The sequence below is a fragment of the Ochotona curzoniae genome, unplaced genomic scaffold (assembly GCF_017591425.1).
Source record: "Ochotona curzoniae isolate NIBS_2020 unplaced genomic scaffold, NIBS_Ocur_1.0 contig_883, whole genome shotgun sequence".
Classification (NCBI taxonomy): domain Eukaryota; kingdom Metazoa; phylum Chordata; class Mammalia; order Lagomorpha; family Ochotonidae; genus Ochotona; species Ochotona curzoniae.
The window spans coordinates 39,074,187-39,146,275 of NW_024466599.1; the positions used below are offsets into that span (position 1 = coordinate 39,074,187).

The following is a 72,089-nucleotide window of genomic DNA, read 5'->3' on the forward strand; positions in this document are numbered from 1 at the left end:
CAGTATCTTTGTTGATCTTGTTGATAGGTTATTTAAAATGTTTCTTTATGTAGAGTTGGTTATTGATTGCTATATTTATTCCTTGGCATTTTATCTTGTTCTTTACTTTCACAAATGGGACATTTTTTTTTCACAACATCTTCTAAATAGACATTGTTTGAAATCGGTCTAATTTGTGAAAATTATAGTACATATTCTCAAGAAAGTATTGATATTTATTAACTCTCTTACTTTGTCCATGAGAATATATCCAAATTGTAGTTTCTTAATTCTTGTGTTAAGTGTACTTCTACTACAGGTATAATTTGTGCAGTTGATTTTAGTAGAAAGATTTAGAAAGTGATAGTTATGGAAACAATGAAGGAGTAGGCAAAATAAATGTTATCACTTGTATTGAGAAAAGACATACTTTCTACCTTTAACCTGTGTCATACACAAATTTGGGACTTAGAGACTCACCCTGGGTATATAAAAATGACTGTTTTTAATTTATTCACCTCCTGCCTTCTTTCCTTATTTATTTGTACTCTCTGAACCAACTCGGAATGTATAATAATTAACCTGATATAGATATTCCTGGAAGATATTAGGTAACAGATTAGTTCTAACATGAATCTGCACCCCCAAAAATTTGATATTAAAGTGAACACATGGTGAATAATTCAATAAAAAGAACCATTACCACAATTAATTTTCAATATCAGTATTTTGGCTTCTGTTTAAAAGGAGACACTTTACTTCTGTTAGTAAGATTTGGAAGGATGGAAGTTTCTCCATTAATTAGTATTGCTTTAGACTTTGTATCTTCACCACTGTTGCTCTCCTTCCTGATATTGCTCTATGAGGGATTATACTCTCCGGTGACCATTTATTATTTGATTCATTGTATCCTGCAATAGCCAGAGGGCAGGGTCTCAAACCAGTAATCTGATGGAGGAACATTCAGGATAAAAGGGAAAGATAGCCGCAAATATTTGGAATGGTGGATTGGTTCAGGTTAGGATGGTCAAAAGATAGTTACCAAACTTTCACTGACTTTAGGAATATTGCATATCCCTTTGTTGCCAGGACCATGGTAAACTTTATGGACATGATCCATGCAGTCATATTGAGGGAATATAAGCCAGCTTCTCTAGCACAGAAAATTATCATAAATACCTATTTCACATGCTGTCTCTGAGAAGGGGCCATGGAGTTTGGGCAACAATGAAATTTGATTTTCAAGAGTTCAGACATAGTTGGGAAAAATGAAACTAATAGACATGAAACAATAGCAACTCTCAGTTTAGTTAACATAAATATTGAATATACATATTCAATTTTTAAAATTATTGTCTTCTACCAACTTTATCTGAGATAATAATCCAGACAAATATTGGCCATAGGTAAATGGTTGTTCTGTGATTTGAACCTATAGCCTCTGCATGATTGTGTTATTTTTTAACTAAATGATGCTGAGGACTTTTAAACAACATAAACAAAGACATAGGTCAAGGGAACTTTCACTTGAGGGTAAGATTTCTTTTTCTTTTTTCTCTTATTCAGCTGACACTTAAAAGTCCTTTCTACCTACTCACTCATGCAAAAAGCCCAACAACAAATTGCAAGGAAACCATTTCATTACAACAACCTATAAGTACTGCAGGTCAGTTTTCTTGCTGGCTCATTCTGACTGTACACACAATGGTGGGCTATGAAACAGGAGATCAGCTTCCCTGAGGCAACTGTAAGGACACCACAGGCCAGGACCTGAGGGTCAACAGAAAGGTTGTCCCTGAAAAGCAGAAATGACTGATGGCCCAAGAGTACAAGGGGCTCTGGAATGCTCTTTTATCTTAAGTCAGTATCCCCCGGGCCCCAGTTCCCATTCCTCCCATACCTTGTTCCCATCCCTCATGCCTGTGGATTTACTCTTCTTCCTGGCTTTTATTAGCTTGTCCCATAACCAACCTCCACCCTGATTTCCTGTCCTCACTAAGAGCCAAGAGCACTCTGACTTGAGGGAAACACTCCATCATCAAGATGGGAAATGTCAGGTGCACAAGATAAATGCAAATTTCATGGCACCACAGTTTCATTTTGCCAAGTTTTATGAGGCTGAGAAAACCTGGAACCTTATGCTGCGGGGCCATTTGGTTGGCAGGAAGCAGAGCAGACTTTATCCAGCACCGTCTGTTGGCAGCTCTAATACTAGATTTATACAGAGAGTTGGAGATTGCTTTGGCAATTGAGACTGCCACTCAGCCATCTGGGGGCCTCTCGAGTTAGAGAAGGGGAATGGCATGAATCCTGGGATAGTATTCCACATAGGCACTCCCAATGGCATCCTCAGGATCCTCCCTCAGGCTAGAGAGTCAGGCCCCAACGAGGCTGGTCTCACACTCGGAGACGTGAAGTCTCCAGATTTCTAGCCATTCAGCAGTGCACACCACAATAACAAAACTGGCATTCACGGCAGAGCTGCAGTGGGAAAAATACATCTCTAGTGAGAGACTCGGTCTGCTTTGTTCTTTGTTTTTGCTTGAGTTTTTAGCTTTCTATCATAGACGATATGGCTCCATTTAGCTCCAAGTCTACTATGCTGACAGGTGACCATTTGGGAGAATCAGTTTGACACAGCATAGGGATGGAAACAAATAAAACCTGGATTCTGGAGCCACATGGCTCAAATACAAATCTAGCCTTCTCCCCTTACCAGTTCTGTGTGATCTTAGGAAATTTTTTTAGTCAGTTTACACTGCAATTATTTTAAAGTAGGTATGATAATGATATTTTTCTCATATTGTGATCGTGCAGATTCAGTGACTTCATAAAAACTGAAAAGGGTAAACATTCAGAGCAAGCAGTGCTGTTACAATGGTCACCACTGGATGAATCTGGCCTGTGATTACCTTAACGAACATACTTTTCAGCATGCCTGTTCAGTGTCCCGACCTAGGAGAGTAAATCCCAAGACCTGTGACCACCAGGGGAAGTTTCAGCATGACGTTTGTGTTGACTGTCAGCTAGCATGCCCAAGAGCTCGGCTCCAGATCTGAAGTTTGCAAGTGGCAGTCTTTGGAGGTGGGGGAAATGTGATTAGCTCTCTAATCTTTCTTGAGAATTGAGACCATGTCATCTCCTCCTCACAGGAAGTGTAGCTCTCTGATGGCAGATTAAGAAAGTAATAATCATTTCTTATCCTCAGATAAGGAACAGTAGCTGAAACTCAGGCCAATTCTTTCGAAGTGGAGTGCAATTCTAAATTGTAAGGACCTTGGCAATAAGTTCAAAATGAGGAAGCAAAGGTTTAAAATGAATATGCTCCATGGTCCACAGCCAGACAAATGAAGAGTTCGGATTAGAACTCAAACTCAGAACTCCTGATGCAGTGCTCTTATATTGTGGTGGCACTCCAGTGAGCCTGTGCAGGAGGCCTCTGCTACCTCCCAGTCAATGGGCTCTTTATCAGTTGATGTTCTTTTTTCTCTCTCCAAGCCTGTCTTTTTTATGTACTGGCTCCTTCCTGAATTTCAGTGACCCAAGCAGTACAAGCCATAGCTTAACAAACACTCAATGCATTAGCACACATTTAGAGAAGACGATCTTTAGGGTCAGTAATTAGGGCATCAGTTTTGAGTTTATTTTAATCTGCATGTCAGATATGAGCTAGACATTTAAGAGGTTACCAGAGCATTTTTAACCCTTGTTACTGGAACATCCTTTATTAATCACCATGCAGTCTGTAATCACTTTGGCCAAACAAGGTGGAAGCTCCTTTGCAGCATGTGGTAGGAAACCATGGTATTATAAGTCTTGACAAAAGTAAGAGTATATACAAAAATTGTATGGATAGTTGGACCTGTATTTGGCCTTTTAGATATTTTGAAACAGTCTGTGAAATTGCTGCTTTAATGGTATATTTGTATTACTATAAGATAAACTCCAGGAGTATCATGATTTGCCCCACATGTTTTGAAAGGCTGGCACAGTAGCAGACTAATCCTCCACCTATAAGCAATGACATCCCGTTTGCTGCTCATTCTAGCTGCTCGTTCTAGCTGCTCCACTTCGGACTCAGCTCCCTGTTAATGTACCTGGGAAAGAGCAGAGGGTGACTGGGTGTCTTTGGGTCCCTACACTCACCTGGGAGACCCAGAAAAAGCTCCAGACTCCTAGTCAGCTCAACTCTAGCTGCTGTGGTCATTTGAGGAATGAGCCAGAAGATGGAAGGCATCGCTCTAATGTCTCTCCTCCTCTCCCTCTGTAAAAATCTCCCTTTTGGAGCTGACACAGCAGTACATTAGGCTAATCTTTGCCATGTGGCACTGACATGTGGGTGCTGGTTCATGTCCCAGCTGCTCAACTTGCGATCCAGCACTCTACTTATGACCTAGGAAAGTAGTGGAAGATGACCCAAGGCCTTGGGCCCTTGCACCCATGTGGCAGACCTGGAGGAAGATCGTGACTCCCAACTCTAGATCAACTTAGCTCTGGCTGTCATGACCATGTGGGGAGTCAATCAGCAGATGGAAGACATTCTCTTTGTCTCTCTGTAAAATCTGCCTTTAAAAGCCTTTAAAATAAATATCTTTAATAAAAACTGTTTTTCAAAGAAAATAAAAGTAAATCTATAAAGAAAAAAAGGTAATCTTCAGAAAGGCTTTATATGTCCCCTTCTAGATTTTCTTGACTTTGTAACTTAAATAATAATAGTAATGGTTAATGGATCAGCTATCGTTTGATGAACCCCTACTACAAACTTAACTTGCTAGTAAGAACTGTGAGTTACCAGATGACTCCTTTATGGTCCAAAGGTTTCAAAGCCACTCTCCCTTCCCTGCAGGGAGGTCTCCTGTTAGCCCTGTCAGACTTCCCACCGAGGAGGCTGCCAAGCTTGGGAGTCCCAAAGGAGTGAAACAAAGCACAATTCATAGCATGTCCTACAACTTCCTCAGGAAAGAACCTCCCAGAACTTACGCACCAAATAAAACAGTTAAGAGGAAAACGAGGAAAAGGTTTCTTCTTTCAATCAATTATACTTTTAAATTATTTTCTTCACACGATTTATTAGAACAAGACGAAAACCCCCTAAAGTTCTGAAGAAATATTAACATAACATGCCTGTAACTCATGCTGTGTTTAATGAGAGGTGCTGTTTTCCCTGCCATGGGGGCCATAGCCCAGTGAGTGATGGCTCTGAACAGGGTCACATACATATTCATCAAATTCGACATGCACATGTAAACTGGTTTTAATAGGCCATGACAGCAGAAGTTGTGTCAGGCAAATAGCCGCATATGTGCCTCTTCTCCTCACTGGCGTATTTAGCCATTCATGCTCTGGTATCCATGGATGAAATATTAGCTTGTTAACTTAAGACCATCAGTTGTTGTTGATTCTCAGTGGCAACAGAAGCAAGGGATCCTCTGAGCTACTTTATTATGGGTGAAGCTCGAACTCCAAGATGCTTATTTTACATTAATGGGGTCATTAATACCATTCTACTCCCTGAACCTAAGTCCAGGAGATGCTACAAAATGTTCTGACCAAAATGGACACAATAAAGACTAATGGCTCTATCTGTAACTATCACCAAATTTTTGTGTTTTTTTAATCTTTTCTTAATATACCAAGGCAGGACCTATTTTCTTCCGTTGTCCAATATCTTCAGGACTGTTGAGTTTCATGGTTGGTTTAGCAGGCATCCGCAGCAAACACAAAGCTTTCTGCCTTCTTGATTGTCTGGTGAGCACAGTGTTAATTTTACAAGTGAATTATATTATCGCAGAGCAACCAAAACTACTTTCAGTGAGTAAAAATGAACAACAACAACAACAACAACAAAAGACTGCCAAAGTCATAAAGTGAAATACTGTACAAGAGCTCCGATGACCAACATCTATTATTTTAAGGCATGGTGGCCCTGATAAATTATCTTACTGCAGCCGTCTGCAGGCCTTTGGCCATCTCAGCCACCAACCTTTGGATACCTATATTTAGTTGAATGCAACTACCTTTATTGAACCATGGACACTTGGCTGCTTCTATCAACCAAGTTTCTTCTTGGATTGAATTTGTGGGTTCTTCTTTTTCTATTTTCTGTGAAGCATATAGCTATACACTGAAGTGCCTTAAGTTGGTATCAAAGTGCTGTGGGACTTGTTTGGCTAATGTGTTGATGAGAAACTTCATATCTAGGGACCCCTCCATCAAGCATGTGTTATTATTGTATTTTTCTTCTCATTTTCACCTTTTCCTGCCCACGATAAAGTGGCTGACCTGGCAAAACAGTTTTTTTTTGTCCACCCTTCTCAACAAAAGTCTTAAGGATTATACAAAATTAAAACAGAACCAGACTTAGCTGCCAAGAAAATAAACAGCTCAATAAAATAGTTTACACAAAGGTAGGTGTTACAGCATAGTGGATAAGTCACTTCTTGGGATGTTTGCATTCTGTATTGGAGTGCATACTTCAAGTCCCGGTCACTCCACTGCTAACCAGCTTCTTGTTACTGCATACTCTGGGAGGTTACAGTGGATGACTCAAGCGCTGGTGTCCTTGTCACTCAAATGGGAGTCCCAAAATGAGTTTTTGGTTCCAGAAAATAAATTACCTTTGTTTCTAACTCCCTCCCAATTCAGATATAAAATACATTGGATCCAACCCCGTGAACGCTGTATTTTCTCAACGCAAACCCAACTCTCATCAGCCACTATACTGTCCAAGTTAGAGAGGTCAGATCTTTTCTGAAGTTGTCAAAGGGAATTTGTCTTCATTCCCAGACTTGGTGCCTTTGGATGAGATGGTTTAAGGGAGGATATGATTAGCAGGGACTAGGTCAATCTTGTAACATATGAGGGGACTCAATATCATTTATTCTAATGGTATGCTACAATACTGTAATTTTATGCCCCACCCTCCATCCAGGTGGGATCTGCTAATGATTTTACACATTTTGAGATCCTCTCGGCGGAAAGATGATCATCACTTGCCCAAATGAGATAGATGTTTAGCACATTGTACTTTCTGAGTTAGCTTTATTAAATGACCGTTGTCAAAGAACTCAGAGTACTATTTGCTTGACTTCTGACTTTTTAAGGGAAAAAGAATCTCCATTCCTATTCCTAAATATTCTAATTACATTTCAGTGCAGTGAGGAAGCACAACCCTGGGAAGCGAAGTTGCCTTCCTCGACGGTGAGTGGAGGGAGGATTTGGAGGCGCCTCTCTTTGCTGGCATTGTTGCCCACCTCTCAGTGTCAGGAGTAACTGGTGCCCTTGGCTGCTTCAGAGAAATGCCATCTGTTCTAAATTGCCTTTCAACTGTTTGGGAGGAATTCAAAATCATGGGCAATAATTGAAAGCTGTTGTCTTTGGGGTGGTATTTTATTTGCCTTTTTGCGCTTGTTATTTCTGGTTAGCTTCTGGAAGCCAAGTAACCCAAGCTAACACACATCCATGTCTACCTGTATTCAGACTCCTGACAAATGCACGTTACGCTGCAAGTGCAAACCGTAAATAATGTGCAGTTTGCATTTATGCTGCTCCAAAGTGCTGTAAACATCAAAGCCTACTTATCTGAGGTGTGTGCCTGGTTACAGAGGGTCATTGAGAACTAGGACCAAATGAATTGAAGTAAGCAGAATGAATGGTGTTGCTGGTCATAGCTGAACGTTGGGCCTGAATTGAGGCCACTCAGAGTAGATCACATGTGACTTTAATCCACTGCTCTGTCCAGCTTTCTCAGGGGATAAATCTGTCTCCAGTTTTTATTTACATATTATCATTTTACCATATGTCACTGTCATAGTTTCAGACTTGAGTAAATCCACATTTAAATAGCGATTTGTCTGCTTTTGATAGTAAATATTCTTGTAAGTGGTGGTTAGGATTAAAGGGAATTTGTCGACAATAGGTAAAGGGGGCTATTTAGGATTAAATGAAATTATACACTCAGCCTAGAGAGCCTTCATTGGGAAGCCCAGTCCGGCAGGTGCCGGTTGTCCTACGCTTTTCCCCCTTTGAAGGTACAGTGATAATTCCCTGAACGGAGAAAAAGAAAAGGAGGGGGTGGAGAAACAGCTCAGACAAATGTTCTCAGCTCCACAGACTCCCTAGGAGGGGGCAAATCCTGCCTGAAACAGCCCTCAAGACGCCACCACTTAAAGGTTAGCACAGAGTCCTTTTGAGGTGACATTTAAACCTTTAATAGCTCCCAGCCAGTTTGGGCAGGAATAATTTCCCCTCACTTGAGGCTGGGAGCCGGGCACTGCTCAATTACCTGTCTACAGAGGATGCAAGGGTGTGTGCCTGAAACCCAACCAGGGTGATTGGGGAGGTGAGGGCGGAGCCCGCCAGTGTCTGCCTGCCTGGCCCTCCACCCTAATTACACCAAAGGCTGAAAAGCTTCAGGTTGCACATTAGGCCCTTGCTGAGATTAGCAATTATAATATCGGTTTCCCCCAAACAGAGCTGACAGAATGGCTGGGGGAGCAGAGGTGACTCAAAGTTTAGTGAGTCTTGGGGGAAAGTTTACTGGCTCCTGCTGTTTTTTGGCCCACAAATTTGGCCTTTCTGCTACCCAGCACTGGTCACAAACAGTAGGAATCCTTTTCAATCACTATTACCAACACTTCATTTCTGTCATATTTGACCCTTGGCAAACAGCAAGTTGGTAGAGAACATGCTTTTCAGAGAGGAACCAGACATCATTCAGCGAGAGACAATTTACTGTGGGACTCAGAACTTGTTGGCTTTGTTGTCCCCCTGGAGTGACTCAGCTTGTTAAATGAGTTGTCCTTTTGCACAGCAGTACTGGTAGGAGGGTCCTTCTGAGAGACAGAGGAAATGAAAGAAAGAGAGAAAGACAAGGAGAGAGAGAGAGAGACAGACAGAGGGGGGGGGGGAGCAGCCCTAAACTGCCCTCACTGCTCATTTGATCCTGTTGTTTTTAACCAAGATCTTTGGAAAGTCCTGCCTGTCCAAAAATCTCATTTTGTAGCTCTCCTCGACAGCAAGAGACACGTTACACAGTTGAGAACTCTGTCCTCCATATTGAAGCCATGGCCCTCTCCCAATATTGCTCATGCTCAATTTACCTGAATATGAAAGAACCTATTATAAAAAGAACCTTGTGTCAACTGAAAGGATGTTTCCACAAACTTTCCTTATATACTAAAAGCTGATCCATTTAGATCTTGTAACCTGTAGTTTTTCTCCCAATCAATTGCCTTTCACAGGATCCCTCATGTAGTACTAACATGACCATGATTCATGTATTTTCCATCCCACTGGGGCTATCTTTCATTGACATCAATGTTAATAATATTTGGGGAAGGGGATAGAGTAGTTATTGTTTCTGGGAACAAAGCTTTTGTTGGGAAGGATGAAAAAGGCTTGGTATCATGAATACATTTAATGACATTGAATTATACACCTATGCAAATAAAAAATGAATCATCTAATGTTAATCATTGATGTCCACACAGAACACCCCTGCCCGATACATCTCAGTGGTGCTTCCTTTCACAGTATTATCAGGGACACAGACTGTAAGTTGATGAGAGAGAGGAAGAGGAAGGCAGACATGTAGCACCAGCCTGCCTTGTTCAGGCGGGGAACTGGAATCAGTGACGGGATGGCCAGAGTGCATCCATGTGCACATAACTGAGTAAAAACTTCAAACACCATCTCATGGGTGTGAAATACTCAGATGGCTCACAGATCTGCAAATTAGGAATAAGATGGGTCCAAATAAAAATGATACAGACTGTCTTCTCACAATGACCCACAGACATTTAAACAGACAGGAGACATGGAGTTCCAGAAAACCACACATATCTGGAGGGAAACAGGGCTCATTCTCTGGAGACTTTGATCTGTTAGTTGGCATTTCACACAAGGCAGCCAGATCGTGTCGATTCGACAACAGCGGTGTAAGCTGGGACCAATTAATTTACACGGCTTCATGTGGGAAAGCGAGCAGGTCCTCGTACATCCTTTGCTAATCTTAACAAATGGAAATTGCAAACTGTTAAAAATATTTCATAAGATTTATGAAGTCAATGAGTGATTTTATCGTTAGTAAGCATTCAAAACCATTGAGTAAACATTTGTGAATTGTCATGGGCAAGCTATGAAATTCCGTGTTTTAGACACCACTTTGATTCAAGACAGTATAAAGTTTGAAATCTAAGCCATATTTTTCTTTGTATAAGAATTTAAACATTAAACTAACTCTATGCCTTAAACTTGCTTAAACTCTAGAGTCAATCATTAATGTCTTGATTCTGCAAGCTTGGCTGAGCTTGAGCTTGAAACTTCTTAAGACAGTTGCTAGTTGGTTAAGACCCTTAAACTAGGACTATTAACACTGTTGAAAAGAAATGGCCCATCTGACCAAAGCCTTACATGGACCATTTCGGCCTGAAACATGTTCTCTTTTTCTATTCTAGTATTTTCTGGGTTTTAGCCCATTTAATGACAACTTAGTGATTGAATCCAAAGGGCTCTCTGAGAGCCACAGGACAGAGAATCTGTAAGGCATGAGGTATCAGTGTTCTTAAGGACCATGCCTGGAAGTACTCAAACATGGCTGCTTCAAGAGTTTAGTAGGTTGCTTTTTCCTACCTGAGATAGCCAAATGGACTGAGTGTTGGGTACAATCAACCTTCTGGACCAAACGATAGAACTGTATCAATAGTGGAATGATAGGTGAGAAAGAAAAGCAATCTCTATTAACAGCTAAATTAAATCACTTGCTTCCCATAATCCAGGTAGTGTGGTCAAGGGAAGCAATGGGATTGTCCTTGCCGGATCTTCACAGATACTAATCAAATGGATGATGTGCAGAAGGAGTGAGAGACATACTCACTGCCCACCTTATGTGCAGACACGAACAGGCAGTGATCCCAGAAACTGATGCAGGACACTTTACCACACAGACCCAGAAGATGAAGAGATTACAGAGATTGACATGAAAAAACAAGGAGGTTTTGTGTTATGGATGTGTATTTTCCTTGTTACCATTTCTTCTTCCCTTCTCCTGGGTGAGTGGATTGAGGTGTTCATCCTTACCTAAACAAGCAAAAGGAATTTCAGGAAATCATCCAGACCTTGGTCTGTATCCTCTGACTCGAGCCTGCCTCTTGGGATCATGAGCTGAGGTCTAACTCCTGCTTAAGAACCTCAGGGTGCGGGGTGGAATGTGAAATTCTGGCTGCCTGCGTTGGTGGTAAGGAAGAATAGATCAGATAGTATACTGAAGCTGGCAGAACAAAGGGTGTGATAGTGTGTCCGGCGGAAGGCTGTGCACATGAGAGGGACAGGATGGGAGTGCATGGTGTTCTTCCTGAACAATGTGACACTTCAACAGAACTCACAGAGAAGTTTCACTGATTGCCTGGAATAGTGTCATCCAGGTCACAGAAACTTCAAGAGAAAAGGGTTCAGCAAAAAGTCTCTCACAAAGACAAATATGTGTTCATAGGGAAAGAATGTACACATGAATTTTCAGATCTAGGGCTTCTCAGCTAAGTGACATCTAACCTATCTATGTCACCTCTTCCTCAGATCCCTTGATTTGAAGTCACAAATCAAGCACAGGTCATGTGGAAGAGGTCAACTGGTGTGGAACAAAAAGTGGAAAGATGAGCTGTTTTCATCCTCAGTCCCACTTCACGCTTTCAACCTTTGCAGGTACAAGCTGAAACTGAAGGGCAACTTGGGGTTGGGATGAGCTGGCGTCAAGTCAAGCTGGAGTGGGCATTTGTCTGAGTTAGGATACTGCCTATCTATCCATATTCTGTGTCAGGGAGACTGGATCTGAGTGTTAGTTCCACCTCCAATTCCATCTTACTGCTGATGTTTGCTGTGGGAGGCAGCAGGCAATGGCTTGAGCACTTTGGTGCCAGCCTGGCTCAGTATTAGCTGTTCTGACTATTTAGGGAATAAACCAGTGCATAAAATGTATGTCTTTGCCTGTTTGATTTTCAAATATGCAAAAAAATTTTAAGAAATAAAGTCAAGTGGTCTTTATTTTTTGAACCAACTCTAATGACTTAAAGCGACTCAGGAATTTTTGTTGTCAGTAACTAAAACAGTGGCAGGTGGCATAACTTTTCAAGCAAGAGAAAAGTTAAGTCAAATGAAATGGAAATTTCCACTTCATTTCCATATACAAGCAATGTTACAAGTCACAAAAACATGAACAGAAAGCTCTAACCTCGTGGGTCTATGAAGGTCCAATAGAGCAGGTAAATTCTGATCAAAATACATGACCAATAATTGAAACACTGAAGAAGCCACAAATGGCTCCTGGAAAATATAGATCAATTTCTTTAAGAAGTGCAATTGGAGTTAATTAAGGATGCCCAGTGTAATAAACATATTTAAAGTTATAAATGCCTAATTGAATAATTAGTAAGTTTATGGATACTACTACTTAATGTCTATTTGAGTCATTTTAACGTAATTTTTAAGTGGTAATTACATAATTCAAGTATTACCAGAGTGCACCAACCAAAGCTCTAAGAATCCAGGCTTCCTGTCACTGCCCGTTAGGGACCACCTTGCAGATCCAGGTGACAGTGAGTAAGAGAGTGTAGCACATGTCTGTTTAGTCACCTCCCACCATGATGTGCTCTTGAAGGTAAAAGAACAAGAAGTTATCCCTGACAATTCATGAGCAAGTGAATGATTAAATAAAAGAATATATAAAATAGAAAGCTACCTAGGCATATTATTTTGATACCCACATTCTATCTGATAGAATCTTGCTTTTAACCAAATCATCCCCTAGAATTGCCTCCATTTGCTGCCTGATTAGAACACTGCCTGTGGAAATACTTTTACTTGAAGTTGATTTATTTACTGATTGTTGATGGTGTCATAGTATCCAGTCTTTGTAAGCCAATGTTATTGAAACAAATACAAATAATAGAGCCACATAAAATGAAATCTAGATATATAGCTATTCACCGGCTAATTATTATATTGAAAAGAAAAATGTGGTCTGGTTGTAAAAGTGTAGTTAAAAAGGTTTTTATTTTATATTAATCACCTAGAAGTGGGATGAGGGAAAATGGAAACCAAAAATTCACATTTGTAACTGACAAATTTACCTTCCTAGCTCAAGAAAAAATAATAGGAAGTGAGTCTTTCTAGTGTTCAAACCAGTGGGAATGGAGAACAGGGAAAAGATCCAGGAGAACTGTGTATTGGGAAACCTTCTGGAGAATTTCACATCTTCAGAGAAGTGCAGTGTCCATATTCTGTTCTGCATTCTCAGGTCCGATCTCATTACAGATAACCCAGCATGTCTCTTTTTCCAGAAGAGGCCATTCCAGGAACACAATATTAAAATACAGAGTGACAACTTTTCAAATGAAGTTGTTTCAGAATCATTTTGGCCTTAGAACTATTTTTTTTTCCTATTAGTCTCTCTCAATTATATCAATGCAGTTTTGTCAAAAAACAAGGTTGACCAGAAATAGTGAGAATCCTTTTGGTTTCCTATTAGCAACACTTCTGTTCTCACTAGCTGGACCTCACCACCCTGCAATCCCATTTTGAACATTCCTTTGAGAAAGAAAACAATATTTAATGACTGAGGGTTTACAGTGTTTTTAAGGACCTTTAAAAATGCTGAAAGCGAACATGGCTTTACTGTTATGTTTCATTTCAACAATCTAGTATTTCTTCAAATTCGAGCTATTCCTCCAAACCAACTTGGAAACTGCCCATAGGACTAGAGAAAAGCAATAATTTGGCATTCTTTGGTTAGCATTATAGGATACAAGTGATTTTTCATATTGAATCATTGCCACTGAAAACGTGATTTTTCACAGGTTTTTGTTTTCAGCTTTTACAAGCTCTTGTTAACATCTTAGGGCTGGGAACTATCACATTTGTGTCCTGCATGGGAGACTGTTACTCTTCCTTAAAGGCGTTTTTCTTGCTATGTTGTGTAAGCTGCTTGTTTTCATGATTGCCTGTTGAAAGCCAAAACATATATTTTTAAAGTAATTTCTTTCTTAGAACATTTTATCCACTACCTCAGAGTGGATAAAATTAATAGCCATTAATGCTCTATTTGATATAAATACCAGGAAAAATAATGTATATTCTATTGGCGTCTTTATCTATTTCAACCTTCTGTTGCCAAAGTGCGTCAAACATTTGGCACTTATAGTGCTCAGCACTTAAAATTCCAGATAGAATAGTGATAACATGACTTAAACAGAGACATTCTTTTCAAAATAACTGAAAAAAACAGAAAACTTTAAAGTTGCAGCAACACTTCATAGACGTGAAATTGATCCTCAATCCAAACAACTTGATGCTCCATTATCATAGAGTAAATTTCAGAGTTATTTAGGTAGAGCATAAAGTTCAGAGCATCATGTGACCAGAAAAAAAAAATCCAAAAGCAAGTAAATGCATCAAAGGTCAAAGGTCACAGAGCTGAGACAAACATCTGGATTCCATCTTTTGAACTTTTAATGGAAAAGTCTGATCACTTGGTGCACATCTGGAAATTTTGACAAGAAAGGGTGGAGCTTTTTTATGTGGGGGTGGAGGGTTTGCTGTAGTTTACTGTCTTTCCCTTGTGTTGGAAACAAGTCTTTTTGCATAATCTGAGTTGTAATAATTGGGGTAACCTAGAAATTTGCCAACCTTACCTTATTCGATGATCTCTTCGTGAAATACAGTTTCTTTCTTTTCATTTCCTTACTTCAAGTTTTGCTTACATGGGATTATCTCAGGACAAAGTTAGGGAACAGGCTCAGCTGTGCAAACTGCTCTTTCCCTGGGGAAGCTGTTCTTATCACTCAGCAGGGAGAACTATTTTTAAAATCACCATGCAGTAACCAAGGAAGAAGCGGGTAGGATTCAGCCAAGCTGGCTCACTGCCTACACCCCAAATTAACTCCCTGAAGCATCTGACATGAAAACTCTCTCCAAAAAACCTTCTAGGGCCCTTACGGCCCATGATGTGGCTGGACCAGATAGTTCCTGGTTGATAAACATATCTCAGAAACAAATAAGAATAATGTAAGTCTGTTTACTGCAGGTTTGTTCCATATATGTTACTAATCTGATACTGTGGGGAAGTTACTCAAATTTTGTGTCTTGCAGTTTTATCATTTTTAGAATGATTATTCTGGACTACTTGTGTCAGAAGGATTTGCTTTTAGGAATAATATATTGCCCTCGATCTAGCACCAAAATAAGTTTTTAAAAATCTCTGCTATTATGAATGTGTTTTCAGATGTCTGCAGCACACTTCCCGTGCTTTAGTCTCCTCTCTTGAGGGATGGGTGTGGCAATTACTGCTCCCTTTTCACAGGATGATCATCAAGAGTCAGAGAGAAGAGGTGCCTTGTTAGCACCAGCAACCAGCCAAAGAAGGTTGATATATTTCCTTTCAGCACAGTACTCTTCCAGAATGTAGAGTGAATCTCACTTCCTGTGATTAAGTCTGTGAAAATGAGGTTACTCAATCAGCAGGATACATGCCACAGAAAAACTAATAAACAGTATGGCTGTTAAACTGAAGAAGAGCTTACGGAATTCAGATCAGAGGGGGCTATTTTGCTGTTTTTAAAGAAAGAACAAGAAAAATCACAAAAGTAACAATCAGCTTATACTGGGACACTTTTCTAAACCGGACAAAGGACCCATTTTCAGAATTAAAAAAACTCCTATTAACCCATCGAAATTAATGAATAGATGAACATCTAAATGTAATGTTTTTAAGTTTTGAAAGTAAAGAAAAAATCATATATTCTTATAAATATCATAGGAGTTAAAATATTCTAGGAATTAACTGTTCAGAGTCTGGGTTCAGAAACATAACTTTATCATTTACTGATGATAAAATCGTCACATGTTTTAATCCTACCAAGTTTCATTTTCCTCAAGTAAAAAGTGGAATAATAGCCATAAGCTTATAGATTGTTGACAGGATTAAGGTCTGTCTGCCACAGAAATAAATATGTGACATTCTCACTGTACTTTAAACAATATTGTATCAAAGGAAGAAAGATCATAGTGAGCTCCAGTTATCCACAAAAATACTGGTTTCTAGAGATTCAGTATGCCTGGTATAGCGTGTTACTTTAATGTGTTAAAGATAAATTGACAGTATATATTAAAATTTGGAAGCTATACAAAATTATTTTCCCAGTATTTCCATGTTCACGATTATAAGGCAAGTAGACAAAGGTTTTCCTAATGAATATGGAAAGATTTTATGATGCTTAGCTGAAGTACTGAAAATTTGTAAAATATCTGAGGTGCATCAACTGGGAAATTAATAAACAGGTGTGTCCATCAAGGTGAAGAGAAGGCAACCACTGAGAACGATTACAGCACAACTGCTAATCCAAGAGGTTCAACCAGTGATGCTAAGGCAATGACAAAAGTATCACTATTTTATCTGAAAGGCATATTTTAAAAAGATTTATTTATTTATTGTAAAGAGGTTTTATAAAGAGATAGAGAGAAAGATCTTTCACCCACTGATCATTCCTTAAATGACTGCAACAGCTGGAGCTGAGCTGATTTCAAGCCAGGATCCAGGAGCTTCCTCTGGGTGTAGGGTCCAGAGGTTTTGGACCATCCTGCTGTATTTTTTAAGGCCTTAGCCAGGGAACTGGATGGAAAATAGAACACCCAGGACATGAACCTGTGTCCTGGCACTTGCAAGGTGAGGGTTTAGCCATTGAATCATCATGCCAAGCCCCAAAAGGCAAATTTTTACAGAGAGAAAGAGAGACGAAAAGAGAGAGACCTCACATTCTCTGGCTCACTCCTCAAATGACTGCAAAGGCCAGAACTGTCTTCTTGTGAACTCAGAAGGTAGGATTACCTAAAGAAAAGTTTACATTTACCAAAAGAAAGAGCAGAGTATCTGGAAGGGAAATGTGAAAAAAATAGAAGTAAATATATGTGAGCATCTAAGATAAATAATAGATGCTATTAATTAAATAAAGGCTAATAGAGTTGTGAAACAACGTAAATGTCAAAATAATTCTTTATAAAGGACAGTGTGTATGCAAAGTGAATAATCACATCTGAGATATTGGATAATTACTCTTAAAAACTTAAACATCGAAAAGGAAATTGAAAGAGATGAAAGTGATTCCCAAATATATCAAAAAGAAGGCTCAGTGTCTACATTCTTTTTTTTTTTTTTTTTAGATATATGTATTTATTTGAAAGGCAGAGTTAAGAAAGCACAGACCCATCTTTAACCCTTCATTTGACTCGCCGGATGGTCAAAAGTGCCAGAGCCTGGAGTGTTCAGAGCCAAGAGGGTCAGAGCTTCTTCCAGGTCATCCACATGGGGATAGAGGCCCAAGGACTTGAGCCATTTGCTTTCTCAGATACAGTAGCAGGGAGCTGAATGAAAAGTGGAGCTGCCATGAATCAAACTGGCACCCATATGGGATGTTTGATGCTACAGGAGGCACCATTACTTGATATGCCACAAAGCTGGCTCACAAAATTAAACACTTAATACCACATTAAAAGAAAATTTCAATAATGATATACATACATCAATAGTAAAAATACAGCGAATACAATTTAAATCAGAGTAAAACATGCTTTGTTTTCCAATACCATAAAGTAAGTTTAAAATTTGCCAATTATATTTTAAGACATGCTACAGACTTGGATAGTCTGCATGGGGTCTGAAATATCCAGCCCGTGGGCTGTGCAAGGCCTGCAAAATTATTTGGTCCAGGCCTGCCAAGAAAACCAAAGATGGTACTTGCATTCAGTAAGCTTAAAGGAGATTAATTCTTTTTTTTTTTAATTTTAAGATTTATTTTATTTCTCTTATTGGAGAGGCATATACACAGAAAGGAGGAGACAGAGAGAGAAAGATCTTCCATCTGCTGCTTCAGTCCTCAAGTAGCCGCAACAGCCAGTGTTGAGACTATCTGAAGCCAGGAGCCAGGAGCCAGGAGCTTCTTCCAGGTCTCCAACACAGGTGCAGGGTTCCACAGCTTTGACCATCCTCCACTTCTTTCTCAGGCCACAATCAGGGAGCTGGATGGGAAGTGGAGCATCTGGGACATAAACTGCAAGGTGAGGCTATAATCACTAGGTTATCACGGTGGTCCAAAGCGGGTTAGTTCTTAAGCTGATCATTTTGCTTGGCCTATGAATGATGTTATAAACATCCAAACAGTCCAAGGCAGGACAAAATTTCCCCGCACCGGAGAGGGTTAAAACATCTTGCAGATGATTCTTTAATCTTCATAATGTGACTTTTTCTTTAATGAAATTTAAAGAGCTTTAAAAATTTTAGAAAATTCTGGTAGCCAAATTTTGCTCCAGAAAATCATGGAAGGTGTTCCACAAGTACGTATTTTTGAGTCTCAGCTCAAAAGAGCTAAATCAGAATTTTTATCCAAAAATCTTCACTTTTGCTTGCTACCAGCTGATTCTTCCACAGTCAGCTCAGGGTCAGCTATTGTATTAGGAGTTTGAGAGTTACCTGACCAGATAACCTCTAGAGAACTAAAGAAGAGATGTCATTCACCTTAAGAAAAGTACAGGACTCCATGGTGATTGTTACTTAGAGCTTTCCCTGTACACCTGATGGCACAGTACGTAAGTTAGTTTGAGAACGGAAAGAAAGAATCAACTCAACTTGAGCTGGGCTCTTCCCTTTGAGAAGAAGAAAGACTGATTTAAAATGAAGCCGTTATAAATCCAGATCACTAAATCAGAGAATTGTGATAGCTAACACTCTGAAGTGGCAATACAAAGCACGCACTTGTGACCAGCATCACCCCCATTATTTTCAAACTCCAAGCATCTTTGTGGTTTCTTGACTCAGAACTCACTCTGTAGTGTTTTAAGATTGGGTTGAGTATCTGGGCTATGTGGCTGAAGTGCCAAAGAACTGAAGAATTGGTATTTTCATTCTAGAGAGAAAAATACAAAATATAAAGTCTGGGTGGCAGTGATGCTTTGCACAGTGGCTCAATAAAAATTAAGTCTACCAGTTTGAAGAAATACAAAGAAATGACTTACAATTAGGAGTCATCACATTTTGAGTATCACCTTCTCATTGTAAGACACAGCTCTAGTGTATGAGAAAAAGCTGTATGTTCTCTTCCGTGGAGTCTGATAAATGAATGCAAGGAACTTCCAAAAGAAATTTATTTCCTATTCAACATCAAATGATTCCAACAATATTAATTATATACAAACACAAATTTCTGAGCTTGGTATGAAGGCTCAGTGGCTAAGTCCTTGCCTTGCAGGTGCTGGAATCCCATAGGGGTGCTGGTTCGTGTCCCAACTGCTCCATTCCCATCCAGCTCCCTGCTTGTGGCTGGGAAAGCACCTCATAAAGCCAGTAGCCATCATCCTGTGTTTAAGTGATCAAAATACAGAAAGGAAGACAAAGTTACAAAGATGATTTCAAGGATACTGTACATCTCATCCTAGAAATATGATTCTTAAAATTCCAGGGCAAGATTTTAGGTATCTTCCAGAAAATTTTTTTCAGCAAACATTTATTGAGCACATATTATGAGTGGACTTTGCTATAAGGAAAAATTGGTGAAAAAGGTATCTTAGTACAGAATGGTAATTTAAAAGTGAAAACAGTTCTGTGCCCCAGTTGATGCTTAATTCCATTTTCCCTCTATTGACTCTTAATGGATTTGATTTTCTCTATTCTACCTTTATATATGTTGCAGCAGTGGAAGCAGATAAAAATCATGAGAAGAAAAAAGCAAAGAAGGAATAAGGAGATGAGATGCAGAGTTGTAGCAACTGTAAATATCCCATAACTGTGCATTTAGCTCATGTTTACATTTGCATACTTCACTGGAGAATAGCAACCACATTGGCTCGTGCCTTATGGCAGCTTCAGGCAAAGCAGAGGCATAAAATGAGAAAGATGCACAATAAACAAACAAGCAACAAGGCCTTTCCATACAATGCGGATTTCAGAACTTTCACTCTGGTTCTCAGCTACATGAGCCAAGAGACTCACAGGGTGCTCTGGGTGAATGACAGTGTTTTCCCTGAATATCAGGCACGAGCCAGGTTAAACTTATGTCCAGTTAGCTAAAAACATACAGTTTTCTCCTGAACTGAAAAGTTTGTATTTTTCCTCCATTCATTAGAAAGTTCCTCATTATGGGAAGTCTTTGTTTCGACCTCACTGTTTTCACTTAAATAATTCATCAATTATTGACTTCATTTTGTAAATTATAGGGAATATTTTGTTTCCACTTAAATAAAACTAAACCTACATGATGAGGAAATAGACACAGCTCATTTGAGGCCAGCTACCGGAAATTCCTCACAAATCTTCATTCAAGGTTATTCCTTTGCGTAGGCAAGACTTGTAAATGTTATTTGATGGCTTCTTACTATGCCTCAAAGGCTTGTGAAACTTGAAACTTAAAAATGTAGTGACACAGCATATTCTTGTAGTCAAAATATTCCAGAAGCATACTTTCCTTTAAGTGAGTGAGACACCAGTTTCCCATGTTGGAAAATCTTGGAAGTTTGTTGTTTTCTCCACTAGTTCAACTTTTTTCTCCAGCCCACCACTGATATTACTGATTTTATCTTCTAATTAGTTCTTACATTTATCTACTTGTCTTTTCTACTGTGATCCCTGCTACCATTTCTGCTTGATATCTCATATTCATTTTGTTGTTGTTGTTATTACAAGATTTATTTAATTTTATTGGAAGGGAAATTTATAGAGAGAAGAGAGAGAGAAAGATCTTCCATCTACTGTTTTACTTCCCAAATGATTGTAGTTGCCAGAGCTGAGTCAATCCAAGGCTAAGACTCAAGAGCTTCTTCCCTTCTCCCATGTTGATGTAGGTCCAAGTCCATCTTGTACTGCTTTCCCAGGTCATAAGCAGGGAGCTAGATTGGAAGTTGAGCAGTCCAGACAAAAACCAGTGGCCATATGCAATGCCAGTGTTTGCATGTGGAGGACTAGCCAGTTGAGCCATTGCTCTGGCCCCTTTCATGTGTACTTTATTTGCATGCATTCCATTCACCACACTGTAGGTAGACAGTATTTTCAAAATGAAAATGGGATCATCATATTTCTCTATTTATTCATTTTAATGGCTCTATTTTGCTCGTAATGGTAAATAGACATCCTCGGGAACATCTTCAAGATGTTGATCAAAACTAATAAGGACTGGATCTAGATCCTCCACCTGCAACTACCCTTTGGGCTCTTACCACTCTTGCTTTGTTCCCGTCCCTTAATTTAGGTGTTCCCTTTTCACATGTGCTTTGAACATGCTAGGTCCTTGGTTTGGAAAGTTAACACTTCTACCCTCGTTAATCTTTACCTTTTTAAAATAATCCAATCCTCTCACTCTTTCATTAACTAACATTCATTTATAGGGTCTATTTTCAGACCTTCATCAACCAGATCTAATAATCTAGCCCAAGCTTTGAGCATTTGATGCATCCTTCAAAGTTTTTGTTACAATTGCATTGATGTGAGCCTGGCGGTGTGGCCTAGTGTCTAAAGTCCTCACCTTGAACACACCGGGATCCCATATGGGCGCTGGTTCCAATCCTGGCAGCTCCACTTCCCATCCAGCTCCCTGCTTGTGGTCTGGGAAAGCATTCAAGGATGGCCCAAAGCTTTGGGACCCTGCACCCATGTGGGATACCCGGAAGAAGTTCCTGGATCCTGGCTTTGGATCGGCATAGCATCAGCCGTTGCGCTCACTTAGGGAGTGAATCATCTGATGGAAGATCTTCCTCTCTGTCTCTCCTCCTCTCTGTATATCTGACTTTCCAATAAATAAATAACTCTTAAGAAAAACCCAATTGCATTGATGTGATATTCTTTGTCTTTTTGGGGTACCACAGTCTGAGGAAACAACTCATGTCTGATTATTTTTCTTTCAGTAGAGTTGAACGGCCTAACATCATTCTATCATTAAAGAGTGTTCCAAATCACATCAGGTAAGTGAATATAAAAATAAATAATTTATTAAGATTTGCAATAGGCACTGTGCGGGAAGTCACCCAAAACAATAATCATAATTTTACATGTTCGATCTGGGTAGATGGAAACCCTACCCAAGAGAATCCATGTCTCCCAAGTCAGACTGTGTGGCTTGAACCAGTGTTCCCTACTAGTCGCTGTGCGACCTTGTGCAGGGGCTTTCACTTGCTTGGGTATCAGTTTCTCGTAAAATCAGAGGAAAATCCATTTGGTGGAGTATTATGAGAGTTCCTTGATATATGAGAGAGAATATATACAAATATGTAGGAAACTATAGAAAATATGATGAGGACAACTTCGATTTCTTCTTGCAAAGGCCTATGAATTGTTTTGTAGAGTTGTCTGGAGCACAGCCATACTCATTTGTTTGTTTTGTTTGTAGCTGCTTTTATGCTATAAGACAGTGGAGTCATTGCGATGGAGATCATGTGGCCTGCAAACCCTAAAATCCTCACTCTGCTCCTTCACACAGAAAGCTTGCCAACCCCTGCTCTAGAGCATTGCTATAATTACTGTCTCAGCAAGGGCTTCACAGTGCACCCAAATGCCTCCATCCAAAGCAGAAGCCAGCTGGACCCCTGCCTCCACCTCATCACTGAATTATAATCCCTCCTATCTATGGTTTAAGGCTTAACTACAGACCTAAGATTTTGTATTCTAACCAAAATCCTTCAGTCATGTAGTTCTTCCTTTTATAGGTCATGCCATTCAATGTATATGATGTGTTCTTGTTTTATTGTGTATCAAATCCTCTTTGGGATGAAGGGATGAAGTAGTAGATTGACTAGTTTAATTCTACAAATGTATGTGAGTGTAGTATATCTGGTGTCATTCACTCATCAAATTTCTTACCAAAAAGGCAGAGGAGATGGAGGACCTGAATATAATTATATTCTTAGTATTGTATCTATGAACTGTATTGAGTCTGTGAAAACCTTCCAAACTTAAACACACACACAATTCTCCCCAGTTGTTAGTGGTGAGGGTTATATGGAATACTACTTTTACTACTATTACTACTACAATTATTGAAAAAAAATGAGAGATAGAGAAAGATAGATGGCAGTTCTAGCTTCTGGTTCATTTCCCAATTCCCTCAATGGCCAGTGCTGAAATGGAGCTGAAATTTAGAAACCAAGAACTCAGTCCTGCTCTCCTAGAAGGGTGGCAGGAACCCAACTGCCTAAACCATCATCATTTTCTCCCAGGATACACATTCTCAGGAAGCTAGAATCAGCATCTGGGGTCAAGAATTACAACTAGGCTCTCCAATGTGTGTTGCTGGCATTCCAACCTACATCTTAACAGCTAACCCAAAGGCCCATTGCTATATGTTTTAAGTTTACTTAATGACACTTACTGTACATTTTGAATGGCTACAGTGGTGCTCAGAGATGTGGAGTAATGAATTGAGCTGCTTCCTGAAACCCAGGCATCCATATAGGCAATGGGTCATGTCCTGGATGTTGCACTTCCAATATAGCTCCCCACTAATGGCCTGGGAAAAAGAGCAGAAGATGGCCAACACACATGAGTACATGCCACCCATATGGGAGATCCAGAAGTTACTGACTCCTGACTTCAGCCTTGCCCAACCCTTGCCTTTGCAGCCCTCTCAGGAAGTGAAGCAGTGGATGGAAAATACCTCCCTTTCTATCTCTGCCTCTCTTCAACTCTTACAAAAAATAGACAAATCTTTTCAAATATGGTTAAGAGGCTAAATTTCATGTTGCAAGTATGTTACCATCACAAAAAAAGTCTATCAAAACTTCACGCTTAATTAAATGATACTTTGGGAGCTGGCGTTTGTAGTGAGTTAATGGCCCTCAACTTTGGCCAGAAACTTCCCCAGCCACTGCAAGTATTTGGGAAGTAAAATGGTAGATGTGAGTTCTGTCTTTGTCTCACTCCTTCTGCCTCTCAAATAAAGAAAGGATATTTAAACTGTTGCAAAATTTACTTCAGTTACAAAAGCCCACCCTAATTCCCATGGTGGAATTATTCAGTCCTCTCTGTGCATACCAGGAATTTGCTTATTCTTTTGTGATAGAGCTTGGGTCCCTCTCCTGATGACAATGACATGTCCTTGTGTGGTATGGTCCTTGGAAGCAGGTGCCATCACCTCAGTATCACTGATGCTCCTGAGCGCATCCTGTATGCTTTCTACCTACTTGCAGAAGACAAGAGGAATGGAGGCGGGTGGAAGAGGCCTCCAACACTTGCTTTAGTTTTGGGGTTTGTGTGTGTGTGTGTGTGTGTGTGTGTTGCTTTTATGGTATAAGACAGTGGAGTCATTGTGATGGAGACCATATGGCCTACAAACCTCTTGCTTCTAGAAACCAGTAGAAGCAAGAAAGAAGAGTACTGGTTTCCATCAAAAATATTGTCTTCAAAAGATGCTCCAAACAACTTCTCCACATGTAAGTTCTGCTTTCATTGGAAAATAGTATATGGTCATATACAGTGAAGTCCTCCACATTAATATACTTGAGCTCTTAGATAACAGTGCACAATGATGATTCTTATCCTTTGGAGATCTCTACTCAAATGCCAACAAGGACCTGGGAGAGAATGCAATCAAGCAAAGCAGGCCAGAGGGTGTCTATGGCAAAACAGATGCTTCAGGCCATTGGCAGGGTAGTCACTGCTCCGCTCTAGCTAAATCTAGCTGTTGTGGTGCATCCCCTTTCTTTACCACTACGTACCTGCTCCATGGGCCACAGCTGCTCCTGTCTTACAGCTGCATCCCTCACGTCTGCACGGTCCACGTGGTCAGACATAGAAGGGGAAAACGGCTTGTTGGGAATATTGCCAACAATATGACAACGAAAATATTTATTGGTTATCTTTCTGTGTTTTAGCCACAAAGTTAAGTGCCGTATACACAATGATTCCAGTCATGAATGTTTAGAGTAGCCCAGTGTAACAGATATTATAATCCTTAGTTCACATGCAAAGAAATTGATATTTTCAAGGGGTAATGTCTTGCCCAGGGTAATTTGATGACATATGGTGGACACAGGACTCCACTACTAACAATGCCAAAGCAAGGCCATGTCAGTGGGGTAGCAGTGTGGAAAAAGTTCTTCCAAATAACCGATCTCAACACTTGAAATGAAAGTTCTGTAGTGAGTGAGGGGAAGGATAGCAGGAATCTACTTTTTTCCTCATCATTCCTGAATTTAGTCTTCGCTCTGAATTAAGTCCTTTTTTTAAAAAATTTTCTTTCTTTGCTGTTGTTAGAAGGATGTTGGAAGTTATCTGGTTTAACCCTCTAAATCTTTGGAAGTAATAGCTGGCACAAAACTCACTGGGCTGTCATATAAATCAGCACTGCCCCACTGGGGTACCTTGTTCTACAAGAACTGCATGGCAGCCTATCATTGTGGTCTATTTCATCCTAAGCTTTGTTTATTTGCTTGTTTCATGGTTTCCTTGCATTTGGCTCACTTTCAGGTTGTCAGGTGTCACTTGCCCTGGTTATAAAGAATGTGTCTGTCAGTAAGCACCTCTTTCGTACCTGATGCTGTGCTGCTTATAATTTGCTCTGAGATTAGAAAATGGTATAAAGTCTGCAAGATTGGACATCAAAAAAGAGTAAATAAATTCTAGCAAGGATGCTGAATGGATGAAATGTGTAAGGTTTTCCTAATAAACATGGCTTTCATTTTAGCTTCCCTGATGGTTAGCATTTGTATCTTGGCTAATTGAATGTTCCAGAAAAACAAATGCAGTGTAACTGAGGACTTGAATACTTTGAAAGATGTAACTTCCCAAAGAAGGCCTTGGTCATTCTTCCAAACTAATCTGTTACTTTTTCCAGCTTCCCTGGAGCAATCCCTCAAGTTCTGCACCTCCACCTGCTTTCCTTTCGTTCCTCTCCCTTCTCTGTTTTGTAAGCATTGTCAAATCATCCTTTACCTTCTTACTTCAGTTGTCATTTTCCAGCTGGAAAACAGCAAATTTGATCATTCAAATAGAAACAGCGTCTGTTGCTAACCCCTCAAGCTGGTGTTCTGGTTTCATTTCTTGCAGTCAGACACTCAGGAACATGTGTTTATATGTATATCTTTCCCTTTATATTAGTAATAAGTGGGTCATTAAGGGCTATATAATGAGAGAATGCAGTTTTCTGGCCTGATAAGTCCCCGAGCTTCATTACCAAATTCATCTTACATGTCAGCCGTTAAATGGCACAGCATTTCCCTCTCTCATCCAGGCAGTATCATTTAATTTCATCTAAATGGAGTTTTCTCTGTGGCCATAATCATCATCATCTTCATTGCCACCACCATCAAGAAGCATTTATTACTTCTTACACTGCATATGGTGTTCTGTTCGGCATGGTTCTACACAATTCCATCATTATGGTCTTCACCCATGGGAGGCCTCAAAGCTAAAGGGCATTCCCGAAAACAATGAGATTAGCCTTCAACTCGAGATCCCACCACTCCCCAGCCAGGTGCACTGGAGCACAACACTCTCCTTTTCTCAGCCACAATGCATGTGAAACTAAGAAAATGAGTTACATCATCTCCAAATTCCTATCACACTGTGCTGTCCAGTCCTCTTCTGGATCAGCAGGCAGGCACGTAATAAGAATCAACCTAGAACTTCTAACAGCTAGCTTTGGGCAACCACGTAAATGAGAACTGATGTGGATCTTTAAACAGCTGGCAATTCCCAAAGACATTCTCAGCCTTTGAATCCCAGTTCAGAGTTGTCTGTGCTGAATTACGATTCTCTTCCTGGTTTGAGACTATCAGGAAAGTACTGTGTCCTTTTATTTCACCATTATTCCTCCGTGAGTTTCTGACCTGATTTGGAGCTCCAGGCCCTGGTTTCAACCTGGTCCTATCCCAATCACTGTGGCCATCTGGGGAGTGGATCAATGAATGGAGATCTCCATCTCTCCCCACTCTGTAACTCCACCTTTTGAACAAACAAATAAATCAACTGCAGCACACACGCACTCCATCAAATTGAACAAACACCTTAATCAATTGTAAGTGTATACAATTCACAGTATTATGCCATCATTGCCACTACCTGTCTCCAGAGCTTTGTCACCATCCCAAATGTATGTTAAACAATATTTCTCCATTTCTACCTCCCTTCAACCACTAAGACCTCCTGCTAACTGCTCTTCTACTTTTGGTCTTCATGATACAACTATATCTTAATAATAATCACCAAGTCAATTTACAACTTTGCTGGAGTGACACTCCAAAGCATAAGGTGAAAAACCAGAGTCATTTATATTCTCACTGAAAATAGCTGAAAAGAATACCTAAAAAATATTAAGAAAACACATCCTATTTAAAAGAATAAATGTGAATGTATTTCAAATCTTTGCACTGAAACACACTTAGTTTTTCATTCCATGCACCTTGTTCTTGTTTACACACCCTTAGGCTAGCGGGTTAGGTACCGTCTCCCAGAGACATCTTCACCATGAATCAGCTGTGCTCCCGATACTCAACAGCTTACACGTGGAGGATCCTGTCATGTATATGTACTTTATGTAGTTGAAGCACATTGGATTTTGCTGTGGTGTTTGTGTCATGTGAGATTTCAGGAAATAAGACAAAATGAGTGAGGAGCAGATTCATATCTCCCACCCATGTTTACCAGGTGAAATATTTATTGAGCTTGCCTGAATCATTTTCTCAATTCACATGATTTTCCTTTCCCCTTCTGCTTTCAACAAATGCATGGGATTGAATTCTTGTGCACCAATGTCTGTAGGATGTGATTCCTTGCTGGGATTGTCCTGATTATACTAAGCCATAAAAAATTATGGGTCTTGCCAAAATTCACAAAACTTCATAAATACTTTAATTTGTGCTTTGAACTACTATTCAACACTGCCAGATAAATGTTTACTTCTTTCGAGGAAGTTGGACTTTTTCAATAGTAATTTCTTTCTTTTCTTTTTTTAAATTAAGCAGTGGAGCCTGTTGACCAGGAAAGCTACCAGAAAGCACTTTAGAGGGTTACTCTAAAAGTTCTTATCCGTTTTCTCAAACTACACAATATGTAAATCTCTGCACTCCAGGGACCAATTGTTAAGTTGGTTTCAAATACCTCAGAACACATAAATCTTGCTCCTTTCTTCTTTACCCGCCTCACTATAATCTACTCACTCTTTGACCTCCTAGCAAAAAGCATGACTGCCTTAAATTTGGCGTTTTTCTTTCCATGAAAAAATACACAAGTTAATCTCTACTCATATTTCAGAGATGGAGTTAGTAAGGTTTCTCATAAGCATCCCTACTGCCTCAGGTGAGAAGTAGTCCACAAGGACACAAACTGCCAGGGAGTTGCCACTGATTGAAAGCTAGGAGTCAGAACATTCAGAAGGAATTTAGGAACGAAGAGCGATTTCACTTATTTGAATGGATGGGGGAGAAGGTCAGGCTGAAACCATTAAGAAATCTGGATAAGAAATACTGATTTATGACTCACAAATAACCACAATAATTTAGATTCATCTCAGAGTTCTCCCATGCTTGTTTTTACCGACTGAAAACTCTTATGGACCTGCTCTGAGAATAGATGAAGTTTTTAATCAACAAAGTTATTATAAATAAAGGTAAGTTCTTCATGTGTTTGAAAACAATTTTTTCCTAAGTGATCTTGTCTATGTCTCTAATATGCACTTTTTGAAAGAAGATTATGCTGGGAATAAGTAAACTTTCATTGAAAAGTCATAACAAACTTGAGCCTAGTGTAGATTAGCCGTGGTCTAAGTTTCAATTATATTAGAGCCAAAATGACACAACTAAAAGTATGATGAATTAAATAGTCAAATTATCTTGCACAGAATAATGTCTTTTTTTTTTCTAGTGAAAAAGAAAGCCAAAAAGAACATGGCTTGTGGGGAAGGCAGGCATAAAAGACAGAGTTAAATTTTAAAGAAGTAAAAATCTTGGTTCCAAAGCAAGAATTCCATCTTCAGGCAAAATGACAACAATATAAGACAGCTTAAGCATATTCATTATTTTCCCATTTGGAGAAGTCCTCTCTTTCATATTATTTATTCTGTTTTCAAATGCCATGCTCCAAACATAAATGTGATTTTCAGTGATGCTCTTCAACTTTGTCAGGCTACCCAACCCCCTCTCTTCCTTCCTAAATTTAATTAAAACCAGCATTCAGCCATACTGGAGAGAAATGCTATTTACATAACACAAAGAAAAACAATTTTTAAAAGCCCACATTAATCATGCGCTTTAGAGAAAGTCACCATGAATAGGATGTCTCTAACAGAGCGACAAGCTCCAGCCACTTAAGGAAAAATGTCTTTCCAGCTGCAAGGAGACCAGTGTTCCTAAAGAACACAGCTCTTTTGTTCCACAAATTCTTCCTTATTTATGTAAAGTTATCACGGTTGGTCTCTCATGGTAGAGACTGAGACATATCCAAAGTTGCTTCATCTTCCCATGCAGTCTAGTTTAATTTCAGTGTATAATATTTACAGAAAGGAAGGAAAAAAATGTAGCACCTACTGCATGCCAAGCTAAACTCAGTGTTCTGCATATGTTGCCTGCTTCATGAGCTCATCAGATGTACTCAAGTCCACTCACCTTGAGCTTGAACTATGAATGCAGAGCAATCCTGTGGTCCCACAGCTCGCTTCTGTCTTTTCTCATGGAAAGTTGACACAATGTTTAGGGATATAGGTTCCCACTGTCTCCTTCCATATGATGCATTTAACTATGCCATTTCATTTCATCTATTCCGCTAATAATGTGAACAAAAGGAACAGAAAAACATAGCAAAACTATTTTCAATGACAGAAACCTCAAATGCGTCACTAAAATGAAAAGAAAAATGCAAATCAGTCGAGTATTATGGGCTATCCATTAATAGGAGATTAAACTTATGCACTACTAAAAGAAATCATCCAAATGTTCTTTGCTTCAGATGAGTTCAAATGTAAAAATGGTTAATAACATGACCTATAGTCTCCAAAAACATTATGAGAGAAAATGATATAATTGCTACTGACAACTAGGCTTTTTAGAAATAGAAGAAAAATACAGATTATTGAGCTTTTACTATAAGCTATTGCTTTGTGGATGTGGATAATTGTTCTTTGTTTGATTTAATCTGCATCATAGATATCTAAGATTTACATACATATGATATATATAATTTTATCTAAAATTATATTATAAAGTATAAATATATAAATATTTATATATAATTATATATACATATACAATTTTACTAATGAAGGAGTAAAAGAGTGTAATTGTTTCACTAAGGCTACATGGCTAATCAATGACACAACCAGGTTTTAATCCATATTTTACTGATTCTCTTTCTGTATCTACACTTTATCTTCCTCTCTGATTGGAACATAGTCCACATCACCATGGAGCTGTACCTGGGGAGTGGGTGGATGGCCACAAAGTGATTATTCTGTGTCCCGTGTCTACCCTTCCCCTAGAATGCCAAAGATATTGTTAACTTCGTCAAGATTTCACTGTATGTGAGCTACAAAACATCAAGGATGTTTGAAAATTTCCTTTGTTCCTTCCTTTCTTCCTGCTTTTCCTTCTTTCTTCCATTCTTGCAGTCCCATCTCTTCTCTCTTGTCTTCTATCATTATGTTCACTAACCTATCCAAAGATTTGATAACAGTACCCAGCATATGTCAGGTATGTGACTTTTGGTTGAGTGGATATGTAGATCCTGAGAACTGTTTTCTCTGGCCATCTAGTAAGGAAGATGATGCCCCTTTTGGGAAATAGTTGGGTTTAGCTACACAATTAGGTCTCTATTGCTTTGAAAACCAAGGAAGTTGAAAAGTCGCTGAGATTGATACTGCCTGGAAACTGTGCAATACTTTTTTTGGCAAACATTTTGTCAAGGAAGCTGACCCTATGTGATACCATGAAAAGACTGCCCAATGCTGAAGAGCCAACATGTGTATACATAAGAAGAAAAAAAAATGTTAGATTGCAGAACAGGCTGTACGATACATGAAACCTTAAATAAAGGAAGCTGTCTTTGATTCTTATCAATGGAGAGAAAGCTACACAGAAGAGTGATCATTGGACTGAATATTGTAGGACCACATACCAACAGAATGAAAACTGGGAGAAATCTCCACTAAATGGCACAGAATCACTCTGGTTAAATGCTAGGCTGCTTGCCTTAATACCTCCTCCTGCCAAAGCCTCACAGGTTCCTGGTATTTTTCTGTGCTCTTTCAGGAACACTCTGAATGAATAGATTAGAGATGTCTCAACAAGACTGCTAGGAATGTTTTCCTATTTCATCCAGAAACTTCAAACCCATGGAGGGGTGTGTGTATGTGTGTGTGTGTGTGTGTGTGTGAGAGAGAGAGAGAGAGAGAGAGGGAGAGAGAGAGAGAGAGAGGTATGCCCTTTGCTTAACATTCTCAAAGGCATGCCTGAGTATCATTCCTACAGAGCAAAATGCAGTGAGTTCTTGAGTGGTTCCTGAGTTTTTATCATTTTAAAAAATCTTCTGTACTTGGAAGTCAACAGAAAATCATTTTCTGAACAATCATTGTCACAGATTTGAAGTTCCTGGATGATTGTGATTTCAAAAGTCACTTCATAGACTATTGTCTGTCTGGTTATACTGGAATGAACAATAGGAAAAGTAGAAAATGACTTTTTGCCTGGTTTGTCTTTTCTTGTCTCTTCCACTTTAGTGGTTTGCTCTGTAGATGTAACGTTACTGAGAACCCCCACACCTGAGCCTTTGATTGGCCTTATACCTTTGCCTAAGTGGCACCACAGATCACATTCAGTTCTCCCTACCATTTCAAGTTAAAATACTAAAATACTTGAAAAATCTTTTATTTACTATTGGTCTTGTTTCATATTTTTGCAATTAGAGATCTTATTTTCCCAACATCACCTGTTAAAGAGACTATCCTTTCTCCCAAAGAGTGACTTTAGCTCATTTGTCAATGATTATCTATAGATGGGTGGATTAATATCTGGGGTTTATATTCTATAGTTGGCTATATTGTTATTTCTGAGATAAAGAAATATGCAAAAAGAGTCTAAGTAATTTATCTATCACCACACAAATGGAAAAGTCTATTCACTACTTACCTTATCTTTTACTGCCAGAAAAAAAATTAAGTTTCCAGATATTATCAAGTCAAAATCATAATCTGACTTGTTAGGATAGCTGTTTATATTATTTAAAATATGATAGAATTTTTGCTTCTCTTAGTTTTTTCTGCAAACATTTCTGGGGAAATTTTGCATGCCATTGACTAGAATAGTAGCTGGAATTGGGGGTCAAGGGGTCGTCCAGGGTGTGATGCAAAGTGGTCATACTCTGGTGGCAGGGTTTGAGAAAAAAGTGATTGCAACAAGTGCAACCATGCAAACAATAGACAAGCTTGCATAGAAATAGTGAATGCATCACCATGTGCAGTACCCCGGCCCTGATCTATTGCAGTACAGTAGAACTTAGAAGCTTCTTGTTTTTCTCCATCAATGCCAGAAGAAGCTGTGTTCATTTTGGAGTATGCAAAGGTAAAATATTCACATTAGCAGAACATTCAGCCTGGCATCTAGTTACTGGTCACTTTTCTCCCTTGCAGGTGGTAGGAAATGGGCACAGAATAACCACTGAGATAATTCAGCTTAAGTCAAGGCACTGCCACGTATCCTACTAAGGATCAGTACCTATCATCCGTAAGAGTGTATAGAAACAATGAGGTAAGGCAGTGGTTTCCTTCTCTTTCATGAGCTTGAATTGAGAAAGTGGGAAGCCATTTTCCAGCAGGAGTCTGGTTTCTGCTTGGTTCCTGGGAGTCCAGAATGAGAAGAAAGTGGAGACACAAGTATGCAGTACAGGAGGAATGAGACAGTGAAGACTTTCATGGCTAGTGAACTAGTAAGCAGAGGACTGGATGGAGCCAGACATAGAAAGCTGATTTGTCCCAAGAGGATAATCCATTTCAGAGAACTGTAAAATATGTGTTTCGCAGCTGTCTGTAGTAGCAGAACACCGCAACAGAACATCTTTCCAAGTAGGGAATCTCAAATAGCTGCTACATTTGAAGTTGCTGCATGCCTATGCTGATGGTCTTATTTTTTTCCAAAGCTTTCATATAGGTGGGTGGAGGCAAAACAAGTGTAAGTTCTTTAAGACTATTACTGCAAACCATTTACTGCACAGCTGAGCAAATGATAACTTTGGTATTGGAGTGATTTCTTCATCTCTGAATTTAAAACCAATACTGTGCCATGGCATAAGACTGTATTGCATAAAATAAGTCGTATGATTAGGAATTTCAAACAGTGAAGATGGCACTTCTTTGAAGAATTCTGGCATGTGCAAAACTGAGACAATTACCAGAGGCCCCAGGATACCACACGCTGTCACAATTTTTGAAAATAAAATGGCAAAATCTGAGGTTGGCATTATTACAATAACTCCAAAACTTCCCTATAGTTCCAATGCCTGCCTATGTGACACTATCAGTTAATATTTGGATAATACAACCTGGCTGTAAGCAACGGCATGTTGGAAACATGACCTTGGCTAGTAAGTAGCTCCTACAAGTGTAAGAATAATATCAAGATACTGACACGGTAGCTCCCTGCTTTTTGTAAACAATTCAGCAAATAAAGAGAAGACTAACTCTTCACTTACTTCAAGTTAATTTCTTCATCAAGAATACAAATTAGGTCCCAATCTGTCACGTGCACTTATCTAAGCAACTAATTGAGTTTAAATTCGATATGATTTACCCTCCGCCCACCCCACCCTGGTATTCAATGCAGGAAATACTGCGAGGGAAAGAAAATCGTCTACCCTTCCCTTCGCTAAACCAAAAAATAATTTCAAAATTGCATCTTTTGGATTCTCAGCACTGATGGAGGAAGCACAGAGACACCTAAGGAAAAGCTTACAGGAAGGACCAGAAGGACCCAAGCCTCCTGACAATACTAAAGTAAATAGCTTCACTTGCACTTATATTTGGTGTTCTGCATAAAACTGCCTTTCAAAACTTATAATGGAAACTGAGTGTCTCGGAGTCTTCACCTTAAATTGCATTTGTGTGTTACTGAGGCTCATTTTTAGTGCACGTAGCACTGTCCTATATTCATGCTTCTATGAGAAAGCAGATGTTGGGTTGGCATATGGTACCCACTCATAAATTTCTCTAACCTTTCCCTGGTGTATAAGTCGCCGGCAATGATGGGTTCCAATGACCAGTCTTCATAATTCTCCCCAAGGACCTCTGGGGCACAGGTCCCATTTGTTCACTTCGGGTAGGTGAGCCAGTGCTTTGGGCATCCATCTGCTGACAGCAGATCCAGATGGAGGCAGGGAGAGGCCAGCAGGCTGCTCAGACTGAGAGCTACACCTATCATCCCACCTGGGAAAGCAAAGGACCACCGGTGATGATTAAGGGGACTGAACCAAAGGTCTGAGCATTCAGAGCTGAGTTGCTATGAAGAAGGTGGGTGTCTGGCGATGGAAAGAAGTGCTGACTTTAGAATCTGATGTGAGAATTCACAAATGAGGCTTTGGAAAATACAGAGAGCTACAAAGAACAAAGGGAGGGAGGCCCAGCAGCATAAAAATGAAAGCGAACACTCTCCCGTCTTCTTCCCTCCAAAGCCCAATGGCACACAAGTTTTGATGGCAGGTGATCATGCAGTTGCACATATTTTGATTATACTTTTATTTTTATTTATTTCACTCTGTCCCCTGATCGATACAATGAACAAGTTCAAAACGCAAGCAGCCTCTTCCCAAATCTCCCCTTCTTTCTAAAGCTACTAACAGGCGTTGGATAGGCATTCGGTAATTTTGTATGGGCTGAGTGATAGGCTGAAGGCCTTTGTTAGACACCCTTCACATCAATTGCAGAAGTCAATATTATATGACACTTAATATATCCATAAGGTTCTGGGTAATAATTGTGTTTTTTTAAGATTTAATTTTATTTGGAAGACAGATAAGATTTGCAGAGAGGAGGAGAAACAGAGAAGAAAATCTTCCATCTGCTTGTTCACTCCCCAAGTGACCACAGTGGCCGGAGCTGAGCAGATCCAAAGCCAGGAGCCAGGAGATTCTTCCAGGTCTCCCATTCAGGTTCAGGGTCTCAAAGCTTTGGGTTGTCTTCTACTGCTTTCCAATGCCATAAGCAGGGAGCTGGATGGGAAGTAGGGCCACCGGGACATGAACAGGCACCCATATGGGATCCTGCCATGTGCAAGGCAAGGACTTTAGCCACATAATTGTTGTTATAATAATAATAGTTTTAATGTACATCACCAGGCTTTTTATATTGCTATGTCAAATCTATTTAAAAAAAAACACTGAGAAAATTTTTATTAATGATGTTTCCGATGCCATAGAGATTTCAAACATATCATAAGCATGGAATCCTTGCTTTATGATTCTTATGCAAGCTGCATCTACATTTAACCTCAAGTTTGTGGAATGGAGAAAAGCAGAAAGCATTTCAACCAAGACCCAGAATCAGACTAGATGCTCACTTTCACCATTGCCATTCAATATAATTCTAGCATTTCTAGCCAGAACCATTAGGTAATAATTCAGAGGTATACAAACTTTTTTTACACTAGAAAGGAAGAAGTTATTCCTGTTTGCAGATATCAGGATCCCATAAGTAGGGGCACTGGAAGACTCCACTAAGCAACTACTAGAAGTCTCATAAGAGAGTTTTGTAAAGTTGCAGGATGTAACATCAACACACAAAAATCAATAGCCTTTGTATACACAAACAGCACTATGGATTCTCATAGAACGTGTAAGATCAGTACTATTTACATTACCTACAAAAAATTGAAATACATTAGGATAAATACAATTAGGGGCATGAAAGATTTCTGCAATGAAATTACAAAATCTTGAAGAAAGAAACAGGAGCACGAAAGAATTTGTAGTCTGGAAGAATTAATATATTCAAAATGTCCATACTACTGCAAGAAACCGGTTGATGTAATGAGATCTCAATCAACCGACCAAGAACACTCTTCTCAGATCTAGGAAGAACAATGAGAACTTTCATGCGGAAACACGAGCAACACCAAACAGATAAAGTAATTTTTTTATTGGAAAGTCAGATATACAGAGAGGAAGAGAGGCAGAGAGAGAAGAGCTTTCATCTGCTGAATTACTCCCTAAGTGGCTGCAACGGCTGGAGCTGTGCCGATCTGAAGCCAGGTCTCCCAAGTTGGTGCAGGGTCAGATGTTGCCATTGTTTATTTCCTACTCCCAAGTTCTCATTATCTCATGCCTATATTCTACAACTAATTTTGCCCATGAATTGAATATTCTGATCATTTAGGATGTAATCAGCGGGTAAACATTATTACTTTATTCCATGGCTGACATGCACTGTGTTGGAGTCATGCAATACATAAAACTACATGAAGCAGCATCCAGGCTTTCATTGAGCTTGATTTCATGTAGAGGGAAGGATAAGAAGAGGATGAGGACCTGGCATGGTACCTAGTGGCCAAAGTCTTCACCTTGCACTCACTGGGATCCCATATGGGTACGGTTCGGTCCTGATGGCCCTGCTACCCATCCAGCTCCCTGCTTGTGGCCTGGGAAAGCAGTCGTGGACAGCCCAAAGCCTTGGGACTCTGCACCCACGTGGGAGACCCAGAGGGGGCTCCGGGTTCCTGGCTTCAAATCAACCCAGCCCTGGCCATTGCAGCTGCTTGGGGAGTGAATAAGCAAGCAGACAATCTTCCTCTCTGTCTGTCCTCCTCTCTGTATATCTGACTTTCCAAGAAAAATAAATCTTTAAACAAACAAAAAAATAAATGGATGAAAATACTACCACTTGTAGAATAACTATCACTTGTAGAATAACTTAAGTACTGCATGAGAGATATAAAATTAGTTATAGGGCTTGGCATGGTGGAGTGGAACTCTATTATGCCATTGTTCATTAGTGAAGAGCTTGGGTATACTACAAATCTGCTCTTGATGCAAACAGAAACAACCAATGAGTAAGTTAGAAGGCAGGAAGCCATTGTCTCAAAGGAAGGAAAGTTAGGTGTGAGAGATAAGTTTCCAAGTTAAGCATTACACTTGGTGACTTCTTATCTCCCCTCAAAATTCAAGACAAGAGGACTGTGCCAGCTGACACTTGAAGAGGGAGCTGAAAATCAGCAACTCATTATCAAAAACGGGGTCAAAGTGGTGTTCGGCATTCTACAACATAGACATAGATGGTGGGAGGAAAACTGTGGAAGCAGGCTGTCAGCTAGGCTTATGGAGGGAGGTGGGGATGTTGAGCCAAAGGGATCTAGGACACAGCCTTTATGTACATTCCAGTACTAATTTATGTCTCCATGGGTTTAGTCACCTTCTTTACACAGTCTGTGATGACTCACCCTCTGAGGTGGATGCTCCTAACTGCCTATTCAGCCTCTCCCTAAGAAACACATGTCAGGATGTCCTATCCTTCATTTCTCTAAGCCTGCTTCCTTGCACTCCCTGATTGCTCCATCATCTGCTACTCAGCTTTTATAGAGTGAGGGACCCAAGAGAAATTTGAGATTGCCTTATGCCTCTTCCTCCAAGGGCAAAATCTCGCCAATCAGTGTAATTTACTTCTGAGTTACCTTGTGATTTCATTTGCTTCTTTTTGTATCTCTGTGGACACTGCCCTGGTTTGGGAGCAGTCACTGGAGTCTCCCATCAGCTACCCTGACAACTGCACAATCCACTTCCCCTCCAGATGTCTGAATGCTTATGAACCATAGAAATGTGACCATGCACTCTTCCCTAGATATGACATTTCCAAGATTTCATGCTGCTCTGAGGCTAAACCCGAAATCCTTAAGAGGTATGCAGGTCTTGCTTTATCTGACTTAACCTGCCTCACTAGTCTCATTACCCATCCTTTGCCCCAAGCTTCCTGTAATGCAATCACTATGACCTTCCCTGGGCATCAGCCCATGCTCCCTTCCAGGGCAAGGCATTGGAGCATGCTGTTTCCACAAGCTGGCAGGGTCACTGCTCCCTCCTGGAAGAACTTTTCATGACTTCCAGGTCATCTAAACCCATCTTGGATGTCTCACTTCAACTCTAGTCTCACTTTTCTAGGAAGACTGCTGGCTTTTGGTTTTACCCATCCAGCAGTCTGGGGGAAGGTCTTTCCATTTGTATTTCTTGGGAACCATGTTTCTTCTCACATGTTAATGAAATAATTACATAATGAATTAATCAAGATTTGTTTTTCCATGCAGATGGTAATCTTTTGTGAGAATAGAGCTATATCTGTTTTTTGCTTTTACTTTCTTTTACATCCCCAGTCAATATCACAAAACTTGGCATACTGTAAGTGCCCAGTCTAGATAGATTACATGAACAGTTGAAGCACCGTCAAATTTGAGACAGAACACAATAGGAAAGATAAGGCAAAATATGGTTTAAGAACAAACATACTAGACTTCTTTCAAACAAGATAACTGATTGGCTTCTGCTGTTCCCATTGTCCTCTGTTCAGTTCCTGAAAATGATATTTGAAGAGGAGATACTTGGTGGTCACATTCTATAAGGCATTTCAACGGCTGCATTTGCAATACCTGAATATGATCATCCTCAAGGTATTGCTGAATCTAGGTATGAGGTTTCTTGGACTCTGGCACTTGACATGGAGAAGAAAGTAGTTAGGGACGAGGCTGTTGCCATTGCTAATTGGTTTTTGTAAGAATGATACAGGCTGGTAACAATTTACATAGTAAAAGTTATGAGGGTGCTATTGGCAATGCTATAGTAAGCATCTTCTAAAAGGAAATGTGTGTATACTCCTTGAGATAACTGAAGTCACATCCCTATCAAATCATCATGCTCAAAACTAAAGCCAACTAGATTTACTGAACAACTTCATTGAGGTAATTCTGAAGCTCTAAAGACGCGTATGTTCGAGGCAAAATTCTCTGCCAGGGCAAGGAAGCTGGAGATTTTCTCATGACTCCAATTCAAACCTTTCAAACAGGGTAAATATGAAAGAGACCCGAACTCTGAAAAGCTGGAAATGTCCCGAAGTGGTGTAAGAGATATGCAAGGGGGGACTGAAGCTCTATGACAGTCTTCTATTATCCCATACACTGAAGAGCAGTGATGGAGAAAGAAAGGGGAGGGTGGTGAGGAAGGCGCAGACTCTAACCAACTTCTCTGCACATCTGTACATCTAGCTAGGACATTCTCCATGATCACAGCAGAATTTCAAGGCTGGAAGCTCGAAGGGAGATTACCAATTCATTAGTGTCCAAGTTTGAAAAGTCACCATAGTTGCTGACTAATGAGGTTTTACGGTCTAAATCTCCAAGAAAGAAACTAAACATCTCCATTAGCTGGTGACAAACATGCCCGTGCAGCTCTGGAACTGAGGTTTTGTTGATTACTGACACTTGAGCGAGGGTAGTGATTCATATTATGAAAAGAACTCCAATTTTTTTTTTTTGAGAGATGCAACTTGGTGACTAATTTTTGTTTCTCCCTGCCAGTGTAACCGTTTGAATGTTAATTTAATTTTACAGAATATCATTTATGTAAATGTAATTAGAAGGGAAACATGATCTGGAGGTGCACTGCACCAAAGAAAATTTATTACTCCAAGGGGTATTGCTCTAATCATTCAACTGCAATATTGAGTTTCCCCAGATTTAATCTAAAAGCAATAAATTACAAAAGGCTAATGCCCTGCCCAACAACAAGCTGTCATGAACCCAAATTTCAGGGAAGGAAACCAGAAGGAGGAAAAAAGGAGAAAAACCTCAGCTTCATTTCAGCAACAGGCTTTCACTAGCCTCACATTCCCTGATAGGAAATGCATTAGAGACAACATAGCCGTGGAAAAAGGAAAAGCTTCATTTCCCAAATTTAAAAAAAAAATGGTTCCTGTCCTCCTAACTGCTTTTCCCTCCAGAAATTTGACCAGGCTTCTTTACTTGGTGTTAAACATTGTCAGAAATGTTGAATGTTCAGAGTGAAGTAGTGAGAGGAATCCAGCCAGAGTGAAACAGCCCCATCTCTTCACCTTTTGACTGTGGTGCTTTTGCAGGAACAAGAAAAGACATAGTCTGATTAATGTCAAGGTCCATATTGCATTGCCTTGCATGCATGCTGCAAAGCCAGTTCTCCCAGGACACCTTGCCAGTGCAGAGAAGCTACGCCTGCTAAGAGGAAACGATCGTCTGTCTCCACTCATCCTCATGCTGAGGAAAGATTGAGAATTACCTGAAATTGTAGGTGGTCTGCAGTGGGTAAGCCCCTTGCCTTCACCTGAACGTGACCGAAGCTCCACAGTTCTTGAAAGGTGGGCAACAATCACCATGATGGCAAGAGAAATAAAATCACCAAGCTAGTTGCACAAAGGAAAACTTTGGTGAGGCATTTAACAATACCATTGCCTGGGTTGCACCACAGAACAATTAAATGTGAATTTCTGTGTCCAGGACTCAGGCATTGGGCATATTTTTTAAACATCCCCTGGCAGTTTGAATGTGCATCCCATGATGAGAATGACAGACCCAGATAAAGGTTGTTGACATGCAAGGGAATGCATACTTTTCAGTGGAGTTGGTGCTCAATAGGTCACCACGTCACAGAAGCATTCCAGTGGGTGGGGACTTCTCAGATGGAGACAAAGGTGAAAGAGAAATGCATCTTTTGCAAAATAGACAGCTGCTGCTGACCAGGTGTGTAACAGTGACTATCAGACAAAATTCTTCCATTGTAAAGTGATTTTGAAACATCCTTGTGTTGTTTTAATATGTTCTTGACTGAACAAGGAACACACTAGTAAAACCTACTTCATCATGTGTCGAAGTTTCAACATTAGAATCAGAATGTGTGTCTAGGGAGGAAAGAGTTTTCAAGTTTTTGTTTTTGTATTTCTTTAATCAGCCACATGTGTCTTGGCTTTGTTTGTTCTTTTGTTCTGGAATTCTATTGGGTATCTCTCATCCAGAGATGGGTGTACCATTTGAGGCAAATGGGCAGTTTTAAAACTCAAGGACAAAACAGGGGCTGCAACTCTGTCAGCAATTCTCAATTTTGCATATGCAGTCAGTAACGCATGTAGTTTGTTTTTAGCAGATTTGTGGCCAGCAGTTCTAAGGTCTGCTAGAAGACATCTAAAGTATTAGTACTTCAGATCTTTGCCTTCACAGAAACTGTTTCTTGGAATGGAACTAAGTAAAATATTGACTCGTTTTAAGCCAATTTCTTAAAGTACAGTAGAGGGAGTTCTCTGATACGATAAAATTCATGAAAATGGTATGTGAATAAAATTTGCCAACATATGCTTGCATTAAATAGCAGGAGAGAAACATTTGGTGTGGCCCATACAACTGAGTATTACACGTATTTGTGAAATTTCTCCATCACCGTGCACACGATAGCCCATAGCTCACTATCTGAACGGATTGGAACCTCTTTTTCTTTGCTTATAAAATTAGTGTAGTGCAGTCTCCTTGGAAAGATTTTAAAAGGCAAAATATTTTTGCTGATGTTCTAAAGCTTTAAAATTTGTGAAAAGGTAATACATATGTCCATTGAATCCAGTATTAGTTTCATCAAAAAAACTGGTTCCAGAGAGCAGTGGCTGGCACATACCAGGAATCTTCAAAATGTTCATAGAACTTGAATATTTGGCAAAACTATATTTGGATTTGGGGATCATTTTGTTCTTAAAGAAACTTACTGTATAATCCTACTTCCCACTAGCTTTTTTAAGTGATATCTTAGTTTCTCCAGGATCAGTAATCTGACCACAGGCAAGGACAAACCTGAGAGATTACGCAGAAACAAGTCTGCCAATTTGACCACTCATTAATTGCCCTTAGTGAAGAAATTGCTGGTAGGTCAAACGGAATTTAATTGCCCAAACAATTCAGATGAAAAACTGTACTTTTTACCTGACCTTCCAAAACTGTGCCTTGAGCTTCTTCTCATCGAACTAGTACTTGTTTTCTATCTTAAAATCATTATAGGTCATTACTTGCCAAATTTTTCTTCCATAGCAAAATCTTGAAAGTATTGAATTAACTTACTTGTTGTCAGTGTGCTCCCTATGTCATATTAAAATTTAATCAGTGAATTTTCTTTTCCTCATACCTACTTAGTTATTAGTTTCTCTTAGGAGTTAAGCAGACTCCAATAACACAGGGAATAGTACAACCCATCTTTTCCTCATATTTCAAAAAGCAGTAAAAAATTTTACCCTCTAAAATCATCAAAAACAAACCCAAAAGTAAAATAGTTTTTAGCAATCTGATCATAATGCAATAATAAATGTTTCATCAGCTTATTTGGACTGAAATAACTAAAAATGATGAATCAATAGTTGTTAAAATTGCTTTAGTTTATGCATAAGACCATAGCTAACAACATAATGCCCTTAACATCATCAACCAAAGACATCCACTAATGTTACTAACCATTTACCAAAGCTATAAGTCAGATTTGAATGAAAAGCAGTGTGTTTTATTAAACAATACAACAACACAGACAACACCAATTATCTGAACCTTTTGTCTGCATTTTGATCCAAAAATGTCAATTAGTTTATCCCATTGAGATGTAGATTTTGTTAATATATAAACGGTCCACTTCAGCATACAAAAAGAGTAACAGGTTAAAAATCATTGTAGTTGATTAGAAGAAATAGAGGAAACCCACCAAGTTTAGTCTGGTACTAGAATAAAATTAAGATGACAGAAAAATGAAAGACATGTCACTGGAAAACACTCAGATCTTACATAAGTTTGGTTGTCTTAAATACTTTTGGGAATAATAAAAGACAATAAATGTAACCATCCATACTTATAAATGCATGAAACAGCTTGATGAGCTGTCTAAGTTTACAAAGCTCTTAGATACAGATTTGGAATTTGAAATCAGCTAAAACACAGAAGTAAATGAAAAAGCTTGAACGGACATTCAGGGAGAATGGTGTTAGACTGGATTAAGTGAAAATGTTCAACCACGAGAACATCTGGCACATTCTAAGTAGAAGTAACCTCAAATGCAAGGCCCAGAAGTGGGGATGAGCTAGAAATGAAGAAGTAACTCTGGCTGACTGGGAGCTATTCCTTTGTTGTTCACTTTCCTTCTGAACTGGAGACTGGTAAGAGCCATGTCCTCTAGAAAGTACAGGTGGCCACCTTTCATTCTAAAAGGAAAGGTCTTTCGATTCTTTTGACATTTCAACTGTTAGTGTGTAAGGTGATTACGAGCTGGCTAACATTTGAGCAGGATTGATAGATTCTATTTAGGTCAATGCACGGCTTATGCTTTCCCATCCTAGAAGATTTGCCAAGGTCAGGAGGTTATAGGGCAAATAAATGCTATGATATATCAGAATTTCTTTTTCCTCTTGCTTTCCTCCGGACATCTTGCATCAGAGACTTCAGACTGCAGAATGGCTGTGTACCCCTGCCTGGCACAGTGCACTTAGCAGCTGGATCAAGGTGATGACGGCCATTTGAAGCATCAGAATCACCCACCCCCTCCATTTTATTGAGGAACACACACACACACACACACACACACAAAAGAGGTGAAGACACGGAAGTCTGTGTCTATTTAAAAGTGTACCATCTTTTTAAAAGGCGGAAAGGGTACATCATGGAGAATGGGATTGATGAAATACGTAAGGAACTATGCGGTCCTTTTGTTGCTTTTTCTGCCTTTTTATCAAAATTCTAACACTTTTTTGTGTTATGTAGATACAATTCTAGGAAAAAAGTAAACGACAGTATTTCACTGCCTATTTGATGTAGACAGTATGTTCATCTCCAATCCACTATCAAGTTTATTGGGAACTGCAGTAAGCTGGAAATTCTGCCTGGATTTCTAGAGTCCTTGGTACCTGATCTCGGGAAGCCCAGAGCCCATAAAACGTTCAAATTATTCCAAAAATCAAATGCAGTTGTTAGAGTATAATCTGTCTTTCATAGACTGTGAAGGTAGAAAAAGATAACACAAGTGACCCAGAGCCATCAGTTAGTTACTGAGTTGTGCCAGGCATTGCTGTTTTCATTATCACAGGACCTTCCTATAGTTATTTATTACAATTTCTTAATTATTCATTCCAGCAAGGCTTATAATTATAAGCAAGGCACTAATGAGAAGGTAAAATATAATTCCTTAGGAATCTCATTTTTATCTGACATTAATTAATGCCCACTTATAAATTATGATTTAACTGTAAAATCAACCTGGTGTGTGAATTTAATCTTTCATAGTCATTGGAAGGCTAGGGAAAAAAATCTCCTCCAATGCAGTCAGGTAAGTCAAATGTGCTAGTTTTATTAACATTGGAATGTACAACAAATGTTTTATGCTTTCTGTGTGAACAGGATGAATGCCCTCCATGACTGATATTTGGGGTAGGGCATCAAGTAAGAGTCTGAAAGGGGGTAGGGATGAGGATTGTTCATTTCTTCACTGGAAGAGGCAGCTCTCTGTCAAGGCTGCAACATTTTTAAATGTTGACAAGCATGTATACTCTAACACACGCTTTTTGCCTGGCTCATTATGTAAATTATATTCATGCAATGCATCACTTGGGTATTCAGGCGCAAGCCCGTGGTGTCTGACACAAGCCCCTCTTGTCAGCAGCGACAGCCATGTACATTTTCAGCAAAGGTAGCCGATCGAGGGAGAGGAAAAACAACTACTCTTTTCAATCAGAACCATAGAAAGTGCCCTCCATCTAGAAAAGATGTAATACCAGTCTGAGTCTGTAAAACATACCTCTGACATTAGTACTCAGGTTCCTGTGTTAAATATAGCAGCTCTAATAGGATTTGGAAGCCTTAATTTCAGACAGGTTGAATGCTGCTTGGTGATCCATGAGTGGAAGAGGCTACTTGCATTTGGAAATGATGGGAGATTACAGGCATTCCCTGGGTATTGCCTGTTGTTATAATGGCTCATCTAAAGGGAGAGGTGGCCTTCTAATTGGAGGGGGACTGTATTCACTCTCTATTACCATATACTGAGTTACCTGCAACTATCGATGGTTCTGTGGATCAGTTGTCTGGCCAGACTTGGCTGGATTTTCCTCTTCATGGTGTCACACTGCAATCTAGGTCAGCCAGAGGTTACCACAAGAGCTACCAACTGGTTGTAGGCAAGATTCAGTTTCTGTTGGTTGTTGGACTGGAGGTTCCGGATTCTTGTTGGCTGGAAGGTTCTCTGAGTTTCTTGAGGTTTGGTGTCATGGGTCTAATAAGGCAAGAGCAGAAGGGAAAGAAAAAGTGGGTTCCTACAAGATGGAAGCAAGTAGCAGGTAGCTACACTACCAGATATAAGGGAAGGCTCAAACTAGACATTAGGGATGTGAATACCAGCAGACAGAGGTTCCTGAGAATCAGCACAGAGGGCTTTCTACCAAAGCAGCTCTTCAGGACCCCAGATATCCCTACCATGGCACGTTATTGGATTGCTTAAGGATGCCTGCAAGCCTTGGATATCTTCTTACATCAAGATTGTTAGTAGGAAATTTAGTGGTGTTATTTGCAGAAGATAGATTGGCATGGATGAAAAGCAAATTTAATTTCAAATTTCAAGTAAAACACCCCCTTTTTTTCTGGGAAAAAAGTGTATTTAATGTCCCTTTCCGTCATGATTCTATCATCCATAAAGCCTGTTTCAAAATCCATTAAAGAATCTTAGTTCTACAACAGAGTAGGCAAATGTGGCAAGAACCTTTAGAGCTAAAGCCATAAGACATAGGGTAAAATCTTATGAAGGGAAGGGTTAGCTGACAGATTCACATAGGTGCCAGGATAGACATGTGATTGTGCAAGAGGAGAGATGCTTTGGGTCTCCAAGAGATCTTTCAGCCTCTTTGGTAGAAAGCCTTTCAAAATTGCTCCCAGTGTTATTTGTGAACTGGTCCTGGTGACTTGATTATAATGGAAAGGGAAAGTCATGGAGCACTGAATACCAAAATTATTTCGTCGGAAGACATTGTAGGCCTGGCTCAATGGGAATAAAACCTGCCGAGAGGCACAGTTTGGCTAGCAATCGTATCACCAGACATAGATCAGTGTTTGACATATGGTGGAGGCTCAGTCAGCGTTTGATGAAGAGACACAGTTGAATGAGTGAGTCATGATCAGGAATTAAATCAAGGAAAGATGATGTCTAAGTGATTTTGGAGTTACAACACAAGGACCTGGGATTTCTCCCAAGAGCCAGAGTAAAGATGGTTATCATGTTTAATTTTACCTTAGAGAGATCATGGAGCATACATTCAGAAAATCTGTTAGCTGTTCTATATAATTTCCACTTAGTCAGATTTGCATTACTTTTACTAAAATCCTTGACATGAGCTATTTAGGAAGGAAGAGAATTTGCTTTGGCTTATAGTTTGGAGATTCCCAGTATGAGATTGCATGACCTCTTTGGTTTAGCTCTCTGGTAAGGCAACAGGATAACAGGACAGTCATGAGGAAATGCAGAAATCAAAGAGAGAAGCTAGCCTAAAATCAGTTTAAACAGCTCATCCTTTCCTAAAAAGACTCTCTTACAGTACATTCCAACAATTTAAATAATTCCCAGATAGCATAATTGTATTGTCCTCACCCTTAATACCTTGAGCACTAATATTGATTGGTTAGTTTTAAAGATTTATTTATTTGAAATGCTGAGTTAGAGACACAGAGCGAGAGCAAGAGCAGAGATCTTCCATTCACTGATTCACTCTCTAAATGGCTCTAATGGTCAGAACGAGGCAGATCCAAAACCAGTTATCCAGGAGCTTTCTCTGGCTCTTCCATGAGGGCACAGGGCCCAAGCACTTGAACCATCTTCCACTGTTTCCCTAGGCACATCAACAGGGTGTTGGATCACTCATGAAGCAGCTGAGACTTCAACCAGCACCCATATGGGATGCTAGCATCTCAGTTTGTGCTTTAACCTTCTACGCCACAGACTGACCCCTTGATAACTCTTTAACATAAGACCTTGGGATCAAGTCCTAAAATATATGGAACTCAGACTGATGCCCAGATCATGACATTTCTTTGAGTGTTATTTTACTTTCTGTCAAAGATGTGATAATATGCATGAAGTTGGAAAGTTGTAGTAAGAAATTATTATTTTATCTGTAAAAATATTTTAAGTCTCAGAGAGATAAGCAAATATGTACTACTAGTTGTCCTGTCTCCTATGGAGTCATTTTTCTTTTGTGTTGTAGCCAAGTAGAGAAATCCAAAATTTCATGTACAAATTTTGTAGTTCTCTCACATTCAAAAAAAAAAAATTACCAGGTTTGGTCCTAAATCAAGGTTAAATAAAGGTAGGAAATGAAAGTAAAACAAAGGGAAGAGTCTTGGAAAGGAAAAACATAATAATTTGCCATGAAGAATTATCATGGAGATTCAAAATTCTGCCAAGAACAAGAAAACAGTGGTCTGTTGTTGGACACAGATATTGGCTGATTTGTTTTTGTAGCACAGTTTGGTGAAGCCTGGGTGAACTGTAGAAACCTTTCACTCAAGTTCTTAAATACCTGATATTAGTTCAGGATTCTGCAATTTTCTAATTCCATCTGATTCAGCATCAGATTTTAATTTTTTATTTAAAAATTGTATCTGTACGAAGAAGGAAAACAGGTTTTATATAAATGAAGAGAGTTATCAACTCAGTGTCTCGGGGGAAACTCTATCAGCAAAAAGTAAGCATCTTAGTTCAGAGTAGGAATTTAGATATAGAAATAAGAGGTGGGGAGATAGAGGGAACAGCCAGCAATCGCCTGTAAATTTGTGCTCTTCAAAGTCTCAGCTCTGCATGGAGGGACTGTACCTTGTCTTCTTATCGTTTCAAGATTTGAGAAATGGATCTTGTCATCTAGGGCCCTACTTTTTGCCCTAACCCCTGTACCTTTCCTGCAAAAGTTGATCTTGCTTTATCGCCCATGGATAGGGTAACTCTGAACCCTGCTCCCATGCACAGAAGTCCACACATACCAAGTACATGGACTTACACACACATATCCATGCACATCTGTGCACAGACACACACACAGGTGCACACATATCTAGATTCACTTTGCCCCAGCTTTATCATCTTTCTGTTAGCACTTAGTCTTCACTGATATTAATCATAGGCTGCACTCAGACTTATCTAAGAGATGAATCAGGTGAGGCTTGTGAAGGATTAGCTCCATGCTTGGACATAGTAATTAAAACAAGTGGTAGCCTTTGCTATCATGGTACTCATTTTGCCATTCAGTTATTGGGTTTTGAGCTTCCATATCATTCTAGCCAACTCGTCACAATTTCATTATATCATCTATAGTAGAAGGAATATGAGGATGTGTCTCGAAATGACAGACAAGCATGCTTAAACATTTTGGCTTAAATTAACACAGCAATAAATATACACAGGAAATTGAACTATGCTAAAATTCTAAAAGCAGTGTGTTATACCCTTTGGTCAAAGGACATAATTGTGTCACATTTTGCTCAAAATCACAATTAACAATGGAGAGAGTTCCAGGAGCTGCTGTTATGGAGGAGGAGCAGGAGGATGGGGTAAAGCCATTTGGGGTGCAGCCACCTTCCTGGGAGGAAAGTCAGGACTTTTCTTGTTCCTCCTTTGCAGCACAGAGGCCATGTAAGGCACCTATTATGCTTCCAGGGAGGACATTATAGAATCTAAACTACATCCAAAGTGTACTTTACTCCTGATAATTAGAACAGGATGAACAGCTAGGGAAAAAAAAATATGAACCTGTTCAAAGTAAATTGGTTTAGCTATAACTGATCTAATGCAGTTCTCCAAAGAATAATTGATATTATATAATCATAACTGCCAGTTTATGTCACAAAAATGATATTTGACACCTTCTTGCTCACCAGCCTAACAGCATCAATTAAGACATCACTATGTAGTGACATTTCACTAGTCAGCTCGCCATCATAAATTATGACATCACCTCTTTTATGAAGCCAAAAGATTGAGGGAAAAATATTCGGAAGATATTACTAATGAAAACTACAATTCCTCGTTGAGTCATGCATTTAGATTCTTTCATGTTCTATTGTCGCCACAATGATTATTAAAAATAATAACAATAAATCTCATAAAATCATAGTGAAAGCCATAAGAGGAAATTATACTCATTCGAGTTCCCCTTAGTTATGATTCAGCATCACTTGTTGGTGATACAAGGATTTTATGTCACAACGGAACTGTGAAATGGTTTTCCTGGAAATCCCTGGAAAATATTAAACATGAAAGAAAAACTTGGAGTTTGAGTTTGAATTTGGAATAGTCTATTTGTGTCTCACCAAGCTCATTTTAAACCAACTTATATGTCAGGAAGGTTGCAATTTACCTGTATGGTTCTTAAAGGCCAACCACTTAGTTTTCGCCTGAGACTCGTAAGTATATACTATAGAAAATGTGATGGCAAATAGATCTTTTAAGATGGAAGGACTACACCCCCATGAAAATACATTTATTTTTGTCTATATGAGATGTTATATTTTACAGCAAAAAGAAACCATTTTCTAATTGTTTATTGAATCTCTACCAGTCCAAAAGCTATATAGATAAAACAATTGAGTCCAAGAAGTAGGAAAGTGGCATGCCTAAGATCACAAATCAAAGGAAGGATCCACAAGCAATCTTTTCCTGCTGTCCTGTGGTCTTGCCATGATCAGGCACGAAAAGGGGCAGACATGGGCCCGGTGGCATGGTCTAGCGGCTAAAGTCCTCGCCTTGCACTTGCCGGGATCCCATATGGGCTCTGGTTCTAATCCCAGCAGCCCTACTTCTCTTCCAGCTCTGTGCTTGTGGCCTGGGAAATCAGTTGAGGACGGCCCCATAGCCTTGGGATTCTGCACCTGCATGAGAGACCCCGAAGAGTCTCCAGGCTTCGGATCAGTGCAGCTCCGGCCATTGCAGTGCTCACTTGGGGAGTGAATCAATGGATGACAGATCTTCCTCTCTGTCTCTCCTCCTCTCTGTATATCTGCCTTTCCAATAAAAATAAATAAATCTTTAAAAAATGGGAGACAGGCCTAGACCCATATTTATGAGGGCTACTACCTTTATCATGCATGGCGGAACAAGGATGATATTTCAATCTTCTTTTTATCAAAGATTTATTTGTTTTTTTTTAAAGGCAAAGTTACAGAGAGAGGGAGAGAGAAACAGCCTTTTCATTGGTTAGTTTATTCCCGAAGTGGCCACAGTGGCTGGGCCTGGGCCAGGCTGAAAACCCAGAGCTAGGAGCATCTTCTGAGTCTCCAAGGAAGATGCAGGGGCCCAAGCATTTGAGTCAAGTTATGCCGTCTTCCCAATCATGTTAACAGGGAGCTGGACCAGGAATGGAGCAGCTAGGACTCAGATGAATGCCCAGAAGGGATGCTGTCACTGTAGGCGATGGTTTATTTAACTCATTACCTCACAGAATCCAACCCTCAGTATCTTCTTAAACAATGTTTTCAAGAATGAGATCAAGTACATGCCTTTAAAAATATTTGTGAAACTATGTATACGAGCATCTCAAGGAATTGTGAGAGGATGTTATTTTTCTTTTTATATTATGTAAGATAGCAACAAAAGCTGTATTAAACAAATGGAGGTATGCTTTACTTCCATTAGTGTCTGGTTCTGACATGCTAGAGCCACAGTTCTTCTTTTACAATAGCCTATACTATATTTAAGAATTTTTTAAAAAAATAAGTGCTGCCAGAAGGCATGCCAACAGGAGGCCCATCTCTGTGCTTGCACAGTTCTTCACTGACTTGGGTGTTCAATCATTCAGTCCATCCCTTGAACGCATCGGATTAATGTTGTTTCCATATTAGCCAATGGGAAACCAGAGAATCAATTGAACAAATGCCAGCCTAACACAAACAAGGAAGGAAGGAAGGAAGGAAGGAAGGTAGGAATAGATAGATGTAATGGTTCAATGGCTAAATCCTCACCTTGCAAGCACCAGGATCCCATATAAGTGCTGGTTCGTGTCCTGACTGTTTATCTTCCATCCAGCTCACTGATTATGGCCTGGGAAAGCAGTAGAGGATGTCCCAGAGCCTTGGAAAAATGCACTCCTGCGGACACCCGGAAGAAGCTCTGGGCTCTTGGCTGTGGATCATCTCAGCTCTGGTCATCACAGCCATTTGCGGAGTGAACCAGCAGATGAAAGATCTTCCTCTCTGTCTCTCTTTCTCTCTGTAAATCTGATCTGTCTTTCCAATAAAAATTTATTTTCCAATAAAAATAAATAAATTTTTCATAAAAAAAGAAAGAAGAAGGAACGAAGACTCACAGGAATCAGGACGATTGAAAAGCTTCAAGTACTCTTGCTTTCTTCAATGGACAAAGCATAAAGAAGGTATCCAAGTATGAACACAGGGGATATATCAGTTACCATGAAAAGAGGTCTAAATTAGGGTATAATTTTAAGGAAATCTGTGCAAATTGTCAGAGCATATCTTAGTTGCCTCTAGAGGGAGTGTGATTGCCTTTGCCTCTTTTCTTGACTTTTTGTCAAAAGTTTTTGCCATGAATATTTATGCCTTTACTTCATTTACTGACTGAATTTCCACTCAGTTGGAATTATGCATCCCCATAGTGCACCCAAGAAAGGTGAGCAGTTAGAGGTGAGGAAAGAGATTTCCTGACCTTTTGGAAATAGCAAGCTACATTGGATTAAGTACAGCTTGAGGGAGGTTACTGGTGGGTTGGTGAGGCGTAATTGCCTCAAAATTATCTCAGTGAAACAATTAGCATGCAATAGATTTGGTGTCAGATCTACCATCGTTCTGAACTTTTGTTAAAAATCCACAAATTGAGCCATTTATAATACTTAGGGAAGGTGCTGGCGAAGGACTCTATGTATGCATGCGCCTGAGTGCCGATGTATCTGCAGCTGATGCTTGTCAAACGAGTTGTATTTGTGAAGGTGCTAGGCTTGCTGTGATGCAGGTGTTGCCTGGGTGATGAAATGGTCCCTTGACATGTTCCCAGAACCATCAGATGTGCAGACGATAGCGAACAAAACGGTCCTCAAGTCTTCGAGCTGAAGATGCTGGATTCCTGGCTCCTGATCCACCCACAGCTGGATCTTTTTAAAATGGACCATCAGGCAAAAGGGATTCGGGGTTGAGGGCACTGGAAAGTTATACATTTGGAGAAGTTATTTCGTGCTCCTCTTTGTTTTATTTCACAAATATGCAAATGGAAGAGGCAATTTTCTTTCACCTTATGTTTCTGACAAAATTTATAAAGTGTATCTTAGGCTAAGCAACCATCTAAGCCTTGATGATAAGTTGGTCATTTGGAAGGTGGTTATTGTATAAAGGGAGGGTGTGAACATTTTTTAGAGACTTAAAATAGTCATAGCTTAAAGGTGTGTGAGTATATCACAGTAAACTGAAATTTTTGAAGTATATTTTTTCAAAAATCGATTATAAATGGAGTCCTCTGAAGGCAGTATTTGCTGGAGTAATGGGGGCGATATAAAATGAAACCAGACTTTTACTTTATATAAGCAAGTTATATTTGTTTTAAGTAAGAGCATATCTGCTGGCATATAAATAAGAGCTAGCCAGGTTGTGATTTTAATGCTATAGCAAGTAATACACAAAATGATTACCAAAGTGATGTCTGAAGAATTATCAGTGTTTATCCTGAATTACAGTAAATACAATATTATAAAATATATTCATATTTGTTTTTATTATCTGTATTAGTATAGTGAATAACAGAATCCAGATCGGCTATAAAATAAACAGTGGCAAGGATACTATCCACAGTATTAAAAGTGGCAAATCACAAGCATTATTTATTGGGAAGCCATTTATTGGTACTTGTTGAGCACCAAATGTTAAGATTTCGTGCAACTAAGCTTTTGTTTTGCACAGCTATCTTTTCAGGCCAGTAACGTCATCCCACTGCCCAGAACAAGGATGTTCAAGCCCCAGGGAAACCAAAACAACTGGAAAGCCAATCAGTGACAGGCAAACGTTTGGCGTCATGTTCCCAAATTGCACATTCCTTTGACTAGTTCATCTGGTGAGTAGCTTTCTATTGAGGCATACCAACAGCGGAAGAGGGGACAAGTCCGAGTTACAAAGGGGAGATGGAAAGACGCACAGAGTCCTGTTGAGATTCATTCTGGCAGTATGGTAAATGAAGATGGTGATACAGTTTAAAGGTTACACCCAAGAAGGAAATAAATATTCTTTGGGGGAAAAAAAGGTCACGTGTCTACCAGCTAATATTAACACTTAATCACCAATATTTGGGTCGGATGCCGTAGCCTAGTGGCTAAAGTGCTCACCTTGCATGCGCCCAAATGCCATATGGGTGCCAGTTCTAATACCAGCGGCCCTGCTCCCCATCCAGGTCCTTGCTTGTGGCCTGGGAAAGCAGTTGAGAACGGCCTAAAGTCTTGGGAAGCTGTACTCACGTAGGAGACTGGAAGAGGCTCCAGGTTGCTGGCTCCTGGCTTTGGATAGGCACAGCTTCAGTCATTGCTGCCACCTGAGGAGTGAATCAATGGATGGAAGATCTTTCTCTCTGTCTCTCCTGCTCTCTGTATATCTGCCTTTCCAATAAAAATAAAATAAATCTTTAAAAAATCACCAATACTAACTGAACAAAATGAAACATTACTATCTTAGAAAACTTTGTTTATAACCTCTTTGCATTCATGGAAAACTGCCTTAAGCAGTAGGTGAAGCTTTATTATTTTTGTTTCTGACAGCATTTAAAATGAAATTCTCAGACTAAATTACAGTCTAGTGAAGCTCTAAATATCTAATTTTTTTTTGATACAAAATTAGAGGCACGCCAACATAGTATTGCAGCCTTTACATACCTGCCTTTTCACTGTACTGATGTTGGGTTTAGTCAGTATGCTGCTTGCCGTGTTGGCATCCCATATCAGAGCAGGGGTTCTCAACCTGGGGGTTTCACTTCCTATCCAGCTTTCTGCCAGTACACTTGGAAGGCAGCAGCTGATGGGCCAAATGCTTGAGACTACTACCAATGTGGCAGGCCAAGATGACATCCTGGCTCCTGGCTTTGGCCTCCCTTAGCTTTTGCTATAGCAACCATCTGGAAAAGAAACATTGGGGTGGAGGATCTCTCTCTCTCTCTCTCTGTATTTTTCCTTCTCTCCTTGTCATCCTTTCAAAGAAACAAATCTTAAAAAAAAAAAATAAAGTTTGACGCGTCTCACAATTGTTTCTGGTCTTTTTTTCCAGTTGTGTAATGATGTAGTGTGGAATAAAGTACACTGTGCTGGAGGCAGATACACGGGGACTGCTGGCGCTGGCGCTGGCCTTGGAGGCCGTCATCTGAGCTGGGCTGGTGCCTCGCTGGCTCAGGTCTCCTTATCCTCAGCTGTCAGCAGGATGATCTAAAAACCACAGTCAGCTCTGAATCTATCCACACCAGAAAATTTGACTTTGGGAATATTTATTTATGTGGCTCTATAGTCTAAAAATATTTGTCATAAATTGTAACCAAAAACCTTCCCACTAAAGGTTAATGAACTCTTGTACTATGCAAAGCCCAGGCCCATATTTTAATTTGTTAATGAGCTCTAATGGGATGTCTACTTGAGTTCAGTACCAGTTATCTGGTTTTGCTTTTAAATATGGTGTATATATATATTTTATTTTCCTTATCCTCATTGTCTAAATAATAATTTTTTAAAAATCCGCAAGATTCCCTACTGCAGCAGACATGTAAAAAACAAATTTCATCTGAGGCCCTTCTGAGGTTAGTAGTCATAATGTTTGTAAGTTGTCACTAGATGAGGTGCTCAAACACATCTTCAGGAAACAAAATGTTGACACTCATTACAGTGTTCCCAACTTCTAAATGACTTCAGATTTCATTTTGTTCACACTCACTTTGGGTGATCTCACTCAGTCTTATTTGTACCATTTACGATGCTGATGACTCCCACATTTTTGTCTCCAGACCAAACTTCCCTCCTAACTTTAGATGGGCTTGTTGAGAACTGTCCCTGTCATCTCACTTGGCCATTGGGATGGGTTGAAATCCTGACATTCTAACTCCAAAAACGTCCATATGTAGATTTGCTAGGAAATATGTGTTCGTTTGTGTTTTTTTTCTTAAACAAAAGTAATCAAGCAAAAAATCAAATCATTAGAGTGGAGCTTAATGGAATATGACTGGTGTCCTCAAAAAGTGGGGGATGGGATTTAGATAGACCTTGTACATGTGACGTCACGGTGACTGTGTTGTTGAAGTGCCTGGTATGACATAGTAACAAGCCAGGAACACCCAAGATGGTTGGAATGTGTGGAGGCTGGAAGAGACGAGGGGCTTGCTGCACAGACTCACCTCAGGACACACGGACACCGGCACTGCGGACTTTGAGCTCCCACAACTGGGAAACAACATATTCGTTCTTTGACGCCACCTAATTTTTGGAACTTCTATGCAGCCGCCTTGGAAATGTAAGAGATGGCTGAGAAGTATTTGAAAACTAACGTGCCCCCAAGGCAGGTACTATGTGGCCCCCCTGCTTCTTCCCGCTTTCTCTGCTTCTTAGCAAAACACTCTGATGTCATAACCTGATGTTTTTGTCCTTTTGCTCCTATACTTATATCTGCCTTCAGCATAGAGCTATTGATTATAAGGCACAAGATAATCATATTTTCTCCTAAGAAAAAAAAAAACACAGTCCATGACAGAATGTTATTACTTAAAACATTCATTTAATATATACTTGGGCCCAACACAATAGTGTAGCAGTTAAGGTCCTCACCTTGAACGGCGCCAGAATCCCATATGGGCGCGGGTTTTAATCCTGGCAGCGCCACTTCCCATCCAGCTCCCTGCTTGTGGCCTGGGAAAACAGTCAATGACAGGCCAAAGCCTTGGGACCCTGAACCTGTGTGGGAGATCCAGAAGAGCTCCTGGCTCCTGGCTTCAGATTGACTTGGCTCCAGCCATTGTAGCCATTTGGGGAGTGAACCATTGGGCGGAAGATCTTCCTCTCTGTCTCTCCTCCTCTCTGTAAATTTGCCTTTCCAATAAAAATAAATAAATTTTAAAAAAAAATATTCATTTAATATGCATTTAAATGCTTCTAAACGTATTCAAGTGTAATTTTACCATATGTTATTCTTGTTTACATAGCAACAAAAAAAATATGTTAAACAAGTTGATTGGGACCACTATTGTTACATAGTGAGTAAGTCACCTGGGTCAAGCCTCAGCTCCATTGCTTCTAATCCACGTGTTCATCGATGTGCACATGACTCCCTACAACTCCTATGGGAGACTTGCATTGAGTTTCCAGGTTTGGTCTTGCCTAGCTCTGGCTCTTGTGGACATTTGGAAGAGTGAGCAGATGGAGTTACGTCTCTCCACACACTCCCTCGCCATCCCAGCTTTCAACTTCTAAAGAATGAAGATGAGACTAATAAATGTGATATTAATAAACAATCCATTTTCTTAGTCACTTCTGACCTAGAGCCATACACATACCTGCAATGTCGCATGGTGACATTGAAAGAGCTGATGATACAATGCTTTCCTCCTACAGACTTTCTTAAAGGTTTATTTTATTTCTATTGGAAAGTCAGATATACAGACAGGAGGAGAGACAGAGAGGAAGATCTTCATCCTTTCACTCACTCCCCCAAGTGGCTGCAATGGCCAGAGCTGAGCTGATTCGAAGCCAGGAGCCAGGAGACTTTTCTGGGTCTCCCACGCAGGTGCAGGGTCCCAAGGCTTTCGGCCATCCTTTACTGCTTTCCCAGGGCACAGAGAGCTGGATGGGAAGTGGGGCTGCCGGAACTGGAGTCCATATGGGATCCCAGCGCGTTCAAAGCAAGGACTTTAACTGCTTGGCTACTGTGCCAGGCCCTCTCCTACAGATTTTAAACAGAAGCAAAAGCACTTCCAGCAGTGCAAAACAGGTGTGCACATGTGTAGAAAAAAATTGGTAACTATGTCTCCATGTCTCCTGTTGAATAGAGATAGAGTGGGGTTCTCAAGGACAAGGATCCTTTCCATTTTAGAGATGTTAGCATGTTATTTAAAAAGGGAGGGGTACTGAGGATCAAAATATGTGGTACCTCCTGCAGCTAGCCCCTCATCCACATCACCATGACTTCCTGCATGCCTGCTCCTTGCAGTGCCTTAGTTTTACCTCCACAGTTCACTCTCCATAATCTATTCTTCACACAGCAGACCATGCAATTCTTTTTCGTGAAGGAAATTCAATTTCCTTGCAAACACCAAGAATGCTTCTAACTTGGGAACTTTTCACCTGTTGATCTTGCCTCCTGAGATGCACTTGCCCCAGAAATCCTTATGCCCTCCCTCTCCACTTCCTTTAACTTACAGCCCCTGCCACATTCCCAGAGAAGTCTCTTTTGATCACTTGATTAAAAATGTCTTTCCTCCTTTTCCTGTTTTAGATTCCTTCTTTGCACTTATTAGCATAGATACTTAAGCATTTATATGCACGTACACATAAATATTAAACAGGTATTTACATAATATATATTGTATTGATTCTACTCTATGAATACTAGTAGATAAATGGATCATTTGTTTTGGTATGGTCTCCTCCCATCATATAGCTCATTTTAAGATGATGGGGACTTTGCTTAAATTCTCTGCTGTCTTCCCATGATGATAACATTGGTTTGCACACAAATAGCACACAATAAATGCTTGTTGAATACAAACATTTAATAGGACTCTATTAAAGATAGTGAGACAACTGACTAAATTGCCAGAGAAACTGCTGAGTGGTGTGGGAGGCATTAGGTATCTTCCCTTACACACAAACTCTCTTAAATTGTAACCATGCTTTCAGGATAAAGGGAATAAATAAGATCCCCAAAGTAAATACCATTCCTGCTACTGACTGCTATTAAGAATCCAAGGAAACAGAGAATTGAATGCTGCATTTCTAGACACATTGAAAGTATTTCATGCTGTGCAAAGGAGCAAGTGATGAGGGATCGGCATTCAGAGTGCTGTGGACCCGGCAAATTCCATCAACTATCCAGGACACGGCGGCTTTTCTGGGAAATTGTGTTTGGTCACTCCGGAACACCTTTTTCTCTCCCTAATTTCTGGGTTGGGAGAGAAGACAGATTCCCTGAAGAATACTGCTTATTTGATTCTTTTCTACATGCAAATGTTTCTTTCGTGCAGACCTTTCTTTCTTTAACACTGCCTGTTTATGGAGCACGAGAACCTCATCCCCCTTCTATAGTGTATCTTCCACAGCCCCTAGCACAGAGCTGTATCCATCTGGAAAGCAATGAAATTGCAGGGAAAATGGAACATGCAAGCATTTAATGAGAGTGTCAATTAGATGGGTGGCACAGAAGGGATAGCATTGTCACAGCAGTGAGTCTCAGGGTGTTTGCAAAGTTTACTTACTAAAAGTCTCATTGAAATGGAGGTCATAAACTCTATAGAAGAAGCAGTGAGCATCAATCAAACTACTTTGTGGAGAGTTGAGTCTTCCACACTTGTCTTTTAATTTTTGAGAATTAAGCAAGATTACAGGGGCCTGCCCACATTCACTTAAACTCGTAATTAATCTGTAGGAGACTGCAGTTCTTGGCTATAGCACAGGACTGGACAAATATTCAGGGATAACGTGCTCATTTTTGTCTTCTACTGATTCTTCATCACTAGTATAAAACGGTAAATGTGTTTTAGAACAGCATATCTGAATTCCATCTCCAGATAACTTGTTTTAGTAGTTTTAGGCAGGCAGAGAATTTTCTGTATATGGACAACCAGTTATCTTTAAGTTCATCTGGGTGATGTTTATCAAAATTAACTTCAGTGACATGTTATTTACTTTCCATTTTTCACTTTTAATTCTGTTTTTGTATTGCTGCTCTACATTTTATCCACATTTTAAGATAAAGCAAAACAGCATCAGAAGTTTTAGAAATAATAAACAAAAGTGAAATAAACAAAAAGGGGGTTATTTTGAAGTACTTTCTGTCTGGAACCTTTCTCCACATATTTTTTCTTTTCTTTTGGAACCATATATTATCTTGATGCTCAGTGGCAGCACTCAGCAGAAATCATAAATTTAAATAATTCATTGCCTTATTAAGGGTTTCAATGGTCTGTCATATGATAAGACCACCATTTCATTGGTTTGGCTGTCCTATGACTGAAAGCAGAATTGATATGATCTTTGGAAAGGAAGGTAAACTCATGAAGTTATTGTTTTATTCAGATTGGAAATTTTAAAATGAGGATGACCAGTAGCAGAGTTGAACAACTTCAGAGTGCACATTTGCGATGCAACCGTATATGAACATGAATGGAATTCCTGGAGCAGTTTCCTCCTGACATTGACATAGAACTCAATTTTTCACAGTACTTCTTAAAGGGTTGCAGCACTGGCAACTATTGGGCAGGTTTTGATGAGTCAACTAAAAGGATTGCCAGGGGAAAATCTCCCAGGTATTCTGGCTTAATCTATGGATAATTCTCACAGATGTTCCCCTCCAGTCTCGAGTCTTGCTTGCCCCTGGAAAGCAAACCAAGTAATAAAATCATCATGTTCACAATTGAGCAGACCAGACAAGCTAAAACTGTCTTAGTGAAGAAATTCTAACTCTAAACACTGAAGAACTAGATAACACTAAACACACAATAAAAAAAGAAAGGATCTGCTTCATCAATGAAATGATCATGGAAATAATTTCAACAAAGGCATAACACAGCAGATAGACAAGTGAAGAAGATAGATGTCTTGGGCCCAGGGCAGTAGCCTAGTGTCTAAAGAGAGAGGGAGAGAGGGAGAGAGAGAGAGAAGAGAAAGATCTTCACTGATTCACTCACCAAATGGCTCTAGGACCAGAACTGAGCCAATCCAAAGAAGGGAGCAAGGAGCTTCCTTTGGGTGTCCCTTATGGATATAGGGGCCCAAGGAATTGAGCGATTGTCTGCTGCCTTCCCAGGCCATTAGCAGGGAGCATTGCAGGGGACAGCTGGTACAGGACAGACTAATGTTATATCCATGAAGGTATGTTCAAAGTAGATGGGGCGACCCAGGAAAGCACCAGCCATTCTGCTTATTTAAAAACTTTAAAAAAAAATTTTTTTTTTTTGGTTTTAACCTCGTGGAAAGTGCTAGAACAGCAAGATGTAATGGTGGAAGGGATTGCCAGTAGCCAGGGCATGCAAATGTTTAATGCATTTGGGCTGGGATGTGCAGCCTCACCAGCTTTTGTACTGTTGGAACAACTATTACATTTCAAGGCTGGGCCCACCCATGACCAAAATTGGAGCTTGTGGAATGGCACTCTCCTGCAAAGGTTTCTGGATGGTAAAATCCATCCCATCCTGCTACCATGGCAACCACAAGCCATTGTGAGTGACTGCTGCAATGCTGGAATCAGGAGCATTGGGCTTTTGTTTTTCTATTGCTTTCTGGCCTCCCTGATGTCTGTATACACAGAAACTAACACCAGGCCAGCTGGCAAGCGAGCTCAAGGAAATAAGAGTTCGCAGACCCCCATCCCTGGCAGAAGTACAGGACTGAAAGGCAATAGGTAAATAATCAATGGTGCTCTCCGGAGTGATTGCAGAGAGAGAGAGAGAGAACAGGCATGTCAGTGGATATTGAAAGCAACAGAGAAAGAAATTTTGCTGGAAGGAAGGAGAATCAAAACAAACTTCGCAGCTCCAGAAAGAAGAGAAAATTCAAAAACAAAGGGCATTCAGTGGTGCCCAGTGCTGGGCAGGTAGCAAGAGCAGAGAAGTTCATGACATTTTGACTGTTAGCAGTACTGTTGGCCTTGGCCTTGTTCATTTCTTAGCTATTTAGGAGTAAATCCTGAATTTCAGAAAAAGTCAGGATACAGAGTGATGGAAATAAATAAGTCGGTGTTTGTATTAGGCAAGAAACATGAGAAACCCTTTCCTCGGAAACTGGGTCTGATAGCGTATCTTCATGTCCTAGTTTTCCCAGGATTTTCCCTGATTCATCCCCAGAAAGTCTCTGGCACCAGAAACCCCTCAGTGTCAGGCAAGTTGAGAAGACAGAACGTTGCAACCCCTAGCGTCTTTGCAAATGTCCGTAAATGAGCTATAGATAGACTTCAATGAAAGAACACGGAAGATCTCATTACCTGAAACTAATGATGCACGTTTGGACTAACCATTGTTTTGCTCCCCAGTCCACTAATAGACAGTCATTCCGGTAGACTATGAATGTGATTCTTCTTCATCCAGCTCTCACCCTCCTTCGTCCATCTACTGGCTGCAAAGTCATCCCAAGAGAAGTATTCTCCTTCTTGGCTTTTCCAGCTCAACCTCTTCATGACACCTCTGCTAATTAATACCTGCCCTGGGTCAGCCTGGAGGAAAACATGTTGAGCTTGGAGATTTCCATTTTAATGTTGAACCCTAGGAAGGAGCAAAGCAAATTTATACCAGTGGGTCTAATTGCTAGAAAGGTAATTCTGCAAAGATGGAAATCAGCTGAAAGATTAACACTGCTACACCAGCTTGAGTGCCCTGGCTAACAGAGAGAAAATAATGTTTCAATTAAATGAAAGGCTACTGAATTAGGTAGATTACTCAGGAGACTTGGTAATGGAATACAGAGCCTTTCACCTTCAGGTCGCCATTACTAATCTGGTCCAGGGCAGTTGCAAACCATAGTTTTGAGGAGCTGATGGCTCACCCCAGCCCTTGCTGTCTTCAGTCCTTGATGAACTGGTTCCCCAAAGCCCCTGCATCTGCCTCAAAGGTCACTTCGGATCATAGAAGATGTAAGAGGAAGTGAAGCCCCCTCTTAGGAGAGGAGGGGCTGTCCATGAGCATAGCCAAGGGACGAGGGCAGACAAGGGGAACTGCTGCAGACACTGGGATAGAGAAAAGAACTCAAGATGAGGAGGCTTGATGGGGGGAGATCTCACTTCAATGCACATAGACACAAGTTCATGGCTTCACCTAAATTGAAATGGGAGTGAAAGTGGTGATGAGAGATTTGTTCCTTTTGTGTAGTTGGCATAAGTACACTTTCATTAGGTATCAAGATTTTTGGCATCAGAAAACATTTAACAAAACTGAGTTATGAAACCACTTACCACTTGCACTTACCAAGGCTTATTTTATTCCACATAATATAACCACAGAAAACATCTGCTACAGAGAATCAGCCTGATTTCCAACAGTTCAACAAAACTCCTCCCCATTAATGGAATCTGTATGTCTGCTGGGGTCTCCCTAATCTTTAAAACTGAGATAAGAGTGACATACACTTTGCATTCACATTCCTTACTTTGTAGGAATCTAAAAAGACAAAAACATTGCTGAGCTTCCCACAAATTTTCAGAAGTTATAGTTTCCTGGTTAACTCTGCGTGGAAATTTCTACTTTTCTATAATCAGTTCAGTTTAAGGACTATCTCATAATGCTGAACTTGCTCTTGTAAGAGAACCAAAAATCAGAAACTCAGCTGCTTCCTCCAGCTTCATCAACCATCACATTATCCCAAGAGACCCAGAGCCAGCTGGGACGGGGCCTGTAGAGGGCAAGAGGATATTTCTATCACAGCAATACAGAAAACAGTTGGGGCAGCCCTTGTTTATAAAAGTGTTCATATCCTCAATCCCCGAGACATTTTAGCCCAAGTATTCAGTTCTGTACCCCTGGTCCATTACTGTTTCTCTTTTTCTTCTTTCATTTCTCTTTTTCTATTGACTCTCAAGATAGCTCCAAATACCCCAAATTCTTATTTCTCTAGAGAGTTCTACCAATGAAATATTTTAGCAACAACCCAATGGAGAAAAAAAAAGATTCATTTTTTTTTATGGAAAAGGCAGATTTACAGAAGGAGAAACAGAGAGAAAGATCCTTCATCTGCTGATTCACTCCACAAGTGACCACAATGATTGGAGCTGAGTTAATCCAAAGCCAGGAGTCTCCTTCAGGTCTCTCATGAAGGTTCAGGGTCCCAAGGACTTGGGCTATACTCCACTGCTTCCCCAGTCCATAAGCAGGGAGTTGGATGGGAGGTAGAGGAACCAGGACATTAACAGGCATCCATATGGATGCCAGTGCTTAGAGGAGGAGGATTAACTGGTTGAGTTGACACACCAACCCAATAATTCTAAATCTATGAGTCAAAACTTTGGTCTGTGCAGTTTGGGGAAAGTGGATATGACATAGCAGTGCAGACCCTGCTCAGGGTGGGAGTCATGTTCAGTGCAGGACTAAGAGCCTCACATGCTGGAGAAGCTGCAGCTCTGAAAGTAATTTTCAGAAATATCACTGTGACAGTATGTGCTTCTTTATTTTCTTGCTAAATGTTATAAAAATGTACACGTTAAGCATAAAATTCAAACCTTCATTGTAAAGATAAGAAAACTGAGGTCCTCAGATACCAGTGGCACTTAGGCAGGATAAGGGACCTTTGCTTTGTCTGTCCATGTTACCTTTCCCTGGGTCTCATGAATTCCTGCGTTGTAGATGTTATAAGAGGAAAAAAAAATGGTTCATGAAACTGAAGAAGTAACAAAGAGCTTTCTAGACTTGTGTTTAAATATTCTATGCCTTTGATTCGATGGGAGGTGGAAGAAGGCAAGGGGAAGCTAACCTGGAGATCGCTGGTGTAAACCAGCTGGGTTCAATCAGATAGCTTTTCATTAGCTAAGCACACTGGAGGAACTGGAGATATTTTATTCTAGTAACTGAGAGATGGATACGGCCTCTGAGAGCAGTTCTTGGAACTCATAGTTACTCCAGATGCTCACTCGGGGTGTGGGACAGATTAGCTTCAAGGCCAAGAGCAACAAATATTACCATAAACCCACTCACTGGTCAGAGAACTGAGGATCTTCAAAGTTCTCTGGAATCTTGCCATGGGACCCTTGGGGTTTTGTCATCATTGTCTGCGGCAACCTTAAAATGTTCTGGACAGCAGTAGCCTCTACAGTGGATGATCAGTGGGGACTTCCCAGGCGAGGGTGAGCCAGCCACAGTAGGTGAGCTCTGATAGTTAAGGCCCCGCTCCAGACAGTCCCCCAGCAGGCTGTAAGACATCCAGTTAGTGGCAGAGTCAGACATAATGGTCCCCTAGCGCTCAATAGGAGGTAATAAAGTTCCTCTTGCCCCAGGCTGTCATACTGACTAGCACAAAGTGGCTGAATAGAAACTATCTGGGAGTAATCTTAAGCTTATTATCTGGTGCTGAAAACTAGCTAGCTCCGTGAAGGGATCGATTAATAATTGCTGGTCAATGAATGTTTTCCAAAGCATAATTATAAATCCCAAGTTTGCAGGTAGGGAGAACAAGGAAGTCAAGAAATCAGAAGTTTATTGTAGCATTAGCTATCAACAGAAGCAATAGAGATAGCCCCCCCCATTGGAATAGACAAGACCCCCCCACATTGGAATTATAGATACAGTACATAAGATGCTAGCAGTCTCTGTCCATAGTCATACAGTAGATTTGTAGGAAAACATTTACATGTAAAAAGACATGTAAATATATGGAGGTAGATTGCTTATGTAGAAATATATGCACTCATAAAATGTGACAAATAAGACAAACACCTGATGCCACAAAATGCCAATAAATGCTAATTGTCCAGGTTCTTGTCTAATTGTCGTATGTGTTTAACCCTCATGTATGCTATGCAAATATCTAATTTTAATGAAAGGAATCTAAATTACAGGATATTTTGGAAGACACTTTTTTTTGTAGATTTTAAACATGCTAATGTGTATTTCAGCAAATTGTTTTGCAATTTTAATTTTAAAAGCATATTGTTTATCCTTAAATATAATTTATTTGAATCTATATGTATAAAATAACCATCTACTTTATCATGTGCTATGAATTTGCATTTAATTTCAGGAATACAAAGAAAGATCTCAAAACTAGACATTTGGCCTAATCATTATGACACTCAGCTACCCACTCATGGTGCCAGGCAGTGATGTCCAGCCCTGGCCCTGGTCCTGACTTTGGCTTCCTGCCAATGCAGACTCAGATTCAGCAGTGATGGCTCAAGTAACTGGGTTCTTGCAACCTACTTGGGGAAGCTGAGCTCACGTCTCCCGGCTTTGCCTGAATCATTACAAACTTCTGAGGAGTTAACCAGCAGATAGCCATTCGCCTTTTTTATCTCTCTGTAAATAAATAAATAAATAAATAAACAAATCTCGAATGTCTAACCAAAGACATGCCAGTCTAAATTTTCTACTCAGTATTTTCATTGTACTTATAATGATTTTTATAAAAATTTATTGATTTTTATTGGAAAGTCAGATATAGAGACAGGAGGAGAGACATAGAGGAAGATCTTCCATTAGATGGTTCACTCCTGAAGCAGCTGCAATGGCTGGACCTGAGCCAATCCTAAGCCAGGAGCTCTTCCAGATCTCCTGGGAGGGTGCAGGATCCCAAGGCTTTGGCCTGTCATTGACTGCTTTCCCAGGCTGCAAGCAGTCTGGATGGGAGGCAGGGCCACTAGAACACAAACCAGCACCCAAACGGGATCCCAGCGCGTGCAAGGCAAGGACTTTAACCGCTAGAAGGACTTTAGCTGCTGGGCTACCGTGCTGGGCACCTCTGATGATTTTTGTATACCTCTACTTAACTCCCTTTTCCATCCTTTGATGGCTCGTTTTTTTGAGAGATGGGCTAAAACTGTATTTCGGTGAGTTAAATAAAGACTGTCAAACCAACTCTGATAGACAACTGAGTACCTGAGAGACAAGATATGTGAGTATGGAAGCTCTTCCTCATATAAAGGATGCAGTGTCTCCAGGTGTTCCCATTATGGAGGTGTCACAATTTCCATATGATGCATTTATTTTTTGAGCAGGGGCATAAAGGAAACCCTCGGCCTTCTTCATCATTGTCAAGACATTTTAAATGTGCTGCTGGAAAAGGGAAACATCCCTGCTGTGTTTCTCTTAAGAGAAAGCTTTCACAAGATTAGTATTTTGCTTGGGCTGTCTGATGATCAGGTTGAGTTAATACTTGATCTAATGTGTTTCAGCAGCAAATGGAATAGCTGCATTACAATTCCTGTGCTGTTCATTGAATTCCTAAGGACTGCAAATGGGAGCAAAACATTTTGGTCAATGAGTTCACAATAGACCAGAGTTCCACTTTTATGTTCCTAGGTTTGCTAGAGTACACATCTCCTAGAGGTGCATTCGACGCCCAATAATCATGAGAGAGAAGGTGCTAGCTTCTCGAAAGTGGAAGCTTTTGATTTCCCTGTTTCAGCACCTGGTTTGTCAAAAAAACAAAAGAGAAAGAATTGTCATCCTGAACTCTTCTGTGTGTCTGTCTCAGTCTCAGTCTTGCCACCCTCAAATCCTTCCTTTGCTATCCATAAACAGAATTCTAAAGTGATAGGCTTTCAGGATATATTGTACTAATACATCATCAGTATTGTCATTATGATGTATTAACACAATGCATCATCATAGGCCTGTCGGAGCCATGATTTATGACTCAACAATGCATTGTGGTATATAGCAAGGCATCAGGGACTTCATTGACTGAACACTTGTTTATTTTTACACTTAAGGGGCTTTGAAAGTAAGCTCCAAACTACTTTTCCTCAAAGAAAGACTAGGGCAAGATTTTGAAAGGTGGACTCCATTTCAAAACATTGGCAGGGCCACTGGGTCACATTTCAGATATAAAGGTTTATGTTTTCCCACACCACTTTCAGTGCAAACTCAGACTTCCACACTCCAAATCATTTGAATCCCACTGGAAGAATCTGGCCTTTTCCGTGTCTTTCCTTCCCTCTCCGTAGAACTCCCTTAATGGTTAAGGCTGTGAGGTGTGGTAGCAAAGGTGTACATGAGAGGCTTTCTTTAGCTGCCAAAAGTAATAAGACTATTGCTATATTTTATGAGAGCAATAAATGCGATTATGCGAGGAAAGTTTGCTTATAGGGTATCTGGATGCCAGCACCACAGCTTTTCCCTTTCTGGGCAGTACATTCTTTCATCATGCTCTCAACAAAGTTTTAAGCACATATTGCACCCAAAACATCCAGGATAGTGTCAAAGGCAAAACAAAATATGTGAAGCCATTGTCAAAAATGAGAAAAAGACTGAAGCAGAGTATTAAAGCTATCCTGCACTATCTCAGTTACAATACCCCACAAAAGTAGAAAGGGTGCATCACGGGACAAAGCTGGAAAAGTGCTAAGGAGAAGAGGGACATCTCACTGTTCCCCAACTCCAGGATGGCAATTCTATTCTGAAGAACTTCTCACTTGCTCCCAGGGTCTTAGTTTCTTAAGACCTGAGACAATACTAAACTTGGCGTCAACAAACTGAATCAAAGGAGCTCACCTTTACTCTTTGCTTGTTTAGCCAGCAGCGTTATCACTTACATTAATGACCAGATCTGCAATGATCAGAAAAGTAGAAAGTATCTTGGGTCAGTTCTTGTGGCGGGATCCTAGATCTAGGGCAAAGCTCCAAACTTGGCAGGTCAAAGCAAATGTCACCTTCAGGATATCTGTACACTATGACATACATTTTTCTTATTGCAAAAACATTCTTAATGTGATTACAGTCAGGCCTGGTTCTTCCAGCACTAATTCATTCTTATGGCTGCAGAGCCGGAAATGTAACTAGTAAAGAATTCGCTAACATGAGAGGCAGGGGATTTGCCAAGAGTTTATTCATCTGAAGGTTTATTTTTTTTTTAAATCCAAATAGAAAGGGAGTTTGCAAACTTGTTCAGAATAACCAGGTCAAGTTGTATGATTTTTTTTAACTTTAAAAATTTTATTCCTTTCACATTTAAAAAACGTACGTAGAGTTAGGGGCGGGTAGGGTGAAGGGAGGTTGTGTGCTCAATAAAAGTTATAAGGAGATATGTGTCAGCTGTATAATTTTCACTTTCTGGCTTCAGTCAGAAACAGCTGCAAAATATCTACTCTAGCTCAAGTCGTCTTTTTATGACTTTTACTAACTTTTATTCAAAAAAATTTTTATTGATTTCCTAATGAATCTCACCACAGAGAGTTCCAGAAACAAAGGAAAGAACACATCTGAGCATGATGCCACAGTCACCGCAGATGAGTCAAAATCTGTAGCATAATCTGTTAGCTTCAGGCATTTCTGTTGGCCTACGATATTTTCCAGAAAAGCTAAATTAAGATGCCTAACATATGATAGGTTCTTGATACATTTCCCTCCGCTTGAATGAGGATGTAATCCATTTTCATTTTACTATTTAGTTTATAGTTAAAATCATTGTTGACTGATGGAATGTTCTAAGAATCTGTATATGAGAGAAGACGTATGCTATAGTTGGAATTATAAACTCAGAGAGGCGCTTGTTGCTAACAATACAAAGTTATCTTTATCTTTCTGTTGTCAAAATACTGAAAGAAAAATGCGAAGATTCAGTCAATTAGCTCTAAGTTCTCTGAATTTCCCCAACCTCCCTCCCCTCCAAACATAAGTATTTTTCTGTGTGGAAGAAACAGCGTATGACGTATAGCTTCTTCATTTGTCATCATGTGGCTTGGCCTTTTAGAAGTAGAATCATCAATATAGATAACAGATCTCATTTGAAGCCTTCAGGTTTTCTGTCCCTCATCAGTCTGGATTGCGACCAAATTATTGCTTGACTGAATTCCCTAGGATGATTCAGGTGTATTCCTTTGTGAAAATTCCTGTTCTATTTCAGAGGCGAGTTCCTCAAACAATGAAAGGTTTTAAACAAATTTAGGTTCCATGAAGCAGCAATTAATCTAGTTTGTTAGATGCAGTCTGGTTATTTCAAAATTCTGAGTGACAAGTAACATCATTGCTTTTCAATTCACCTGAAGCTTTTTTTTTTAAATCATGTTAGAGGTATTTCTGTTCAAATTATACCCATAACTTCTAACAATGGGACAATGTTTAAAAGAGGTGAGTAGGAAAGAAATAGACTTTGCGAGCTGAGAGCAGCGTGGATTATCTAGCCTCACCCTTCACTCTCCAGCTGCAGGATCACCCAGAGCCATGGTGCCACAGGCAGATTAGGCCAAAATGGGTTAGAATTCAGTTCCTACAGTTTCAGTGCCCTTCCTCCTAAAACAGAAACAGATGTTCAAAAAGTCTGAAAGAAGCAATAGCTCACACAGTCATGATTGGCTCCTGAAGGGAATTCAGATGTTGAGATTCCTCAAATAACAACTGGTAATAGTTTCAAAGAACTTGACAAAATTTTTTTTTTACCAATACACAATGATACAGTGGACAAAAGGAACACATCTAACCATTCCAGACTTTTTATTGTATCTTATATTAGTGCATTAGTTCTTAACCAGGTATGATTTCACTGGCAGGATACATTTTTCTAACACTGACTCTCGGTCACCCCAACATGCCAGGGACGTGGGAGCAGCTGCTACTGGTACCCAGAAATGCTGAACTTTGTGCAGTGCACCAGATAGCGCCCCCGCAGCAAAGACTGCTCTAGGCCACAGCATTGCCAGGGTTGAGCAGCCATGGGTTGGTAGCTCTCCACTTTATCAGAGCCAGTGTCTGCTTTTAATAATTCCCTTTACTGCTCTGAAATAAAATTATGGGAATTATAAACTACTAGTAAACACAACCATACATAAAGGAGAAACAAAACAGGTCATAAGAAAAGAATCCATGCTTCAGTTCGTGACGCTTCAGAGACGAGTACCCTGGAGAGTGCTTGCGCCTAGCCTCTGAATCATCAGTAGGAGTACTCCACAGAGAGGGCTGGGGCAGGGTGAGGGGGTGGACCACAAAAGGCTCTGTTGCCACGACATTGCTTCTTCACATGGTGAGTACATCTCAAAAATTGAGCAAAATCTTTTCATTTTTAAGTTAAGAACTTCAGAACTCATTAATTCCCCAAAGTTTACTTATGAATATGGCCAGCAATAAAAAATAAAACAAAACTTAGTAAGCCAGACAAACCATCATTATGATATACAAGCTTGTGTTTTAAGTGACTGAAGAACATAGCCATTTCTATGAGAATGGATGTGTAGTTGTTCTAATAGTCCAGGGAAGAGCTGTATTTTTATGCTCTAATACGATTTTCTAATGATAGAACCCCAGTAGTTGACTAGCTACTATTTTTCAAACTAAGCCACCATTTAAAAATAATAAATTATTATTGATTCTCAAATTCTTAACTGAGGAAACTAACTGGAAACTTTTTAATGTGTTAAAAAAAAGAAATGATGAGGAAAAAGCATTTTTCAATTTTCTCCTTATTCTTTAATATAGAGGAAGCAAATCTTACTAAAAATAAATGTTACAAGAAATTAAACCAGGGCCCAAATGTACACTGTATGTGGGTAAGGGGACAAGACATTGTGGTATAGAAGCATCTAATGTAACTGCCACTCTACATACCAGTTGCACTTTTTCCAACTTAGTTCCCTACTAACAGCCTGGGAAAAGTGGAAGATGGCCTAAGTGTTTGGGCTCCTGGCACCCACGTGGGTGACCCAGGTAAAGCATCTTGCTCGTGACTTTGGCCTGGTCCAGCCTTGATAGCTGCAGCTTACATTTAAGGAGTACATCCACAGATGGAAGATATCTCTTTCTCTGTGTCTCTGTCTCTCTCTTTCTCTCTCTTTCTCTGTGTCTCTGTCTCTCTCTTTCTCTCTCTTCCCCCTCCCTGTAACTGTAAGTTTTAAGTAAATAAATAAGTCTTTCAGACAAAGTAGTGGGTAAGGAACTAGGTGTCTGACCCTGCCAGTTAGGAGATCCAAACCCCATAGTGGACTACCTGAGTCCTTGCACCAGCTTCTGGCTAGAGCTGCCTGCTCGTGCAGGTCCTGGGAGGCTGTGTCACAAGGACTTGGATATTTGGGTCCTTGTTAGCCATGCAAAAATCTAGCCCTTTTAGACCTAGATTTTGTCCCCAAGCCCTAATCTTAGCATCCATTCAGGGACCACTGAAGGTAATTGAGAACGGAACCAGCAGATGTAAGCTCTATCTGCATCTGGAATAAAATAATCTTTTTAAGTAGTGGGTAGAAGTGGGTAGGTGAATGAATTACCTGCTGGGGCTGAAAGTCACCTCTCCTTGTAGTCAATCTTCTAGAGTCACATCTATTCCAAAGATTTTTGCTCCAACAAAGGAATTCCCCATCTTAAAAAAAAAAAAAATGAGAACTGCTGCCTTAAGGGAAATTAGGAAGCCAACATAAAGAAATATAATATAGGTCAAATTTCATCACAACAAATACTGTTGTGACAAAAATCTCTATAAAGCAAAAGATTTTTGAGCCCTAGGCAATAACCCATATGTCTTAAGAAATATGCAATACAACAAAATGAAAGAATCCGGGCAATCTTTTTATTGTAATGGCCTTTGACCTGAATTCATTGCTTAGAAGCAGAATGAATCTTTAAATTTGGACTCAATGTTACTAGTTTCTTTTCTAGTTAGTTACTTCTTTTCTGACCTACTTCATGTCTGCCTCATATTTACAATGAAATAAAGGGTCTGAGTGGATAAAAGGGGTATCTGGAAATGTGTTCCATACATTCCAAATGATTACTCTTTATGTTTCTAGAAACAACAGCAGTAGTCACCAAAGTAGCATGGATGCTCTCTATGGCAGGGACAGCTGCTTGCTGCTCAGTGCAATGCACTCTCTGCTCTTTGTAACCCCAAATTTCATTTTTAATCGCACACTCTTGAATCTGGAATATGATCTGCATTCCCAGCAGTCCTTACCATAAAAGGTGGCCAATGAAAGGCAAAAACTGTCATATGGATCTTTCTGGAAGGCCACTTAAAATGAGACATTTTGGCAGAAAAGAGCTGTCTTCCCCTTTCCTGTGACCTAAAAGTCACCTGTAACAGCTATGGTTTCTTTGGTCCTCTGAGAAAATGAATTATCCTGGCGGTTGGAAACCTTGTTTTGCAAAGCAGGAAAATATTCAGAAGAATCTTCAGTTCTCAAAGCATTAGGAGAACCGTAAAAGTGACTTAGATTGCTTTTCTATGAACTACCTACTGTTGCATGGAAGACTGAGTTCTTTTGAGATTTATCCACTCTGG

The 72,089-nt window shown here is 39.9% G+C and overlaps 1 long non-coding RNA gene across 1 annotated transcript; it reads left to right on the forward strand.

The window, feature by feature from the left end:
• The first annotated feature begins 24,343 nt into the window (after positions 1–24,343).
• LOC121164608 lies at positions 24,344–33,968 on the forward strand. Its single transcript, XR_005885137.1, has 3 exons — positions 24,344–24,432; positions 28,512–28,607; positions 33,892–33,968. It is a non-coding gene; the product is annotated as an uncharacterized LOC121164608 (long non-coding RNA).
• Positions 33,969–72,089: the final 38,121 nt, after the last annotated feature.